The sequence below is a fragment of the Lynx rufus genome, unplaced genomic scaffold (genome assembly GCF_022079265.1).
Source record: "Lynx rufus isolate CCGP_SWC_20201006 ecotype Redwood Valley unplaced genomic scaffold, mLynRuf1.p SCAF_5, whole genome shotgun sequence".
NCBI classification, from domain to species: domain Eukaryota; kingdom Metazoa; phylum Chordata; class Mammalia; order Carnivora; family Felidae; genus Lynx; species Lynx rufus.
The window spans coordinates 10923357-10988298 of record NW_025814867.1 but is presented as its reverse complement, the minus strand read 5'-3'; the positions used below and the strand labels follow the sequence as shown (position 1 = coordinate 10988298).

The 64942-nt window shown below is 47.0% G+C and overlaps 1 protein-coding gene across 1 annotated transcript; it reads left to right on the top strand.

Annotated features, from left to right (window-relative positions):
* The first annotated feature begins 4217 nt into the window (after nt 1–4217).
* GPD1L (glycerol-3-phosphate dehydrogenase 1 like) lies at nt 4218–62565 on the top strand. The gene is made up of 8 exons (XM_047099245.1): nt 4218–4392; nt 18001–18178; nt 26105–26245; nt 27776–27914; nt 41065–41177; nt 50995–51228; nt 51527–51633; nt 59654–62565. The coding sequence occupies exons 1-8, from the start codon at nt 4346–4348 to the stop codon at nt 59748–59750; spliced, it is 1056 nt and encodes a 351-aa protein (XP_046955201.1). The 5' UTR covers nt 4218–4345; the 3' UTR covers nt 59751–62565.
* The last annotated feature ends 2377 nt before the right edge of the window (nt 62566–64942 follow it).

The following is a 64942-nucleotide window of genomic DNA, read 5'->3' as shown; positions in this document are numbered from 1 at the left end:
AATCTTACTTTATTTGAGAAGCCTTTCCAGAAACCCAAAGTCTGGGACCGGCGTGGTGGTTTTTTTTTTTTTTTTTTTTTTTTTCCTCCCTGGGCTGCCATACTAAACCAGTAGCATTTACCACACCATAGGGTAATTATTTCTTAATTGGCCTCTATCTCCCTCTAAATTTAAGTTTCTAAGAGGGAAGGGACCCCACCTCTCTTGTCTAATATTTAATCCCTGGGATGCAGTACAGTGACTGGCACATAGTAGGTGCTCAGTGAACATGTATTGAATGAATGCATAGTTAGATGAGTATAGATAGGATATGGAATCCAAAAAGGCTGGCCCTGGGGCGCCTGGGTGGCTCAGTCAGTTGAGTGTCCAACTTCAACTCAGGTCACAATCTCGCGGTCTGTGAGTTCGAGCCCCGCGTCGGGCTCTGGGCTGATGGCTCAGAGCCTGGAGCCTGCTTCGGATTCTGTGTTTCCCTCTCTCTCTGACCCTCCCCTGTTCATGCTCTGTCTCTCTCTGTCTCAAAAATAAATAAACGTTAAAAAAAAAAATTAAAACAACAACAACAACAACAACAAAAAGGCTGGCCCTGACTCCCCACAGGAAGTTTAGAAAGTCTTTTTGGAGTCTGTGCCTCAATTTCCTCACTTGAGGTATGAAAATATACAGTTGATCCTTGAACAAGGCAAGGCGTTAGCGGTGCTGACGAACCCCCCCTCCCCGCCCCCGCCAGTTGAAAATCCCTGTATAACTTTTGACTCCCCCCAAACTCAACTATTAATGGCCTACTGTTGACCGGAAGGCTTACTGACAACATAAACAGTCAATTAACACGTATTTTGTATGTTATGTATATTATACACTATATTCTTACAACAAAATAAAAGAAAATGTTATTAAGAAAATTGTAAGGAACAGAAAATAGCATTTACAGTACTGCATGCACATTTATTGAAAAAAATCTGCCTACAAGTGGACCTGCTCAGTTCAAACCCATGACTTTATGTTTCAATAAACACAGCAGAGTACTATACATGTATTTTCTTTTCCTTATAATTTTAATACCTTCTTTTTTTAATCTGGCTTACTTTAATTGGAAGGATTCGTTATATGTCCCTTTCCCTAGAATTTGGGCTCTGTGATTTCTTGACCAAAAGATCAGAAGTGAGGCTCTGACAATTTGGGGGTTCAGGTCTTAAGAAACTGGCAACTTCCATTTCAGTTCTCTCTGGACGCTTGCTGGTGGAGCCCAGGCACTTTGCCACGGGGACGCTTCTTCCGGAGAGGTCCACACAAAGACTCAGGCCCACGGGACTGCAGCCCGCAGCGGAGGCTGAGCCCCAAGCCAGCAGCCAACACCATCCAGCCAGCCGTGGGAACAAGCCCTCCCGGAGATGGACCCTCCAGTCCTATTTGCCCGTCCGTCCCCACGGTGGAATGACCCTTCCCCTCCGAGCCTGGCCTACACCGCAGATTCGGGGGCTAAATAATTGAATGTGGTTGTTTTTTTAAGACCTAAGTCTGGGGGTGGTTTGTTACGCAGCAAGCGATAACCAGAACAGATCGTACTACCCGCAAATGGGAGGCTGCTGTCATGTAATGTGCAGCATTGGCTCTGGGACCCAGCAGCCAGTGGAAGTCAGAAGGGCCTAGAGGAGGGTGTTAGCGCCTGTGTAGGAGGTTGGTGGGAAGGGCTTAACACAACTGCGAAAAATGTGCTCCGGAGCCAGAGGAAGGGAGGGTCTAGTTACATTAAAAACAATACTGTGGTCACCGACTCCTGTAATGCAGAAAAGAAAAGTGTACTTCATGAAATCAGTGACCTGGCTGTAGAGTTTCCTGGGCTGAGTTTCCAAAGTGCTGCCTGGCTTCTTCTAGCTGCCGAGCCAGTTGTTACCACGATAACACGCGCACAGCAGCTGTCAGAGACACCTTCTCCACACACCACATCGTATATGTGCTCCAGGCTTCTCCAGTTCCTGGAAGAGTCAGCCCTGGCACGATGAGACTGGCTAACTCATCTTCCAGGCTTCTGGAACCTCTTGGGGCAGGTGATACACAGAAGGCCAATCAATGTCCGCATCGCCACCTCCGATGACCACAAGCAGGTCAGAAAACCAGCTACGTCAAAATTGGCTTTCGTTACTCTCCTAAACTGTATCTTCTCCCCGCCCCCATGATGTTTATTACCCATGTATTAAAAAGTGTTTATAGGGGCGCCTGGGTGGCTCAGTCGGTTAAGCGTCTGACTTCGGCTCAGGTCATGATCTCACGTTTCGTGAGTTCAAGCCCCGCGTCAGGCTCTGTGCTGATGGCTCAGAGCCTGGAGCCTGTTTCAGACTCTGTGTCTCCCTCTCTCCCTGACCCTCCCCCGTTCATGCTGTCTCTCTCTCTCTCAAAAATAAATAAACGTTAAAAAAAATTAAAAAAAAGTGTTTATAATATATGCAGAAGTTACAAAGAATAACCAACCCTCCCCTCCACCCTAACCGCAATCCTGCATTTCGTGCTCGTTTTCCTCGTCTTCCTTTACAGTTTTACGATGCATGTATGTATCCCTACTGATACGTGTAATTTTGCCTGTTTCTGTAATAATAGAAATGGAATCACATCGCTTACCTTCTCTTCTGACTTGCTTTATTCTCTCAACATTATGTTCACGGGTTTCACCTATTTAGTTTTTGTCTTAGTCTTTGTAACCGGTCTGTAGAAATAAATGAGGACTCACTATGTTCTGGCACAATGTGTGGTGCATATCGGGTCCTCAGTAAACACTGGGTGACAAGGCTTTGAAGGATGTACCCACAGAATAGCCGGCAGCTCATTACCATGCAGGTGTCATTGCGACATTAGAGAACAGGAGTTTCCAGATGAGGTATAAAACGTTCAGGCAAAGGCGAAAAATGGATCACTTGGTATGAATTTTTGCAATGCATGGATACTCCCCAAGTCCATAAATTCATTATTTGACAACCTCATCTCCTAACAGAAATGCAAGAAAAAACTAATAAAGCTTGAAAAGTCTATTTTTCATATCATCCCTGCCTAGATGTCTTTCCATTAGCTCAAATAATTGAGAGCAAACCGTCAGTGAAGGAATGGAGAAAATCTGTCTCACCCACTCCTTTAAGTATTCCCTTAAATAAACAGCGTAAGTAATAAACATAAATCTTTCATATGATGCAAAAATGAAAACAAAAATAATTGTTAATCCTCTGGGCATCAAACATAATGGGCCTAGTACTTTTCTAGGGATTAGAGCATTCGTTTCTTCAGCCAGTCTCACTGATCTTTAAGCTCTTTGGTTCTCATCTTTACTGCCTTTTGCAATCATCTTGAACTGGAAAGAATTCTGATGCTTGTGTCCCAACCCGGGAGATTCTGATGATTTGGGGTGGTGCCCGGGCACGGCGATTTTTCAAAGCTCCAGAGAGCCACTTGCGTAACCCACCGTCTAGCACGGTGCCTGGGGGAAAGTGACACTCAGAATGAATCAAGAATGTTCTATTTGTTAGGAAGGAGTAGCCTCAGACCCACAAGCTCTCCAGGAATCCTGGGGCAAAGATAACGAGGAGGCACGTCCTGCCAAGCAAGTGGGGGAGTGCGATGCCGCAGGTGCCCAGGTCTCTCTCTCTCTCGACTACCCAAAAAGTGTCCATCCTGAAGCTCAGGTACAGTCCAGCTACGTCCAGAAGGCCCCAGAAAACACAAATTCACTACGCAGTTCAAGGGGTGCCAGGCTGTTTCCTGTCTCCACAAACGAGGCAGAGCCTCAAGAGGCAGGTGTGGGTACTTTGCGCTCTGGTCCAGGACGGTCGACTCTAGAGTCACCCTGGGATCCTCTCGGTTCCAAGCTGCAGCCTAGCCGCTCTTCCCGCGTGGGGAGAAGAACGCGAGCCGGGGTGGGCACCACGCCGGGTCCGGAAGGGTTTGCTCTGCGGGGACGGGGCTGCAGCCCCTGGCGCTGCGAGACAGCAGCGGCGCAACCACCCACGTCTGCACGTGGCGCGGCGGCGGCCGCTGTCCGGCGGCACGCGGCTGCGGAGGGCGGCGGGGCGTGGACTACAAGTCCCGGCATGCCTCGGGCAGGGGCGGGTCGGCGCCGGTGCCGAGCCCGGAGGCCGGCCAGGCTCAGGCGTGCGCAGTGGTTCTCGGGAGTGGCTGGGCGGGCCCTCCCAGGCTGTCAGCTGTGGCCCGGGGCGCCCGGGCGGCGGTGGTCGCGGCCATTGGCGGAGAGGCGGGAGGGGCGGGGCCCTCGCGAGCCGCTGTGGGCAAAGCCGTGGGCGCGGAGGCAGGCGGGCGGCCGGCTGGGGAGGCACGGGCCGGGCTGCTGCGTTCCAGCCTGGCGATGGCAGCGGCTCCCCTGAAAGTGTGCATCGTGGGCTCGGGGAACTGGTGAGCGGCGGCGGGCCGGCGGCGCGGGCTCCGCCTCCAGGAAGCCCCTCTCCCGGGCGGGCTAGGGCCGCGCGTCCCCGCCGCAGCGTGGGCACCGGGCACCGCGCGCAGGGAGGCGGGGCGGGCGGCCTCGCGGCCGGGCTGGGCACCGCGCGCCCGGGGAGGCCGCGCCGAGGCACTGGCCCGGGAGGCCCTGGGCCCGCGTGCCCGCGGGGGGCAGCGCGGCGAGAGGGCACTGCGCGTCGGCGGGCACCTGTCTGCGCTCTCGTCACCGCGCGGCGGGCGCACGGAGGCCACCTGCTCGCCACGCCCGGGTGTCTTGCGCACCATTCTGAGAGCGTTCTCCATTCTCCTCGGCGGATCGCCGGGGTGGAGGAATTGGTGGAGACTCGAGCATTTTTACTGTAGTTTCGTTGTTGAGGAAACCAAGGCAGAGAGGGGGGGCTACAGGGCGCTTGCCACCCAGGTCGTGGGCGGGACCAGCGTTGCCCTTCCAAGTGCGGGTCTCGCCCACCGCTTCTGATGCGTCCTGTATCTTAGTAAGGTTGTGCAGGTAAGAAAATCCAAGTTCCAACAGGCCTGGCTCCCGGAGTAGTCCAGCGGCGTTGGGAATTCTCGGGAGGGATATTTGCGAAGCTTCACGTCTCCGTTAGGCTCTGTTTGACTTTTCACATTTATACCAGCACTTTGTGACAGGCGCTCTTCTAAGCACTTTGTAAATGTCAGCCCTTTTAGTTCCCTTTATCAAACTTTGCTTCTCTCGTATGTTGGGTGAGTGTAGAGGAAAGTGGGGCCAGGTGGGAGGGAGGAAGCGGAATGTAATACAGCCTCTGATATTTTCAGTTACTTTCCCATTGTTGTGCACTTTTTTTTTTCCCCGTACATCCGAGGGACTGGTATAGAATAAATAGTACAGAGTTGTGCCCTTTCAGTCCTTGAAGTAAACCTTATCTGGTTCTCCACTTTTCCATCGGCAAGGCCAGTGGCCTCTCTCGGTGCCACCACCCCCCCCCCCCCCCCGCCCGCCATCACCCATAGTAATGATTTATTTCATTATCTGTTTCCACCCCTCCCTATCCAGCTCTTGAGGAAAGCATCTACCCTGGTGCCCGGCATATGCTAAATAAAAATTAAACGAATGTTTGAAAACTAATTTTTAAAAATGTAATTATATTGATTATGTAATATATTCACATTCAAAAACCAGAAGTTACCAAACACCCCGCAAAAAAAACCCAGTGAAATATCTTACACTCAGACTTGTTTCCCAGGTTATCTCCTGGAGGAAAATCAGTATTATCAGTTGCTTCTGGCTTTTGTGAAGAGACCCCATCAGATGCAAGTGAATGCTTACATATAGCCCTTTCCTTCTCTGCCCTGCAAATACTAGGGTATTATGACTTTTTCTGTAAACTCCCTTTTTCGACCAACCACAGGGTTCTACGCAACATTTATTGGAGTTGGTACCTATCCACTGCAAAGCTTCATTTGGACTTGCAGGTTGGCTTTGCCAGTTTAGATCCCAAGGTCACTTGAATGAGATTACAGCGGCCCTGTTGGCCATGGGACTGGAAAAGCACTGTTCGCACATGTTCTTTTGACACTGGTTTCCTCTTCTGTAAGAGGACACAGAACCACGGATGACAGAGCCTTTTCCTAATTTGCAAGGTGCCGAAGTAGCACAGCTTTGCCATGCTGTGTTTGGGCCTGGAGCTGGAGGAGTGAAGCAAACCTCCTGCCCCCCTCCAGTGGGATTTGGCTACCTTCCCACGACTTCACGCTGATGTACTTGACTGTTTTCTTGGCCCACTTCAGCCCAAGGAAATGGAGTAGAACTTGGCTGGTGACCTTAGAGCACAGCAATTGAGAAATGTGCCATCCTGATGGTTTAGGCCAGCTGCCCAGCTCCATTAATTATGGGATCAGACAGGAACATTGTTGCTTCCCTGCCACTGCCCTGGGTGCAGAGCCACTCCAGTCCTAGAGAGAGGATCGCGACCTCCCCGGAGAGATTCAGAAATTCAGGAACTGAAAACAGCTTGCGGAGGCTCCATAGGGCCTGTGGGGCATTCAGCTCTCTCTGGTCAGTAGGCATGTGTTTGCCCCATGTAGGTCCTGTGGCCTTTCCACAATTGCACATAATCCCTGCCTGAAAGGAATTTACCTTCAGGGCTGAGATAAGTTGGAAGATAAATTCAAAAGAAACATAAAGTGGAATGAAATATCTGTCACGAGATTAGATGTTACATTTTAAATAGTGTTTCTTAAAATGTGGTCCAAAGACCACTTGCATCAGAATTATCACCGAGGCTACTACCTACCCTTGATGACTCATATTCCCTGCGGTGGGGACAGATTTTTTTTCCTTACAGGACTTTAGCCTTTTGCGAATTTTAAAATATTATCCAGAAGATGGACCTGCCCTTCCAGATTTTATCCTTACTTGCAGAATGTGAAGTGGCTTAAGCAGTGTTTAAACTTGGGACTTGGCAGTAGCTGAGAGAGCTTAAGTAAGTAAAGCTGTTGTCACATCTAAACCCATAGCTGTCATCCTCACATTCGAGTGCCTCCCCCACGTAAACGATCATTAATTGCAATACAGACAACGGAAGACTGAATCTAGCTGACTTGACCGGGAGCTTCAGCCAGGAATGACATGGGAGTCACATAAAGGGGTTGTATAACATGCCCCTGTCCTGTCCTTTGGCACCTCCTTTCCTGTAGACAGGTCAGAGACAGGAGGCCAGAGGCGGATGCAGGGCGGCGCTTCCTGACCTGCATGACTTTGCATGGCCCTGGTAACTCAGAAAAACAACAACAAAACAAAACAAAACAAACCCTAAAGCTTCCTAAGTTCCTCCAAAGATGAAACAAAGTTTCTTTACCAGAAGGTTGGGAAAATGACCCAGACACCGGGCAAGATTCAGTGCTAGAACTAAAACCTCAGGGCTGTATTTACACCCAAATCTCTGGGTGGTAGGGAGCCTATGTCCAAGTCCCAAACCTCCTTTGGAGGCAGTGTGGTACAATGAGTGGTCTAAGGAGGGGCTTGGGATTCCCACTCCTTGGGTTTCAGTCCTGGTCCCCTACTTGGCAGCTGTAAGGCCTTGAGCAAACTGTGTCTTCAAGAATCCTTGGTTATGATATTGGTACCTGCTATCTAGGATTTTGGTCAGGATTAAATGGCATGACTCAGGAAGAGTGCAAAGAGACTGGCACTCAGTAGACGTCAGCTACCGTTATCACTGTGTTTATTGGATCAACCTTGACCGGTACCGTCATTAGGTCACCAGATGATCCAGTTGGACTCTGACCAAGAAGCAGAGGCAAAAGACAACGAACGTAACTGATACGCAGCAGGAGGAATTTGATGAGTTATCTCTTGCCCTTGTTTTCACCATCACCCCACAGCTTGACTGAAGGTCAGGGAGAGCTTTGGCCTACTTTGGACTGAAGACCGAAGCTGAATGTGTGTGACTCTGTCTTTTTTTGGTCTGCTGGAACCATCTGGAATGTAGCTCTGTGGCCCTTAGCCCCCTTCTGTCACTCTTTGGTCTGTGTTACTCAGTTTCTGTGCTGAGTTTTGCTACATGCCCACTCAGAGGCCATCTGAGTGGCTGTAAATTAGCTCCTCTGGGGTCAGAAATAAGCCCTTCCCTGTCCCCAGGTGGCACTGATGTACCTCTCTGCTTTGGAAGCTGGAGGAACAGTTTAGTGACAGGCTGGGTGGGAGTTGAACTGAGAAAAGATCCGGAGTTCCTCTGTGAACCAGAGTAAGAAGTTTGTACAGCTAAAAAAGAGAAAGCCCTGATACTTAACCTCCCATTTCCATCACCTCTTAACTGAACCCTGTTCAGTACAGAAGGTCCCCAACGTATGATGGTTTGACTTGCACTTTTTCAACTTTATGCTTTATAAGTATTCAGTAGAGGGGCGCCTGGGTGGCTCCGTCGGTTAGGTATCAGACTTCGGCTCAGGTCATGGTCTCACGGCTCGTGGGTTCTAGCCCCACGTCAGGCCCTGTGCTCACAGCTCGGAGCCTGGAGCCTGCTTCGACATCTGTGTCTCCATCTGTCTCTGCCCCTTCCCTGCTCATGCTCTGTCTCTCTCTCCCTCCCTCTCAGAAATAAACATTAAAAAAAATATTTATGAGTGTTCAGTAGATACCACCCTTTGAATTGTGGATTTGGCTCTTCTCCAGGGCTGGTGCCACGCAGTGGATCCCCTGGCATGGTGCCAGGCAGCGGCTACAGCCCCCGGCCGGCCACCGGTCACGAGGGTGAACAAGCAGTACGTGGACAGCCCTTCTGTATCCACATGGCCGTTCCGTTTGTCACGTTCAGTGCGGGGTTCAGCCATTTACTTGAGCTAGTCAACGCTTCTTTGTGAAACAGGCTTTGTGTTCGGTATTTTTGCCCAACCGTATGCTAATGGAAGTGCTGGGGGCTTGTTGAAGCTATGGTGTTCGAGAGGTTAGGGATACCAGGTATTTTAGGATATGTTAAACTTACAGTGGATCTATTGGGACATAACCCCATCATCAGCTGAAGAAGATCGGTATAAAAAATCATGGCTGCTTGTTAGGGCTGTGTTAGAAGCCCTCAGTTCTCTCTGACCTTTCACCTCTTCCAGCCTTATCCTATTCCGCTTCCTTCCCTCCCTGGGAGGTCATTTTCTGTATGTCAGGTGTGTGCATTTCTTCATTTAAGCCTCCTAACAAGTCTGTGCGGTACTATATTACCCCTATTTTAGGTGACAAAATGGAGGTCAAGAGAAGACCATTTGAGGTCAGTGGTTCATAAGGTGGAGTCGAAGCTTCGATGCTTAATGGCTGTGTTTCCATAAATTCTTGTCCTTTTCAGAGAGAAGCATTCGTGTACCTGAGGACAGACCTCACTGTCGTAGAAATATTGACTATCTCCTATCTGACCCTCCCAACAAAAGTTAATATAACAGTATTCCAATCAAGAGAAATCAAATTGGAGGTGCCTGGGTGTTTCAGTCGGTTGAGCGTCTGACTCTTGAATTCAGCTCGGGTCATGATCTCACGGTTGTGAGCTCAAGCTCCACACTGGGTGTGAGGCCTACTTAAAAAACAGGGGAAAAAAAGAAAAATCAAATTGAGGGGCACCTGGCTGGCTTAGCTGGTAGAACACGGAACTCTTGATCTCGGCGTTGTGGGTTTGAGCTCCACGCTGGGTGGAGAGATTACTTAAAAATAAAATCTTCAAAAAAGAAAGAAAGAAAGAATGAACAGATTGAAAGGACGCCTTGAAAATCATTGTTTCCCTCCAGAGCAGGCACTCCCCCTCTTGTACACATGGCAGATGATCATAGTTTACTATTTTTAAGGCAACTCATCTTCCTAAAATTAATCTAGCAAATTGTTAGAAAAACCTTACATCTGAGTGAAAAATCTGTCACTTCCAACTTTCACTCCTTAATCTCTGAGCATTGCCTTGGTGAACCCACTCTCTTTTCTTAAATTTCGGTTGCCATCATTGTCTTTTGGGGCTCAGTCCCTTCCACATTTGGGAGCTGGGAACTCAATCCATTTTTTTTTAATTTTTTTAAACATTTATTTATTTTTTGAGAGACATTCATGGTTCTTGGGATCAACAATCCGAACTAAGCTGGGAACTTCTTCTGCTGGTCTAGCCTGGTCTCACTCATAAGACTGCAGGCCAGTGATGGGTTGCCTGGGATTCTTGGTCCTAGGTGACGTCCTTTGCGTGTCTGGCAGGGAGCAGGCTCCTGCCAGCTGACAGGAGTGACTGGGCTGTGTGTCTCTCATTCGTCAGCAGGCTAGTTCGGACTTCTCTATTTGGTGGTTAGATTCTACCAGCAGCGAGAGGGAGTTCCTATAATTATGGTACCTCGTGTAAGTGGGACCATACAGTATTTGTCTTTCTTGTAGCTGGCTTACTTCACTTAGCATAATGTCCTCAAGGCTCATTCCTGGTGTAGCGTGTCAAAATGTGTTTCCCTTTTAAGGCTGAAAAATATTTCACTGTGTTTATGTAGGACATTTTGTTTATTCATTCATCCATTAGTGGACACTTGGGTTTCTTCCACCCTCAGCAGATAGTACAGAATCCTGTAAATACTGTGTTCTTTCCTCTACGTATGTACCAATGACAAAGTTTAATGTATAAATTAGGCACAGTAAGAGATTAACGATAATAACGAATAAAATAGAACAATTAAAACAAGAGACTGTAATAAAAGTTACGTGAATGTGGTTCATCACTCTCAAAATACCTAAGTGTCCTGTCGTCGCCTTTCTTGTGGTGACGAGAGATGGCCGGCTATCTGCCCACACCAGGGACCTGGCACCGGAGTGTGGGGGCGGGGGGTAAGTGAAACCACAGAATGGAAAGGGCAGATGAGGGGGACCACTGTAATGGGTCTGAATATGGGTGTGCAAACATCTGAGGGCCTGCTTTCAGTTCTCTTGGGTACACACCGTGAGGTGGAATTGTTGGATAATACAGTAATTCTATTTTTGGTTTTTTGGCCAACCACTGTGTTGCTTTCCATAACAATTGCCCTGTTTTACATTCCCGCCAGCAGTGCACAAGGGTTCCAATTTCCGCACGCGTTCACTAACATTCGTTATTTTCTGGGTTTGTTTGGGTTTTTTTTTCCCCTGTAGTAACCATCTTAATGGGTGCGAGGTGGTATGTATTTTGTTAATTGCCCGTCATGTGGAGTGTACAATTTTGCATTCTTTTTTTTTTCTTTTTTTTTTTTTTTTGGTTAAATGTAACATTCTACCTTAAGCTTTTTCTTCAGCCCTTTTGAATTTTGATAGATGGAAAGGCTTTTTTCATGTTTCCCCCCCCTTTTCTTTGTGAAGTTGTTCACATTGATCTTTTTCCCTCTGTGGTTTCTTCCTTTGATTTTAAGCTTAGAAAGCTTCCCTATCCAGAGATCAAATGAACATTCACCAAGTTGAATCAGTTTTTAAAATACTTCATTTTTCACATTTGCATCTAATACTCTGGCATTTGATTGTACTTTAAAAAGCCCTTGAACGCAAAGAATTACACAAAATGTTAACAGTAGTTCTCCCTGGGTGGTGAGATTATTCATAATTGTCTTTTCATCTTTCATGTATTGCTTTTATGAGTATAAAAGCAGATGTTATTTAAAACAAAATTGACCACCCTTTTCTGTTGGTTCCATAGTTAGGATCAGCTCTAGAAGAGACTGGGGCATGGAATGTGGAAAATCTGGCTGAACCCTTGTTAATTCTTCTCGCTGGGCCTCAGTTTCCTTAGTAACAAGAAGGAGGGACTGGAGGGTCCTTTCTGGCCAAGAAGGATTTTGCACTCTGTGAAGAATTCTGTCAAGTTTGCTCCTAACTTGATAGGTGGCCATTCCCTGGCTGATGGAGCACATCCCCAGCCTGCTGAAAATACTCAGCCCTTTAGAGAAGAAGGGGCCAGAAGGCAAGAGAGTGAATGCCAAGGGGTCAGGTGGGCATGCCAAGCTGGAGGTTAGGACCTCCAGCAGGTGGGTGTCTATCCAGCTGGGACCCAGGGAGGGAGAGCAGAGTGTTGAAGACATGGCCTGGAGCGTGACTCTTGGTCTACCTGGGTGGTCTCTGGGCTTCGGTTTCTTCATGTAAAAAATGGGGATAATAACAGATGGATATTGTAATATATGTAATGCATATACTACGTAATAATCATTATATATGATGATAATATCAACTTCCTCAAAGGGTTGCTGAGGAATGAAACATAATATGGGTAAGATGTTTAAAGTAGTGCTTTGGTGGTAATCTTATTGCAGTATATAAATGTATCAAATCAACAAGTTGTACATCTTAAACTTACACAATGTTATATGTCAATGCTATTTCAATAAAAACGGCAACAAAAACCAGTGCCTGACATCTGGTAGGCCTACCCCTTTCTGGGCTGGCCCCCACCCCTGCCCTCTGCACCTTCTCCTCCCTCCCCTGCAATGCCATCCTCTCCCTCCCTTTCTCCCCCACTGGCTCCTCCCCTGTCTCTCCCTTTCCTTCCTTGACCTCTCCCCTTCCCCCTCTCCCGCTCTTTCCTCCTCCCCCCTCCTCCTCCTGTGCCTACTAGTGTTGGTTCCAGGTAAAAGCCGAAGATAATCTCTGGGCCCCACCTGTTCCTGCACCTTTGCTCCAGGGCCTGGAAGGCTCCGCACCTCCCCAAGGTGAAGCCCTCTCCCCACCGTGCTTCCTCCCAGCTCTCCCTGACCTCTCTGATGTGTCACCGCGTCATCTGCTTAGCCACTTTGGTCACCATGGCACAGTTACTCTTCTTCGTGCGCGTGCCGCAGCGACGCCAGTTTCCATTCACCACTCTCCAAACTCCGTGAGGGTGCGGACTCGCCTAGCAGTGTCTACACTTGTTAGGTGTGCACCATGCATTTTCAACAAAGGATGGCTCTGCACCAAGGCAGATATAAAGTGGCGGAAGGCGCGGGCTTTGGAGACAGATCTGGATCAGAACTGCTGGCTCTAGATGGGCAGCATAACCTTTGGGTAACTTACCGTCTGATCCTCAGCTTATTCACCTGTAAAGTTAAAGGGGATAATGAGGACCTCTCTTGGGGCTGCAGTAAAGATTAAAGGGAGATCTTAAGTCCCAGTAGGTAGCTGGCACTGGAACATCCCTCCTCATGCGTGTCCCTTCTGAACTCATTTGCATAGCATTGTAGAAGTTGCAAATCAGTCTCCGTGATTTCTTTCTTTCTTTCTTTCTTTCTTTCTTTCTTTCTTTCTTTCTTTCTTTCTCTCTCTCTCTCTTTCTTTCTTTCTTTCTTTCCTTCTTTCTCTTTCTTTTCTTTCCTTTCTTTCCTTCTTTCTGTTTATTTATTTTTGAGAGTGGGGGAGGGACAGAGAGAGGAGACACAGAATCCGAAGCAGGCTCCAGGCTGTCAGCATAGAGCCCGACGTGGGGCTCAAATTCCGTGAACCACGAGATCATGAGTTGAGCTGAAGTCGGTGGCTTAACTGACTGAGCCACCCAGGCGCCCCTAGTCCGCACAGTTTCGAGGGAAATGTGATTTTATACATCTAGGTAAGGACTCAGGACTGGCCGCAAGCAGACCTGAGTCCCTCTTCCAGTTCTGCCAGTACCTGGTTGCATGATAGAAGGTCAGAGTGACTCCGACCCTCCCTGTCTTAATCTTCAAGGTCAAAAGTTTGGACAGGATTAAACTTCTGTCTTGCAGGCTCCACCCTTATGGCTTTGGCTCTGCTTCACCCCTGCGTTATTTGCTTATTACACTTTGTTTAAAAGTTGACTTTAAAGGAAAACCTTCTATCACTACTGTAAATATCACATGTAGGAGGTGGCAACAACCAGTAGAACGAAAACAGAACAGTGTTACAGATTTCTTGCCAAATACTACTTGCCCCCTGCCAAGGCTCAGAGTCTGAGGCACTTGGCGACTTTGTGAAGAAGGGAAACTAGCACATGCTAGAGAGGTGGGGACAAGCACAGCAGCACTTAAATGAGACATTCTACACTCTCTCAGAGGGCCATAGGAGTTGAAAGGGCACAAGTGAGTCAGTGTCCTTTGGTGGCGTGTGTGGGAGTAGCACTCAGCCAGCCGGGGGTACACCTGTTCCTCACCTGGGAAAACACTGGACGCAGTCATAGACCCGGAAAGGACCTGAAAGGTCGCTGTCCCACCTGTCGTTTTGGAGATGAATGAGCCGGGCCAGGTGTGGAAATGGCTGCCTGCGCCCTTGACCCCTGCAGTGGGAGATCCGTGCCTGGCTATGCTTGTGCAGTGGCACAACACTGAAACATGGGGAGCTCCACCAGTGTGGCCGGGGAAGCCCCGCTCCAGCCACAAGCAAGCCACGTACGAACTGCCTTCGTGGACTATAGCCAGTACTCTTAGTTTAAGCTCAGTTCTAGTATCTGTGAGTGTTTTTGGACCGGCTCTCTGCAGGCCAGCCCCCTTTTTGTTTGTTGTTTTTTGTTTTTTTGTGTGGTTTGTTGTGTGTTTTTTTTAGAACAGGGTACATCACTTGCAGTAGCCTCCAGTCCCTTCCAAAGACTCAGGTTCCTCCAGAGCACTTTGTTTGCTCTATTTGATCCTGTTCCTTCATGTTGGTGAGAAGTAGGGGGCGCCTGGGTGGCTCAGTCGGTTAAGCCTGTGACTCGACTTCTGCTCAGGTCATGATCTCACGATTCGTGGGTTCAAGCCCTGCGTCAGGCTCTGTGCTGACGGTGCAGAGCCTGCTTGGGCTTCTGTCTCTGCCCCTCCCCTGCTCATTCTCTCTCTCTCACTCTCTCTCTCTCTCTTCTGAAACAAATAAACATTAAAAAAAAAAAGTAATAATACCTATGGAATGAACACAGCTAGTATCCTTTCAGAGTCACAAAGGAGTTTGGGGTGTAGATTATACATACTTCCTTTTTTAAAAAAACAGCTTTTTTGAAGTGTAATTGATACATAAAGATCACTGGACATACTGTGTGCAGTTTGATGGGTTTGGAGATACGGACATACCTGTGAAACCACCACAAATCAAGGTGATAAGTATCTTGGATAAAAATGAAAACTACAAAATAGAAAATAAAAACAAATGATAAACATTTACTTCCTAAAATAAAAAGCTTCTGACTGCCCCCTTTCCACATTTTTGGTGGTGAGAACACTCAGTATGATGTCAGCTGAGGGTTCGTCATATATGGCTTTTGTTATGTCAAGGCGGATTATACTTTTGGTGGTTTTGTAAACAATACTGAAGAGAGGTGGACGGCAGGGGCACCTGGGTGGCTCAGTCGGTTAAGCTTCTGACTTAAGCGCAGGTCATGATCTCATGGTTCATGAGTTTGAGCCCCATGTCGGGTTCTGTGCTGACAGCTCAGCCTGGAGCCTGCTTCGGATTCTGTCTGTCTGTCTCTCTCTCTGCCCCTCCCCTGCTTGCACTCTGTCTCTCAAAAATGAATAAATGTATGGGGCGCCTGGGTGGCGCAGTCGGTTAAGCGTCCGACTTCATCCAGGTCACGATCTCGCGGTCCGTGAGTTCGAGCCCCGCGTCAGGCTCTGGGCTGATGGCTCGGAGCCTGGAGCCTGTTTCCGATTCTGTGTCTCCCTCTCTCTCTGCCCCTCCCCCGTTCATGCTCTGTCTCTCTCTGTCCCAAAAAAAAAAAAAAAAAAAAAAAAAAAAAGCGTTGGAAAAAAAAAATGAATAAATGTTAGAAAAAGAAAAGAAAGCTGGATAGCAAACAAAATATTTGGTTCAATGTGGAGATTTTACCAGATTATAAAAGAGCTTAAAACAATAAAATACCGTGTTTTAAGTACTGATCTTAAAAACAAAAGCAGATTATTGTGTAAGTTAATCAGAAAGAACAAGACGAGGCCTTACAGACACCAGAATGTTTCTGTTCTCCTTGCTACATTTGTCCTTGAATTAAACTCCATGCTTCTTCCCACGATCCCGATCACCTTCCCTTTCCTAAGATAAGTGGATAAACCAACCTAGTTGTTCTCAACTTTGGCTGTAAATTAGATTACCTGGGAGCTTTAGAAATCCGGAGTCCCGGGCCACACCCCAGACCAATGAAACCTGTACTTCCGGAGTCAGATCAGGCCTCAGTAGTTTTTTTTTTTTTTTTTTTCAACGTTTATTTTTGGGACAGAGAGAGACAGCATGAACAGGGGAGGGGCAGAGAGAGAGGGAGACACAGAATCGGAAACAGGCTCCAGGCTCTGAGCCATCAGCCCAGAGCCTGACGCGGGGCTCGAACTCCCGGACCGCGAGATCGTGACCTGGCTGAAGTCGGACGCTTAACCGACTGCGCCACCCAGGTGCCCCCTCAGTAGTTTTTAAAGCACCACAGGGACTGATTGGGCCGCCAGCCTGGAGAACTGCTGCTCTGCACCACAGGCCCCGGACTTTGGTGCTGCCCTCCCTCACAAAAGAAATCAAAGCCCTGTACCTTTACCTGTGAAATTCTTACTCGAAGCCAGCAGGACAGTTTGTTAGCTAAATACCTATTAATCCGATTCTCCTGACGCTTTGTAGAAGAGAGGCCAAGATGCTGCCCACGATCACTGTCACCCTAATGCTAATCTGGGAAACAGCTGCTCATGAACTCCCGTGGCGGTCACAGCTCAGGCTCACAGAGGCGTTCCTGGGCATTGAGTAACTCCCACAAGGTCACAGAGAGCAAGTGTGATTCTGGGCAAGTGAGCAAACTGACACGGGGCATTGGGCACTAGGAATCCAAATGCAGTAAATCCGACAGGAAAATAAGCCAGAACCACCGGATCCCTCCGTGTGATCTTACTGGGATACATTTGCTGCTGTCTTTACAAACTCCTCTTGGGGAAACCAAGCATCTGCAGCCAAAGGCAAACCTGTAGCATCTGCTGAAATGAGTTAGTTCCGGAAATTCAAATGACTGTTGCAACTGTTAAGCACTAAGCCCATCAGACCATGTCTGTACATCCTTTGGGGTTCGTGGGTGCTGAAAATGACATGACAAAAATAAGTAGGGAAACTCCAGTTACGTTACACGCGAGGTCATCCAGGGATCTTGTTCTGCCTCCTCCCTGGTCTCACCAATAACTTCATCCAATCACCCGTGCACTTATTCATCCCCGTTATCACATATTTACTGGGCGCCTACTGTGTATAACACATTGGGCTAGATGCCAGTGATTCAGTAGAGAAAAGGTGATGTGTTCTCTGCTCTCAAAAGCTTACCACCCACTCAGAGACGTGAACGAGGTAGAAGGACTTGCTTCCCGCACCAGGAAAGTGACTTTCTCCATTCACAGTCATCCCGGCCGAATCAGCCGCCCGTGGCCCACTGTGCACTCAGCGTCGTGAGATGGGCACAGAGATGCCTGGGCTGACCAGGAACAGAGCTGCTGCGGTGGCCACCAGCCCCAGACCCGTGTCCCTTGTCCAGACGACCCGTGTCAACTAGTTGGAGTGCCTTCTCTTCCCCTGTGGCAAAGCCTGTGGGATGCCAATTAGTTACCAGAATGTGCTTGGGGAACAGAGATGCAGGATAAACCGGGAGTTTGTTGGGCGAGAGGCCGGCTGGGTGGACGTCTGCTGGGGGGACCAAATACCCAGGCATCTGAGCCTCGCGCCCTTGCCCTGCTCCTTTTCTGGAAGTCACTCAGGTCCTTGTCTTTCCATTACGACTGTAACTTAGGCCTTTGCACTTCACCAGTACGGTAGCTACATTTTAATCTCATGATGGATGTGAAACAGAGCCTGGTTGCCTCGGAGGCTTGGGGTACACTCCAGGTTTTATGTCGTCTTCTAGGTGGGTTTCTCTTCTGCCTGTGATACTGTCTTCCAAGATAGGTTGATGCTTACTAGTTTCAAGGGGTGCTGTTTTTGACCTTGTACCAAATGCTGGGGGCTTTTCTGATCACGGGGGGTGGAGAGGGTGTTCCTTCCAGGTGAAAACAACTACGCTTCCAATGGCTTGTGGCTGATAGGACATCACCTGTTAAGTTATAAACCCAGTGCTTGAATCAGAGTCAGAACAGGATTCTTCTCAATTATAATTGAATGCTTTTTCTCTTCTGCCCAAGTGAGTTTAATTTCTTTCTTCTTCACTGTTTCTTTTGTAGGGGTTCAGCTGTTGCAAAAATAATTGGTAATAATGTCAAGAAACTTAAGAAGTTTGCCTCCACAGTCAAGATGTGGGTCTTTGAAGAAACCGTTAATGGGAGAAAACTGACAGACATTATAAATAATGACCATGAAAATGTGAAATATCTCCCGGGACACAAGCTGCCAGAAAATGTGGTAAGACTTTGGGATAGATAGTACTTTGGGTCAATTCTGAAAGATACGCTTGGCTGAGTTCGCACTCGGGGCTTGGGGGAGTGGGAAAACTATTTCCTCCCTTCCTCCTTTGTTCCTTTCTACCACCAGCTTCTTGGCTTGGTCAGTTTTGGTTTGCCTGACTCTGAAGATGGGCTTTCTATTCGTTTGCTAAGGCTGCCGTAAGAAAGTACAATAGGAAAGGTGGCTTAAACAACAGAAATTTATTTCCTCACAGTTCTGGAGGGTTCAAGTCCAAGATGAGGGTGTCGCCAGGCTGGTTTCTTTTGAGGCTGTCTTTGACTTGGAGATGGCCGCCTTCTTCCTGCACCTTCACATGGCCTTCCTTCTGTGTGTCTGTGTCCTAACCTCCCCTTCTTTTTTTTTTTTTTTTAAATTTTTTTAACATTTATTCATTTTTGAGACAGAGAGAGACAAGAGCATGAACAGGGGAAGGTCAGAGAGAGAGGGAGACACAGAATCCGAAACAGGCTCCAGGCTCTGAGCCGTCAGCACAGAGCCCGACGCGGGGCTCGAACTCACAGACCGCGAGATCATGACCTGAGCTGAAGTCAGACGTCCAACCGACTGAGCCACCCAGGCGCCCCCCTAACCTCCCCTTCTTATGAGGACACCAGTCATGTTGTATTAGGGCCCACTCTAGTGAACTCATCTTAATGTAATCACCTCTGCAATGACTCTTGTCTTTAAATATAGTCATATTCCGAGCTACTAAGGTTAGTAATTCAACATACGACTTTTGGGGGAAGGGGACACAGTTCAGCCCATCGCAGGCTACTCTCTTGGCATTCAAAGTGTCGGTCCCATCAAAGATGGAGCTAACAACCTTTGCCTTCTGCCACTTGTGATGCCCCTGTCCTGATATTCCCTTTCTAAGCACATAGACTTGAGTCTACTTGTGAGGACAGCTAATGCAATGGTCTGTAATTAAAATTAGGGTCAAGGCCTAAATTACAGAAGGAGATTGGAGAAAATAGAAAATTGTAAGACTGACAGTTTAAAATTCAGGCTTATTAGGCTGAGAGGGAAAAATACAGGTTAATTGCCTGGCCTCATTCCAGGGACTTGGAGGAAATGGGGGGAGGAAGAAATGAGCAAGAGGAACAAAAAGCGTGCACTGTGCTGCTAGCCTGAGATGCGTGGAATCCGTGAACTTCTGTTGCCAGATTTGCCCCTTGGTGGTTTTCTGCAGTAGTCTGAAAATCAGACCATTGTGACTGCCTGATTCTCCGGTTAACCTGAAAAACTCTACTTTGTTAATGAAATACTCATCCCTATGTATACTTATCAACATTTATGCGCATGTACAGCTCTTGCAAAGCACAGTGACAGTTGTCAGAGACAGGAAGGGGGAGAAGATGACCCACCAACCACCAACCGCAGCTTTCCTCAAGGAGCCCAGCAGGGGGACAGATTTGTAAACTGATACATGCCAGGAAGTTTGGAGATGCAAAGACCTTGCTCACTAAAGATTGTTGTTTGGCCTGTTTTTTTTTTTTTTTTTTTCCAAATGTTTATTTATTTTGAGAGAGAGTGAGTGCAGGAGCTCAAGCATGAGTTGGGGAGGGGCAGAGAAAGGGTGGGGGAGAGAGAGAGAGAGAGAGAGAGCGCGCACGCGCCAACCAGGCTCTGGGCTATTAGCGCAGAGCCCGAAGTGGGGCTCCATCTCACGAACCGTGAGATCATGACCTGAGCCGAAATCAAGACTCAGATGCTTAACCGACCGAGCCACCCAGGCGCCCTTGATGTTTGGCTTTTGGTTACAGGGTACACTGCTATTAAGCAATGTGTTAAGTTGTTTATATATCCTGTCTCATTTAATGCTCTCAGTAACCCTCTTAGGTTGATACTATCAGTTTTCCTATTAGAACGATGATGTTGATTTTATGGCGGAAGAGACTGAGGCTCAGAGAAGTTAATGAACCTGCCCAGGGTCACATGGCTGGAGGCTAGGGTTTGATTCCTGGTGGACGCATCCTGTTGAATCCATTGTCTTTTGGACAATGAGAACTTTCTGCTCCGTATCACTACGCTGGGGCCGGGCAGTGATTGGTGTTGTTGGCAGGGAGAGAAAGGATCCCTACGGTTCTGAGCTCAGAAGTTAAGTTGTCCAAATATCCGAGGGGAAGAACAAAGGGAGCCTCTGTTCCCACTGCCGTGAAAGGCCTCTGAGGTCATCTCTGACCCATGCTTGGAGGAGGAAATTCCCGAGTTTCATTTCTCATTCTTGTCAGATCGATGGTTCCTTCCCTTCTGTAAACTACATGCTTTATTAGTACGTTCCGTCCACTGTGCTTTGTGCCAGGCCCTTATGTACCTGTTCACTCCCGAGTGCATGAACCTGACTTTCTAGTTTTCTGTTTTTCCGCAGTTCCTGGTGCAGTGCTCAAGGAGTGCTGGGGAGGGGAACCTGCCAAGTAGGTCTGTGAAGCTGAAGCCCTTACCTGGGAGCATGGGAGCCAGGAGGGAGGAGGAGGGGAAAGAAGTAACCTAGAGGAGTCAACAGCCATTGCCACTCAGAGCCCGACCCCCACACTGACTGACTCCACCACCCACCCATGTGCCTGTGTGTGGACAGAGGGAGGAAAGGAAGTACCAGCTGCTCCCAGGACTCTGTTGATATCTGAAGCCCTGTAAGTTCGTGAAAGTGAATGTGTCCGTTCTCTGGTACGGACATTGGCATGGTTTCCAGCGCTTTGCTGTCGTGGCCCGCGTTCGTAGGGGTGGCGTCGCAGGGTCACTGGGAACACACAACTATAATTTCACCACATCACACCACTGGTTTCCAAAGTAGTTGTACCAGTCTGGACTCCCCCCAGCATGTTTGAGGATTCACATTTTAAAAGAATGTTTGTTTATTTATTTTGAGAGAGAGAGAGCGTGTGTGAGTGCAAGCGGGGGAGGGGCAGAGAGAGAGGGAGACACAGAATCCGAAGCAGCCTCCAGGCTCTGAGCTGTCAGCACAGAGCCCGACGCGGGGCTCCAACCCATAAATTGTGAGATGATGACCTGAGCTGAAGTCAGATGTTTAACCTCCTGAGCCACCCGGGTGCCCCTCATACATCTGCAGTTTTGACAAGTTCCCAGGTGGTGGTGATCTGTTGCTTCAGGAACCACCCTTTGGGCACCACCAGTCTACATAAGAAGTTCATATTTACTGGTGCAGTATTGGGGAATCCAGGCGGTTAACAGCTGTGTTTCTCTAGAAGCAACCTTACTTACCAGCAGTGGCATATTTATGTAACACTCTTCAGATAAGGTTGTCTGTATCTGAGGATCATTTTTCTGAATGTAGAGCCAAGGACGTAAATTTCACTTACGATCTTGGCCAAAATGCAGATTAGAAGAACAGGAGGGAACCATAATATTTTTGAACCTCTGCTATGTGCCAGCTACGACTTCGCTATGTGTGTTACTCACATGCTGTTGTGTTTAACCTAAATACTCGCTCTCTCAAGAACGTAGGTGGGTTCCCTGTGGGTGTCCAGTTAGCTGACCAGAGATCAAGCTAGGCCAGGGCCATATACTTACAGTGATAACTAATCCGGGGGGATACAAAAGAACCTTTAGGCTTCTCCACATACATTTTACCAGCTCGGTCTTAAATGATTATACATATATATATATATGAGATATGAGATATATATATGTGTGTGTGTGTGTGTGTGTGTGTGTGTGCGCATAAAAGCTTGGACCAAGAGCCCTGATCCCTGAAAGTCTGAACATTAAGTGGACCAACCATGATGCCTTGGTTCTGATTTGATTATTTTTCCTCCTTACCTAGGTAAGGCAAGCCCTTTTGTTCTGAGTTGTCTTTCTGAATGTATTTCAGGATCTTTAATGGTAGACACCCTCGGAAAGATTTTGACAGAAAGCCTGTGAACTAGGTCAGCATTTCTAAAAGTGTCTTGATTTTGTTGAGAGTAAAAGATAGGCAAAGTCTTAGCTAAAGGTTTTATTCTGCAAGAAGGTATTCCAGTTACCGGGCTAGTTGAGGAGAGCTCTTTTTTTTTTTTTTCAATATATGAAATTTATTGTCAAATTGGTTTCCATACAACACCCAGTGCTCATCCCAAATAGGAGAGCTCTTTTGATACTGTGCAAGAGGAATAGTGTTCTGTGAATGGACCATGTGAACCATACAAATATAACTCGTATTACACATTGCTTCTGTGGGCTAAACCCTCAGCACTCCACCGAGGAGAGTGAAGGAATGTCTGTACGTGCTAAGTGAGCCCCCAGTCCCATTGCTCTAGAGACCCATCGCATTCCCAGCCAACTACAAGTTGTTTGATTTATTCGAGAAGGAAATGTAAGAGACAGAAAGAAATCCAGACCAGCTGGCAGCTTCCTTGCATGTCTTTTAACAAGAGACACAGGGATGGGTGGAGTCCTTAAAAGGTAAGAATTTGGAGCATCTGGGTGGCTCAGTCGGTTGAGCATCCGACTCTTGATTTTGGGTCAGGTCGCGATCCCAGGATTGTGGGATCAAGCCCTGCATCGGGCTCTGCACTGAGTGTGGAGCCTGCTTAAGATTCTCTCTTTCTTGAGCCTAAATGTCCATCAACTGATGAACGGATAAAGAAATTGTGGTTTATATACACAATGGAGTACCACGTGGCAATGAGAAAGAATGAAATATGGCCCTTTGTAGCAACGTGGACGGAACTGGAGAGTGTGATGCTAAGTGAAATAAGCCATACAGAGAAAGACAGATACCATATGGTTTCACTCTTATGTGGATCCTGAGAAACTTAACAGGAACCCATGGGGGAGGGGAAGGAAAAAAAAAAAGAGAGGTTAGAGTGGGAGAGAGCCAAAGCATAAGAGACTCTTAAAAACTGAGAACAAACTGAGGGTTGATGGGGGGTGGGAGGGAGGGGAGGGTGGGTGATGGGTATTGAGGAGGGCACCTGTTGGGATGAGCACTGGGTGTTGTATGGAAACCAATTTGACAATAAACTTCATATATTGAAAAAATTAATTAATTAAAAAAAAAAAAGATTCTCTCTTTCTTGGGGCACCTGGGTGGCTCAGTCAGTTGAACGTCCGACGTCAGCTCAGGTCATGATCTCACAGCTTGTGAGTTTGAGCCCTGTGTGGGGCTGTGCTGACAGCTGGGAGCCTGGAGCCTGCTTTGGATTCTGTGTCTCCCTCTCTCTCTGCCCCTACCCTTCTCATGCTCCATCTGTCTCTCTCTCTCTCTCTAAGATAAATAAACGTTAAAAAAAAAAAAAAGATTCTCTCTCTCTCTTTCTCCCTCTGCCCTTCTCTCCTACTCTCTCTCTCTCTCTAAAATTAAAAAAGAAATAAGGTAAGAATTTGTGGGGAGCAGGTAGATTTTTCTTTTTTTTTTTTTAAAGCAGGTAGATTTTTTGATAAACAATCTCTTTCATATCATTTTGAAGTGCTGTCATTTATATTACTTAATTTGAAAGGTCTCTGTGAAGTATCTGGGTAGGAAAAGTGATTTTTATACCCCTTCGTATATGGGGTGATTAAGGTCAGTGAAGATACGTCACTTGTCCAAGGTCACACAGCTGATCATTTGCAGATATGGGACTCAAATGTACATCTTTTCCATATTTTCTCTTTGGTTCTGGTGTCTTTTCCATTTCACCATGTTGGAAAATGCCCTGAAAAGGCAGACACGGAGGTGTGTGCACGTGTATGCATGTGCATGTGTGTGTGCGTGTGTGTGTATGTTGAGGATGGATGGGGAAGAGGAGGATCAATAGGTCTAGAGAAGAAAAAAGATTTTAACTAAAATTCAGGCTGCCAGGCGCTGTATGAGGGCGTACAGATTGAAAACCCCCTCCTAAGAAAGGCCGGCAACCCTAGGTGGAGTGAAGGACCAGAGTTTTTACAAAGGCTGGGAGGGCACTGGGTGGGACCACAGGCAAATAAATGTAAGAGCATAAACTGCTTTGTCAGTCAAGGACAAAGCAGCTGGGAATTGGCATTCGGAGGCTAATGGGATTGATCAAGAAATTGCTCTTTTGGAGGAGGTAGAATCTCCAAATGCAAGGGACCTTGGTCTTTGGCCTGTGTAACTGCAGGGGCTGCTGGGAAATGTAGTCTCTAGTGACCAGCTTCCAGCTCTGTGATTATGGAGGAAGGCAAGAAGGAATTTTGGTGAGGAGCTGGCGGTCTCCATCACAACGCCCAGACTAGATTTCCCAGGAGGCTTAGCCATCCCGAATGACGCTCCTGTGGCCCATAGCACATCCTCAGAGAAGAATCTTCCTCCAGTCGCTTCGTTTGGGGAACCAGCAATGCTTAATGGGAGTATCAGTTACTGTCCGGTTCAGGTACATGTGACAGAAGACCTATCATAGCAGTGACCTAAGGAAAGTAAATACTTGCTTTTTCCCGTCTCGAGTAAGAGATGTTTATCGTATTAGTGATGTGTTAATGGTGTCAGGGACTCTTGTGACCCTCCTGTTCTGCCATCGCAGCATTTGGTTTCTTCCTCGTTGTCCAGCCATCTCTTCACGTTCCCCCCTGACAACAGGGATTTCCCAGAAGTCACAGCGCTTCCACTGACACCCCGTTGGTCAGAACCTAATCGCACGGGGCACCTAGCTGCAAGGGAAGCTGAGGAATGTAACCTTTCTGGGCATTTATGAGCCTGGCTCCAAACTCAGGCTTCTTGTGCTGAGGAAGAAGGGGAGATCAGACATCGGAGAGCAGGAAGCAGTCTTCTGCTAGGGATCACGTGGCCCCACGTCCCCGCCGGTCGCCTTTACTTCCGCTCGAGTGTGTGTGTGCGTGTGCGGGCGCGTGCATGTGTGTTTCTCTGCCTGTGTCCAATTCTAAAATCCATCTTCATAGTCATCTGAAGGGAAGCAATCGCCATAATAGCTGACGGGGATGGAGTGGGTACCAAGCGCCAAACACGATCCAAACCACTTACTATTCACCACAGCACTCTCAAAGTGCCTCACCTAGGAGACTTTGGTGCGGGACTGTTTATAGAGCTATGGTCAGGGTCGAGGAAACCAAAAGGTCTTGCTGGAGCGCTCAGAGTTTAGCAACAGCAGGCAGTCATAACCACCTCTGAAAGGGTGAGGGGGCAGAGCGGTCTCACCAAACCAGCCTGGCCAGAGCTTAGGGACGTGGAAGAGGGACTGCCTGCCAGGAGGTTTAACTAGAATGAAGCCAGGGCAGGAGTAGCCCCGGGAGGCTGATAAATACCCTGACCTGTCTCTCCTCCCAACCTTAGATCTCCTGACGGTGCCCCACTTTGGCTGAGGCCAAGTGGAAGGCAGAGAGCAAGGGCCTCCAGGGAAGACAGTCCACAGAAAGCAGCCTCCTGGGGTGGGGGTGGGGTGCCTGGGTGGCTCAGTCGGTCGAGCCTCTGATTCTCGATTTCGGCTCAGGTCGTGATCCGAGGGCTGTGGGATTGAGCCCCGGGTTGAGCTCCGCACCGAGCGTGGAGCCTGCTCCCTCTCTTTCTTTCTCTCTCTCTCTCTCTCTCTCTCTCTCTCTCTCCCTATTCCCCTCCCCCGTTCATGCCCTCTCTCTTTGAAATTTAAAAAAAAAAAAAAAGCAGCCCCCTGGGGAACAGAGCAGGGCAAAGAAAGGCAGAAAATGGACGGGGGAAGCAGCCCATACAGCATTATTATGACTCCCTTTTATAGGTAAGGAAATTGAGGCATGGAGAAGGTAAGTCACTTGCCCACCTGCTGAGCAACAGAGGGAGCACCCCCCTAGCTTCAGATGGGTGTCCTGAAGGAGAAGGCAGAGCGCAGGCCCGGGTGCCTTTCCCGTGTGTCTGCGCGGCTCTCTGCGCACAGTAGGCATCTGATAAACGGTCAGTGGATGAAATCATCGGGCGAGGCCTATTTTGGTGTGGGAGTAACTGTTTCCTCCTCACCGCTGCAGATTGCTGTCCCAAACCTCAGCGAGGCCGTGCAGGATGCAGACCTGCTGGTGTTTGTCATTCCCCACCAGTTCATTCACAGAATCTGTGATGAGATCACCGGGAGAGTGCCCAAGAAAGCCCTGGGAATCACCCTCATCAAGGTAACGTGTCTCTGACCCCAGGCAGGGAAACGGGGCTGGGAAGCGGGGCCGGAAGTCGGTTACAGGGGAATTTCACATCCTCTCACGTCCATCTGTTGGAAATAGGATCTGAAAGGGAGGTTATGGCAGTTTTTTGTTTTCTTGTGTTTTTGTTTTAAAGATGCCTGAAGGGAATCAATAACACATCCCAGGAGGCTAGCTGAGCTCAGCGTTGGGGGTGGGGAGGGGCGCTCTCTATCACAGCGGGTTTTAGCGGTGGCAGTGATGAGAGGGTGGGCTCCTCCTGATGAACCTTCCTGTCCAGGACGTGGGTCTCTGCTGTGTTCTAGAAATCACTGGTGGTTTGTGTTGCTGGGAAATTAATCCTCATTTGTTTCCACTCCTGGATATATTCCCCAAAGAGGGAGTTTTTAACTAGAAGTCCACAAACCACCCCCAGAGGTCCACAGACAGAATTCATGTGGGGAGAAAAATTACGTTTTTATTCATTTTAACCTGTGACTAAAATGGGCATTTCTTTTGGTTTTGAATGCCAGCCACAAAGCCAGGTTTTCGGTCACAGTGGCATTAGGCAGTGCCTGTGGCCCTGCTCTCAGTAGAGGTCACGGGTATTTTCCTACCACTGTACAATGGCTTGAGCTATCTCCAGGTGTCATTTATGCTGATCACTACCTTGAAATTACAGTAATTGTTAAACCTGCCGCATCATCTTTCTAATTGCGTTAATAAAATAGCATGTATATTACTTTGTCACAAATTTGGTTTTGTTTTTTTAGCACTTTGATAACTAAATTTCAACGTAATTGGCTTCCTGGGTAATCTCCTGCATTTTGCTTTATGCATATCAGATTCTGAGAATGAATCCATAAAACGATGCGGGGGCCACATGGTAAAAAGGTTAGGAACCTCTAGAGAGACTGTGTTTTAGAGGGGTTCGTGGATGAATGTTCATGAAAGCAAACTTGGAATAACTCACACGTCCGTCATCAATAGAATGGATAAATGAATAGCGGTAATACTACATGGTGGTAAATGGGAACAAACCAGAGCATTCATGTAACCACATGGATGAATCTCTAAACTAATAATGTAGCACCAAAGAGCACATCACAGACCAAAGGTACAATTGCACTTACAGCCTTTCAAAAGCGGGCATAATGGCCTCACATATTTAGGGATAGCTTTATGTGGCAGAATGGTCAAGAACAGAAGGGAGCAGAGTACACAGCCTTCAGGATAGTAGGGGTGAGGACTAGTAGTGAGAAGGAGGATGAACTTGGGAATGGACACACAAGACTTCAGTGGTGTAGGTCATGTTCTGGGTGGTTACGTGTGTTTATTTTCTTTGCGTTTTATTGTTACTCTTTTCACACTGTATACATGGTGTGTATGTTACTCTTGTAAGCGCTGTTTTTTTTTTCACATCGCATACGCCATTGGTTGCCTGAATCTGTTACTTACAAAAGTGACTGTGTCTTGCCTCTTTCATTCGGTCGTTTGTTTTCCCCTAACTTGTTGGCATCCTTACAGGGCATAGACGAAGGTCCTGAGGGGCTGAAGCTCATCTCCGACATCATCCGGGAGAAGATGGGCATTGACGTCAGTGTGCTCATGGGAGCCAATATTGCCAGCGAGGTGGCTGCAGAGAAGTTCTGTGAGACCACCATCGGTGAGGTTGGCTGCAGGGCGGGGAGGGGCTGGGAGCCCAGACATTCGGTGTTTTAAAACATACATTTTCGATTTTTGTTATTTTTTGTAGCGGACTCTTCCTTGCCCCCATAACATTCCTGGAGTGAATATTCAGTGGGGTGGGGGTTTTATACAGGGAGGCCATTCTGGGGTACAAAAATGTTTCGCCAGCCTCCAGAATGAAGGAAAGCCAGGAGACCGTTCTGACCTGCCATGATCCAAAAATGCAAAGTTGCTTACACTGACAAACCGGTGATTACATCCATGGTGGGGCTGTCCTGGCATTAGAAAACCCAGATTTTTTAAATTCACAAATGCCAGTATCTGGATCCTCATTGGATTCCAGTGCTCAGTTCGACAACCCATATACCAAAAATTGGAATGATAAAAATTGGTGGGGAGAATCCCTGTTTTCAGGTGAATAGTCCAAAGCTCAGTGAATAAGTTACCTGCCCCGTGGTCACATAACCAGTAGAGAACCCAGGCATGAATTTGGCCATCCTATTTCCTAAAATAGAAAGCTCTTTCTACTCTTTCTACAACATTGGGGTTGTGAAGATTTTCACTTCTTTTAAAAAGGGCTTTGGAATTCTCAGGTGCCCACGTACCACATTAAAGGACTCGTAGAAAAGTAACAGTGCCGGATTTGCAGATGCCTTGCGCAAGTTTAAGCTTATCTACCACTCCAGAACTTAACTCAACCCTTGTCAGACATACCAGCAATGTGAATGATTTCTCCGTGCGGCTTTGTAAAAGGAAGCTCTGAGAGAGATGAGGCATGGGAAAAGATAGCTCCAGATTCTTTTTTTTTAATATGAAATTTATTGTCAAATTGGTTTCCACACGACACCCAGTGCTCATCCCAACAGGTGCCCTCCTCAATGCCCATCACCCACCCTCCCCTCCCTCCCACCCCCCATCAACCCTCAACTTATTCTCAGTTTTTAAGAGTCTCTTATGGTTTGGCTCTCTCCCTCTCTAACTTTTTTTTTTTTTTTTCCTTTTCCTTCCCCTCCCCCATGGTCTTCTGTTAAGTTTCTCAGGATCCACATAAGAGTGAAACCATATGGTATCTGTCTTTCTCTGTATGACTTATTTCACTTAGCATAACACTCTCCAGTTCCATCCACCTTGCTACAAAAGGCCAGATGTCATTCTTTCTCATCGCCACATAGTATTCCATTGTGTATATAAACCACAGTTTCTTTATCTACTCATCAGTTGATGGACATTTAGGCTCTTTCCATCATTTGGCTATTTTTGAAAGTGCTGCTGTAAACACTGGGGTACAAGTGCCCCTATGCATCAGCACTCCTGTATCCCTTGGGTAAATTCCTAGCAGTGCTATTGCTGGGTCATAGGGTAGATCTATTTTTAATTTTTGGAGGAACCTCCACACTGTTTTCCAGAGTGGCTGTACCAATTTGCATTCCCACCAACAGTGCAAGAGGGTTCCCGTTTCTCCACATCCTCTCCAGCATCTATAGTCTCCTGATTTGTTCATTTTGGCCACTCTGACTGGCTTGAGGTGGTATCTGAGTGTGGTTTTGATTTGTATTTCCCTGATGAGGAGCGATGTTGAGCATCTTTTCATGTGTCAGTTGGCCATCTGGATGTCTTCTTTAGAGAAGGGTCTATTCATGTCTTCTGCCCATTTCTTCACCGGATTGTTTTTCAGGTGTGGAGTTTGGTGAGTTCTTTGTAGATTTTGGATACTAGCCCTTTGTCTGATATGTCGTTTGCAAATATCTTTTCCCATTCCGTCAGTTGCCTTTTAGTTTTGTTGATTTGTTTCCTTTGCAGTGCAGAAGCTTTTTCTCTTCATGAGGTCCCAATAGTTCATTTTTGCTTTTAATTCCCTTGCCTTTGGAACCAGATTTTTATAGATGTCTGCAACTTAGGACATTGTTACTTCTTTTTCTTTTTCTTTTTAAGTGCATAGACATTGTGGAAAATAGGGATAATCAGACAAAGAACTCACAAGAAAAGGATATGAAATATAATAACATATACCTAAAACAGGGAGGAGAGGAGAGAAGAATGGGTTCAAACTTAAATGACCATAAACTTAATATAGACTGCCGTATGCAGATGTTTTTTACAAACCTAATGGTAACCATATATCAAAACCACGAATAAATATGCAAAGAATAAAGAGAAAGAAATCCAAATATATTACTAAACAAAATTAGCAAAACATGAAAGGGAGAAAAACAAGAAAGGATCAGAGAAAATCTTCAGGAACAACCACAAAACAAGTAATAAAATGGCAATAAATACATATCTATCAATAATTACTTTGAATGTAAATGGACTAAATGCTCCAGTCAAAAGACATAGGGTGTCAGAATGGATAAAAAAACAAGACCCATATATGTTGCCTACATCGATATGCAGACCTAGAGACACATGCAGACCAAAAGTACGGGGATGGAGAACCATCTATCATGCAAATGGATGTCAAAAGAAAGCTGAAATAGCAATACTTACACTGGACGAAATAGACTTTAGAACAAACACCCGTAGGAGCACCTGGGTGCCTCAGTTGGTTGAACTTCAGACTTCGGCTCAGGTCATGGTCTTGCAGTTTGTGAGTTTGAGCCCCGCATCAGACTCTGTGCTGACAGCTCAGAGCCTGGAGCCTGCTTCGGATTCTGTGTCTCCCTCTCTCTCTCTGCCCTGCCCCTCCTTGCATGTGTGCATATGTGCTCTCTCTCTCTCTCTCTCTCTCAAAAATAAATAAACATTTAAAAAAACACTTAAACCAAACACTGTAAGGGGTACCTGGGTGGCTCAGTTAGTTGAGCATCTGACTTCAGCTCAGGTCATGATCTCACTACTAGTGAGTTCGAACCCTGCATCAGACTCACTGCTGTCAGTGCAGAGTCAGCTTTGGATCCTGTGTCCCCCTGTCTCTCTGCCCCTCTCCCACTTGCATTGTCTCTCTCAAAAAATAAACATTAAAAAAAAAATCACTGTAGGGGCGCCTGGGTGGCTCAGTTGGTTAAGCATCCGACTTTGGCTCAGGTCATGATCTCGCCATTCAGAGTTTGAGCCCCGCGTCAGGCTCTCTGCTGACAGCTCAGAGCCTGGAGCCTGCTTCAAATTTTGTGTCTCCCTCTCTCTCTGCCCCTCCACCACTCATGCTTTGTCTCTCTCTGTCTCTCAAAACTAAATAAACATTAAAAAACAAAAAAAACCCCACACACACTGTAATAGGACACAAAGAAGGACACTATGTGTCATAAAGGGGACAGTCTAACAAGAAGATATAACAATTGTAAATATTTTTGTACCCAACATGGGAGTATCCATATATATAAAACAGCTAATAACGAACATGAAGCAACTAATTGATAATGATACAGTAATACTAGGGGGCTCTATCAGTCCACTTACATCAATGGACAGATCATCTAAACAGAAAATCAGCAAGGAAACAAGGCTTTAATGACACACTGAAACAGATTGATTTAACAGATGTATTCAGAACATTCCATCCTAAAAGAGCAAAATACACATTCTTTTCAAGTGCACATAGGACATTCTCCAGAATAGATCACATATTAGCCCACAAAACGGGCCTCAGCAAATACAAGAAGGTTGATATCATACCATGTACCTTTTCTGCCCACAATACTATGAAACTAGAAGTCAACCAGAAGAAAAAAATCTGGAAAGACCACAGATACATGGAGGTTAAATAACATACTACTAAACAAGGAATGGGTTAACCAGGATATCAGGAAATGAAAAAGTATGTGAAAATAAATGAAAATGAAAACACAAAGGTCCAAAACCTCTGCAATGCAGCAAAAGCAGTTCTAAGAAGGAAGTTTATAGCAATACAGGTCTACCTCAGGAAGCAAGAAAAATCTCAGACAACCTAAACTTAGACCTAAAGGAGCTAGAAGAACAATAAACAAAACCTAAAACCAGCAGAAGGAAGGAGATAATAAAGATTAGAGCAGAAATAAATTATATAGAAACTAAAAAAAAATCAGTAGAACAGATCAATGAAACCAGGAGCTGGTTCTTTGAAAAAATCAATAAAATTTATAAACCTCTAGCCAGATTTATCAAGACAAAAAGAGAAAGAACACAAACAAAATCACAAATGAGAAGGGAGAAATAATAGTCAACACCACAGAAATATAAGCAATTAGAAGAGAATAGTATGAAAAACTATATGCCGACAAATTGGACAAACTGGAAGAAATGGGTCAATTCCTAGATGCTTATAAACTATCAAAACTGAAACAGAAATAAGTAGAAAACTTGAGCAGACCAACAACCAGACAAGAAATTGAATCAGTAATCAAAAAACTCCCGTGGGGCACCTTGGGTGGCTTAGTCAGTTAAGCCTCCGACTCTTGATTTCTGCCCAGATTATGATCTCACAATCACAAGATAAGGCCCTGCGTCAGGCTCCACACTGACAGCATGGACCCTACTTGGGATTCCTTCCCTCTCTCTCTGCCTCTACCCCCGTGCGTGCCCTCTCTCTCTCTCTAAATTAGTAAATAAACATTTAAAAACAAAACCCACCTCCCAACAAACAAAAGTCCAGAGCCAGTTGGCTTCAGGCGAATTCTACCAAATATTTAAAGAAGAGTTGATATCTGTTCTTCTTAAACTATTCAAAAAAAAAAAAAAGAAACGGAAGGAAAACTTCCAGATTTATTCTATGAGGCAAGCAGTACCATGATACCAAAACCAGATAAAGACACCACTAAAAAAGAATTACGGGGCGCCTGGGTGGCTCAGTCGGTTAAGCGTCCAACTTCAGCTCAGGTCACGAGCTCGCGGTCCGTGAGTTCGAGCCCCGCGTCGGGCTCTGGGCTGATGGCTCAGAGCCTGGAGCCTGCTTCCGATTCTGTGTCTCCCTCTCTCTCTGCCCCTCCCCCGTTCATGCTCTGTCTCTCTCTGTCTCAAAAATAAATAAACGTTAAAAAAAAAATTAAAAAAAAAAAAAAAAAGAATTACAGGGGTCCCTGGGTGGCTCAGTCGGTTAAGCATCTGACTTCAGCTCAGGTCATGATCTTGCAGTTCATGAGTTCGAGCCCTATGTCAGGCTCTGTGCCGACCACTCGGAGTCTGGAGCCTGCTTTTGATTCTGTGTGTGTGTGTGTGTGTCTCTCTCTCTGTTCCTCCCCTGCTTGCACTCACTCTTTCAAAAATAAATAACGATTTTAAAAAATTGAAAAAAGAGAGAACTGCAGACCAGTATCCCTGATGAACATAGATGTAAAAATTCTTAAGAAAATACTAGCAAACCAAATTCAACAATACATTAAACAGATTGTTCACCACGATCATGTGGGATTTATTCCTGGGTTGCAAGGGTGGGTCAATATTTGCAAATCAGCCAATGTGATACTTCACATAAGTAAGAGAAAGGATAAGACCACATGGTCATTTCAACAGGTACAGAAAAGCACTTGACAAAGTACAACATCCATTCATGATAGAAACCTCAAGAAAGTAAATTTAGAGGGAACATACCTCAACATAATAAAGGCCATATCTGAAAACTCGCAGCTAACATCATCCTTAATAGGGAAAAACAGAGCTTCTCCCCTAAGGTCAGGAAGAAGACGAGGATAAGGATGTCTACTCTCACAACTTTTATTCAACATAGTACTGCCAGTCCTGGCCACAGCAGTCAGACAACAAAAAGAAAAGGAATCCAGATAGATCTGTAAGGAAGAAGTAAAACTTGGACTATTTGCAGATGACATGATACTCCACCAAAAACCTCCACCATGAGCTCACATGAACTCACTAAAGCCACAAGGTACAAAATCAATGTACAGAAATCTGTTGCATTTCTGTACACCAATAATAAAGTAGTAGAAAGAGAAATTAAGAGAGCAATCCCATTGAATCCCATTGCATCAAAAATAAGATACCTAGGAGTAAACCTAACCAAAGAGGTAAAAGATCTGTACTCTGGAAACTATAAACCATTGATGAAAGAGACTGAAGATGACACGAATAGAAAGACATTCCATGCTCATGAATTAGAAGAACAGTATTGTTAAAATGTCTATCCTACCCAGAGCAATCTACACATTTCATGAAATCCCTGTCAAAATACCAACAACATTTTTCACAGAACTAGAACAAAGTACCCTAAAATTTGTATAGTGCCACAAAAGACCCTGAATAACCAAAGCAGCCTTGGAAAAGGAAAGCAAAGTTGGAGGCATCAGATTTCCAGACTTCAAGTTTTATTACAAAGCAGTAGTAACCAAAACTCTATGGTACTAGCACAAAAATAGACACATGGATCAATGGAACAGAATAGAAATCCCAGAGATAAGTTCACAGTTGTATGGTCAATCTTTGACAAAGGAGGAAAGAATATACAAGGGGAAAACGACAGTCTCTTTAACAACTGGTGCTGGGAAAACTGGACAGTTATCTGCAAAAGAATGAAACTAGACCACTTTCTTACACCAGGTGCAAAAATAAATTCAAAATGGATTACAGCCCTAAATGTGAGACCTAAAACCATAGAATTCCTAGAAGAGAGCACAGGCAGTAATTTCTTTGACATCAGCCATAGCAACTTCTTTCTAAATATGTTGTCTGAGGCAAGGGAACAAAAGGGAAAATAAACTACTGGGACTACATCGAAATTAAAAGCTTCTGCACAATGAAGGAAATAATCAACAAAACTAAAAGGCACCCGACTGAATGGGAGAAGATACTTGCAAATGACATATCTGGCAAAGGGTTAGTATCCAAAATATGTAAAGAACTTCTACATCTCAACCCCTCCAACACAAATAATCCAATTAAAAAATGGGCAGAAGACCTGAACAGACATTTCTCCAAAGAAGACATCCAGATGGCCAACAGACATGAAAAGACACTCAACGTGACTAATCATCAGGGAAATGCAAATCAAAACTACAGTGAGCCACACCTCATACCTCAGCCACATTTAGAATGGCTAAAATCAACAACACAAGAAACAACAGGTGTTGGTGAGGATGTGGAGAAGGGAACCCTCTTGCACCATTGGTGGGAATGCAAACTGGTGCAGCCACTGTGGAAAGCAGTATGAAGTTTCCTCAAAAAGTCAAAAATAGAACTACCCTATGACCCAGCAATCTCAACTACTAAGTATTTACCCAAAAAAATACAAGAACATATGTTTATTGCAGTATTATTTACAGTAGGCAAGATATGGAAGCAGCCCAAGTGTCCATTGGTTGATGAGTGGGCAAAGATGTGAGATATCTATATATCTATATCTATAATGGAATGCAGTATTACTCAGCCACGAAAAAGAATGAAATCTTGCCATTTGCAACAATATATAGAGAGTATAATGCTAAGCAAAATATGTCAGAGAAAGATAAATGCCATATGATTTCACTCATATGTGGAATTTAAGAGAAAACAAGCAAAGGGAAAAATGAGAAAGAGAGACAGATCACAAAACAGACTCTTAATTATAGAGAACTGATGATGGTTACCAGAGGGGTGGGGGGATGGATTATATATGTGATGGGGATTAAGGAGTGCATTTGTGATGAGCACTGGGTGATGTATGGAAGTGCTGAATCACTATATCGTACACCTGAAACTAATATAACACGGCGTGTTAACTATCTGGAATTAAAATAAAACTTTAAGAGAGTTAAAAACAATAAGAACATTCAGCAAATCTTAAGGAGTTATAGCGACTTACCCAAGATTATACAGTCATCAGTTGAGCCAAGATTTGGATCGGGACTGTCTGACTCCAAGCTCGTTCTCTTTAGATACATGTAACAGTGTCCTTTATAGTGGGTTCCTAACTCGCCAGTAACTCAGGATCATTCCTGGGAAGGAAGATACAAGGGTTCATCTAATCTCTGGGCCCACCTCTGGAGCTCCTCTGCACGGAAGGGAGCTAGTTCTCTTCACAGACAGATCCATAGGAACTCCAGCAGTTACAGGCTAGCAGCACAGGAAGGAGCTTCTGGAGTCCTTCAGTCCATTCCCTGCTTGGTAGATGAAGAGTGAGTTACTTGCACAAGATCACCTGGGCAGGAGGGAATAGTCTCGAATCTGCTGTCCACCTTACACTGCCCTACTGGAAGATACTGTGAACTTTGCTGGTTGATCTAATTTATTTAGCAAATAGTTTAACAGATTGGAGCCAATTATATAAAATCGTGAGATTGATCGCTTTTAATCAAATACAGTCTGACACAGTATGAGGTAGCCAAGGATAGGTCTGCCGTGCAAACATCCTGCAGCCTTAATCACCAAATGGCCAACCCCTCACATTTATCACAAGAAGCATTAAACTTATGTAACCTATTTTCTGTGCCAACACTGAATGGTAAGAAATTAGGGAATAAGGTAATCTGTCTTGTCACAGGAATTGTTCATATGAAAAAGGAAAAACATGAAATTTCCACATGCATTTGCCAGACTGAAAACGTAGCAATAACATCTATTAAAAAAACAAAAAAAGATTGTGATTTTCCTCCTTCTTCCCAAAGGGAATCCCTGTTAGCAGTTTCTAAGTATCCTTCCAGGAAAAAAAAAAAAAAATTAGTCAATATGTAGGTTTTATTCTTTCAGTATTAATTCTTTTATCCATCTGTGATTTTGGTGTAGCCTGTGAAATTATGTCATTCCTTTTATTTAAAAACAGTTGTTTGTTCCAACTCAGTCCTGTTTGCCAATAATAAATCGGCGATCAGTTTTGGCAATCAGTTTGATGTGGAAATGTTGGGGTTCAGGAGCAAACAGTCAAGTAAGAATTCTTGAGACATCTTTGGTGCAAATAGGTGGTTTTCTTAAAGTAAATAAACATTTAAAACATTTTTAAAAATGGAAAAGATCATTTAGTACTGCTGTCTAATAAAATGTTAGTCATGAGACCCTTTAGACGTGTAGCACTGGGCCATATGCTTGAAGGATGATTAGTAACATATATCTTGGGGGGATAGAGATAAAGGAAGTTTCCAAAGGAATTTTCTTTTTGTGTTTATTTATTTTGAGAGAGAGCGAGAGCTTGAGTAGGGGAGCAGCAGAGAGAGGGAGACAGAGAATCCCAAGCAGGCTCTGCACTGCCCACACGGAGCCCGATGTGGGGCTGGAACCCACAAACCGCGAGATCATGACGTGAGCCAAAACCAAGAGTCAGACACTCAACCAGTTGAGCCACCCAGGGGCCTCCCAAAGGAATTTTTATATGTTAAAGTAGACTTACAGGATCCTGGAAGTCAGGATACTGTTAAGCTAAGATCGCCTTTTGCCCTTAGTGAAGTATCAACATCAAGGCAGCTGAGTCCCTAGAGGAAGGTCACTCTGCCCCTCTCAAGGACTTGTCAATGGGCTGCAAGTTGTAAGGAAAGTTCATTTTTTCTTTTGCCTTTGTCCCCCACATTAAGTTGGTTGCAAATGGTTAGTCGCCATCATTCTTCTGTAAGGCTGAGATGTCCTCCCCAGTCCTTGATTGAAACCTGTGTCTACCTATAGATTTTAGCTAGAATTTTTACATACCTCTAAGCCCTAGTCATTGTAACAAAGCTTCTAGTTGGGTACATTAGGCTCTTTTTGGTTTGTAAAAACAGACAAATGCATACAAGGTTATGTATCTTTCCCTCTGGCTTCTATTTATCCATTGTGCCCTCTGCCTTCTCTCTGGATTGGATAATGGTTGGCAAGAGTGACTTAAATTAAATTAAGTAAAACACTGAAAGGAACAGAGAACATAAAGGTGATAATGCCTAAATTATCTTATATAACCTGAATTAACCACGAGGAAATAACCAGACAAGCCCAAAGTAAAGGATGTGTTACAAAACAGTTCGCTTGCATTCTTCAAAAATGCCAGTGTCATGAAAGAATGAAAGGCTAAGGAGTGGTCCTGGATTAACGGTGACTCAAGAGATGTGACTACCAAATGCAGTGGGATCCTGGGTTGGGGGAGGGGAAAGATGTCATGGCTGCCAACCTTGCAGTAATTGGCGAGATTGGAATAGAGGAGTTGCATGTTAGATAATTGTATCAACATTAACTTCCTGCATTGGATGGTTGCCACGGTGGTTAATCCAGATCTCCTTTCTTGATAATATTAGCAACCAACTCATTCTTAGTTATGGTAGATTCAGGAGTTTTAGCCCCCTTGAATCTTCTGTGGAGGAAGATGGAAAAAACAGCCTTGTTTTCAGGATCTTGTAAAAATACTAACCAGCACGCTGAACTGTGGTGCCCCCTTGCGGTGAGAGTTCCCTTCATTCTTGGGACTGGCTTCACAAAACTAGAGACTTACCGTCACCTCACGAATATTTTTCGAAACCTATTATGTATCCAGCATCTGCTAAGTGTCAAGGATTCATAAGCTCCTTCTGGAGCTTCCAAATACACAAACAAGTATGGAATCACAAACCGCAAGAGGGTTTTGAAGGAGACTTTATAAACAGGCTGATTATCTCTAAAACTTGGCATGAAAGAGAAGCGAGATACCCCTGTCTTTTGGTTCATACTGAGTTTGGGGCAGCCCTTCTCCATGGCTGTTGGGATTACCCGTTCTGGTCTGGGTCCCTGCTTGCCTTACCACTACTTAGGACTGGTAACAACACAGTTAGTGCTTTCCTGTCTGGGACTTAAAATAATAATTTTCTTGAAGTTACATCTGAGAAAAGGTGGGATTGCAGTAAACCAAGCCCACTTCTCTAAGGGACACTGTATGTAATTTGCAGCCACAGAGGAACCGACAGACCCCACCTGTATCAGTGGCACGTGGAGAGCACCTTCCTCCCTGCCTGTCTTGTCTGTCACATTGCTCACAACAGCACCTCGCTTCCAGCCGCAGACAGCTGGATTATAGTGACTTGAGCGAAGGGCTCGTCTGTGATGCTTAACGATCGTCCTTCATGCTGGAGGCTCTGAGCTGTGGCCCACGGTGAGGGACACAGGAGAAAGACTGTGATGATGTCATGATGTGGAGGCGGGGGGTGGGGGCGAGTTTACCCAACCCAGGTGATGAAACAGGATTGCACAGAATCACCCCCGTGGTCTGCTAGACTGTTTGAAAAAGGAAGACGGCCGTTTGCTCAAACTGACACAGTTCTAATATTTGGAGAACTCAGCTAAGTCATAGATAATAGCAATGCTTGTGGAATAGAAAATGTGTTTCTGAGTATTGGGTGTAGACATTTTAAACATTTCATCGTGGGAAATTCATTTAAACAAAACAAACAGAAGGAGGCAGAACGTGGTCATGAACCCCATGTAGGCGCCCCTCACCTTCCACTCCCCCCTGGATTCTTTTCACATATTAATTATGGATGTACTCGTAATTGCTGACAATCACTTCTTTTCTGCATTGGAAAAATACAGCTCTGTGATTTTTTGTTTGTTTGTTTTTTTTCTGGTCTATCTTCCCCCCACCCCCACCCCCCCCCACCCTTCGCCACACTCAGGAAGCATAGCATAGAGACTCAGAGCCCCTGGGGTAGAATTGGGCTCTGTCTCCTCTGAGCTGTGTGATCCTGGGCAAGTTGGTAAACCTCTCTGAGCCCCCTGTCTGTAAGCGGGGAGAATCAGCCATAAGCATGTGTCAGCTATCCCCATCGTCATTATATAGGACCTCTGTGTGCTCTAATAGGCTGCTTTCACACCCGCTTCTTATTTAACCCCACAGCAGTCCTGAGAGTGCCCTACGGTTCACTCATGAGGGAGTTGAGCCTGCAGGAGGTTAAATCAGGAGTTTGCAAACTTGTCTGCAGGAGTCACCCAGGGCGCTTCACAAGTTACTGATGCCTGCTGCCCTGGAGACTGATTTAATTGGCCTGGGATGCGGCCTGGGCTTCGGTGCAGTTAAAGGTCCCCAGGTGATGGTAATGTGCAGAGACCCGCGTGGGAACGAGCTTGTGGACCTAGAGGCGGGCGGAGCCCAAATCGGAGAGTGCTCAGTGAGCTTTCCGCCATCTGTGTGTGACTTGAGAGCCAGGACTTGGCTGGGAAGTTTTATGATCTGATTTCCAGAGCCTTCCCAGAGCTGAGCCCCACGCCGCACCCTCGCCCATCAGAGCAGATTTCACACCAGGCTTTATGTGTAAAGTTTTGTTTGAGTCTTAGTCCTGAGTTCCTAAACAAAACATGAGAAAGCGTCCCTCCCGTTCCAGGCACGGACGTGGCGGTAGCGAAAGCAAGTACTCTTCTTAATGCATTTGCATCTTCCACTATTTAGTCCATGAACACAGTTGTTGGCGTCTGTATGGGTTCTCTCTCGCCATCCTGATGCTAAGTAAGATCGCAGAATCTCGGTGGCCCAGAGCACAGCTGACACCCGTGGGTCCCCTTGGGGTCGGCTGCTCTCAGCTGGGTGTTTCTTCGCTCCGTGTGTCCGTCATCTTCCTGCTCGGCCCAAGGGGCTAGCCGGGGAATGTTCTCACAGTGAAGGCAGCGGTACAAGGAGACCAGCCCCACTTCTGCACAAGCCGACCGCAAGACCTCCTGCGTCATGTCGGCTAGTGTCCTGTTGACCACGGCAAATCACATGACCGAGCCCGAAGTTAAGAGGTGCGGAAATATGTCCCACTTGCTTTCAGTCCAGGCACTCCGTGTGGTCAAGCCTAACCTTAGTGGAAAGGAATGCACTCTTCCTCGCGGAAAGGACAGGGTGGGTGGTTTGAACACAAATCTGTTACAGATGTAAACATAGACGTTGGTCCATAGGTGTTTGTGGTAGCAGAAAGTCGCTAGGTGTTAGACATTGAAAGATGCTTAGATAAAATAGAATACACTTCCCCAGGAAAAGAGAAAGCTGCTATTTAAGATGATGTAGAAACTATGTCAGTGAAAGTTATTCATGCCATAAAATGGAGAGAGCAGATTATGAAACCACATATATATTATGTTGCCAATTCGGAGAAGAACTATGTCTATTCATATTTCAGGAACTTAAAGATGTGTGCCAAATTGTTAATGATCATCTGCGGTAGAATTATGGAACATTTTTATTTTCAAGTTCTATTCCTCTGAATTTGCTACATTTTCTGTGATACAGATACATATCGTAGTAAGAAAAACATTTTAAACCGGGTTAGATGGGGAAGCTAAGATTCCGCATTCCTCTCAATTGCCTTTTTTTGGTAACCTTTCCATAGGCAGCAAGATAATGGAGAATGGCCTTCTCTTCAAAGAACTTCTGCAGACTCCGAATTTTCGAATTACTGTGGTTGATGATGCAGACACCGTCGAACTTTGTGGTGCTCTGAAGGTAAAGTCAGCCTTGTTATTTCTGCTCGAGGAGCTAATTGCGGCCGGCCACTGTTAGCGGTGTTGAATCTGAGCCTGAAGAGTGGGCTCTGTGTTCATGCCTGCGCTTCAGCGAAGAATAGTGAATTGAGAGCCTTGTGTTTCACTTCCGGCTTTGCCCCAGCCTTTCCTGGGTGGTGGGAAGTTCCTCTCCCACTGGGGTTTGCTTTTACTTGGAAATCTGGGGAAAGTGTGGTGTTTTATTCTTTGGGAAACTGGCAGCATTAATATTTAAAAAGCGTGGAAAGTCTCTTGATTGTAGAATTTTACCAGAGACCAAAGCATTCCATTAATTCATGTATTTCTCTCCTATGTTGTCTTGAGCCGGAAAGGGACTTCTTGCCTCTGAATTATGCTACTCGGTTGCTTTGATAGTTTGGTTGGTTGTTCTTTTTAATGGAAAAATAGTCTGCTGCTGACAAAGGTTTTTCCAAGAATGGTTTAAAAAGATTTTTTTTTTTAAATGTTTATTTATTTTTAAGAGAGAAAGAGACACAGAGCATGAGCGGGGGAAGGAGGAGAGAGAGAGGGAGACACAGAATCCCAAGCAGGCTCCAGGCTCTGAGCTGTCAGCACAGAGCCCGACGCGGGGCTCGAACCCACGAACCCACGAACCGTGAGATCATGCCCTGAGCCAGAGTTGGATGCGTAACCGACTGAGCCACCCAGGCGCCCCAAGCATGGTTTTGTCTTTGTCCGGAAAGGGAAATGGTCCAATTACATAAGCAGCTTCCACTGGCCAGTGGCCTGGGAGGGTAAAGGGAAGGGTTTCCACAGGGGCTCCTGACTTGTTCCGCTCTGCCTATAAAAGTCTCGGTCGTGGGTCCCTCTCCCGCCTGACTCTGGGAAACAGCCCGTGAGGAGCTGGCTGGCCTTTCTGATCCTTCTCCCCCTGGAATCAGCTGCTAGAGCTGCCTTGTCAAAAAAAAAAAAAAAAAAAAAAAAGACCTCAATGTGAATGAATACCCACCCCCCCCCAGTCCGTTTTGAGCCATTTCTTTTGTAACAAAAGCCGCTTTTCAGGAATTTGAGCACCTCGGGAAGGAAGTCACGCAGTCTGGCATTCATCCACCTCCCTTCGGCAGGTAAAAATGGCAAAGGCTGAAAGAACGCTGAAGAGACGAGGAACCAAAGACTGCCTTCCCGCCCTCTCTCTAGATCGAACGTACCTCCTTTTTGTCTCATCAGAATTTAACACCACTTCCTAGAATTAATATCGTGTGTGTGTGTGTGGTCACAGGTCCTTACACCGTGAGGATTTTAGGAACGAAAGCCAGCTAAAGCCTGGGGCTCCCAGGCAGCACACGCCCCTACTTCTGGATGTCCGCGTGGGGCGTCCCTCCCGCGACTGGCGGGCCCTGGTACACAGTGAAGACACTGGCTTTGGCTGCTTGGCTTATTTTTGTTGGTTGAGATTTTTATGTGTTTTTAATAGTCCTTCATTAAACTAATGACCAGTTGACAACAGGGGCCTCGTGAACGCCTAATTGCTCAGCCCCAGCCTGTGTTGCTCCAAAATTGTTTTTAAGCGACTGGATGTTTCTGGTGGTGGATGGAGAAGCTGTGAGATCCTGCCCGGGACAAAGGGTGTTTGGGGGGGGGGGAGGGCAGGAGAAGAAAGATTCTAGATTGAGGGCTCTGGAAAAGCTTCGGCTAATGGGACCTCATGCTGGTCTTGTGTCTGGGCTTAGACTGGCTTTTCATTTTTGTTGGCAGGAAGCCCGTAAGCGGATCTGTGCCTGCTACCAGGACAGAGAGTGGTTCGTGGGGGGCAGAGACAGATGGGGTTGAGGACCATTCATCATGCTTCCTCTGGCTATCCTTTGAAACAGGATCAGTCACCATCATTCCCGTCGGCTTGCATCAGAGCTGGGATTTTTGAAAACCGAGAAACAGGCACTTTGGCAGTAACTGAGGCTAACCATTTGGTCACACGGATAAGGAGATGGCGATCCAGAGAGAGTAAATCACTCAAACGTAGCGAATATTGGCACAGTCGGAGTGTGGAAGCGGGTTCCAAGAATCTGAGTCTGGTGTTCTTTGGTTACGATGTACAGCCTGACTTTTCTGGTTTGTGTCCAGTTGAATAGAGTGAATCCCTCCCTTGCCAGAGACTACCAAAGCAAGGACAGATGGACATACGTTTCTTTTATTGCGTAATTGATGATGTGGAAATGTTGGGGTTCAGAGCAAACGGTCAAGAGAGAATTCTTGAGACATCTTCGGTGCAAAAAGGTGGTTTCACTAAAGCACAGGAACAGAACCCCTGGACAGAAAGAGCTGCACTGGGGCTGTGAGGGGTGACTGACCGTCTACTTTCAAGTTGGGAGGGGGTTAGGGATAGGGAAAGTCTCTGAGGAATTTTGGAAGCAAGGTTTCCAGGACCTTGATGGGGGCTAGCTGTTGTTAGGAAAATGTCATTTACTCCTGCCTACTAAAACTTTAGTCGTGAGACCCTTTAGATGTGTATCAGGGGCCATATGCTTGGAGGATGATTGCTAACATAGATTTGGGAGGTAGAGATAAAGGAAGTTTCCAAAGGCATTTTTATATGTTAAAGGAGACGTAGGATCCTGGAGGTCGGGATGTTGTTAAGCTAAGATTAAGATTTGCCTTGGGGCGCCTGGGTGGCGCAGTCGGTTGAGCGTCCGACTTCAGCCAGGTCACGATCTCGCGGTCCGTGAGTTCGAGCCCCGCGTCGGGCTCTGGGCTGATGGCTCAGAGCCTGGAGCCTGTTTCCGATTCTGTGTCTCCCTCTCTCTCTGCCCCTCCCCCGTTCATGCTCTGCCTCTCTCTGTCCCAAAAATAAATAAAACGTTGAAAAAAAAAATTAAAAAAAAAAGATTTGCCTTTTGCCCTTAGCAAAGTATCAACATCCAGGCAGCTGAGTTCCTCGAGGAAGGTCACTCTTCCTGTCTCAAAGGCCTGTCAGTGGCCTGTAGGTTGTCAGGAAATTTAATTTTTTCCCTTGCCTTTTTTTCCCCCACATCCATTAATAGTCTGTTGTTTTTTCCTGATTATAAAAGTAGTGCACGTTCACTGTTTCACACAACAGATGGATGTAAAGAAAGTAAAAATCACCGATAGCCCCTGCATCCTGAGATATGCACTGTTGATGCTTTGTATACCCTGCCAGTCTTTTTAGTGAGCATTCGTAGGCGTAGGGCTGCTTTTAAAAACAAAAACTGGGTCTTACTGTTCAAAAAGTATCACATGTTTGCCTCTTTCACATTAAATTAACAATCTTTAGTAATCTCTATACTAGCAATCAAAGAAATGTACACTGTCCTTTTTTTGTGCTCAAAAACATGACGTTTGAGCTACAAAAATAAAAATTGAAAACAACCCACTACAAGGATAAAACCAAAAAGAAAATGTAACGGTTTTCTGCAAAATCATATTAGAGCAGTGCATTTTACTGCCTTCAGAATGTCCTTTACCTCTGACTTATATTAATCTCCAGTAAGGGGATATTCTGTCTTAAATATCAGCTTTATTTAAGCATAATTCATGTACATTAACCTGCATCCATTTAAGTTCCTAAGACAGTGGGTTTTAACAGGTGTGTGCATAACCCTGAAAATCACGATAGGGAACATTTCCATCATCCCCAAGGGATTCTCTGTGTCCCTTTTCAGTCCCCACCCCAGCCAGGCTGTTCTGCTTTTGTTCACTACTCTTTACGTTTTCTAGAACTTTTATAATGGAGTTGTACAGTTATCTACTCTTCTGTGTGTGGTGTCAGAGATGCTTTATCAGGATTGGGTTTCATTAGCAGAGAACCAAAATAATAGCGGCTGAATGCCATAGAAGTAAATTTCTTTCTTATGTAAACATCCTCAATCCGAAGGAAAGCTCCTTTCCACACAACCCTCAGGGAGCCAGGCTCCTAACAGCTCACAAGGATTGGCCCTTGTCTTCGTGTTTTGTTTTGTTTAAAAAATCTTTTTAATGTTTATTCATTTTTGAAAGACAGAGACAGAGCACAAGCAGGGGTGGGATGGAGAGGAAGGGGGAGACAGAGTCTGAAGCAGGCTCCAGGATCCGAGCTGTCAGCACCAGAGCCCAACACGGGGCTCAAACCCACGAATCACAAGATCATGACCTGAGCCGAAGTCGGACGCTCAACCCACTGAGCCAGCCAGGCGCCCCAGCTCGTCTTCATGTTTTAGAATGGTAACCAGAGGGGTGCCTGGGTGGTTCTGTCAGTTAAGCGTCCAACTCTTGGTTTCGGCCCAGGTCATCATCTAGTGGTTTGTGGGATCCAGCGCCATGTCAGGCTCTGTGCTCTCTGTGCTGACAGCGTGGAGCCTGCTTGGGGTTCTCTCCCTCTCTCTCTCTCTCTCTCTGCCCCTCCTCGGCTTGCGTTCTCTCTCTGTCTCTCAAAATAAATAAACATTAAAAAACAACAACAAACAAGGTGACCAGAGCTCTAGCCATCACATCTGCAGGAGGCAGATGGTTTCGTGTGAACGAGCAGTACCTCATCGTGTGACTACACCTAGCTGCAAGGGACGTCGGGTCCCCTGGTTAGCCACGTATTTGCATCGAAGTCAGGGACGCTGTGACTCTGGAGGAGGAGAGTAGGCGGGGAGATAAACCCCTAACCTGTGCCACAGCCACATGACACAGCCCTACTGCTGGGCGTGCAGGTTTCTTCCAGGGCTTTGGCTGTGATAAGCCATGCTGTGCTGCACCACCTCGTGCCTAGTGCCGGGGCCACTGCTGGGTCCCGCTAGCCACGTGTGGCCACTTGCATTTACATTCGAATTCGTTAAAACTTAAAAAAAAAAAAAAAATTAACGGTTCAGTTTCAAAGACTCCAGCCCCACACGAGTCTTTGGTGAGTCCCAGTGGCTCGTGGCTACCCGGTGGGGTGAGCAGATGTAAGGCATTTACATCACTGCAGAAATTTCTAAGGCCGCGTCTCATCGGGGTGCCCAGCCTGGTGGGCTACGTGCGTGCGGGGTTGACACCTCAGCCAGGCCGCCCTACGCAGAGCCTAACCTGCCAGCCTTGCTGGGGGTAGGCCCACACTGTGCAGTCAGAGTTCTCCCCTAGGCCCAAAGCTCCGGTACCTGGCCTCAGGCAGAATCGGGTGGAGTGTTGGGGGTACAGGAAGCAGTGACCGCTGCCTGCTGCCTGCGTTTCACCGGAGCCCTGCGTCCTAGGTGGGGAGCGTGTTTGCATAGCCTGCGGGCGGCCTTGGCCGGCTTCTCCACTTTTATGTTCTTTCTGTGGGAGGCTAGGAGTGGAAGGAATCGAGTCCCATCCAACCCGCCCTGGCTCAGAATTGCAAAGATGGCACTTCAGGGCGAATGATTGCCTCTGAGCGTTGCCACAACCCAGGAAATGGGGAAGGGCTTACGCGCACGCCTGTCTTCTGAAAATCATGGTATTTTTAGCTCCAGAATAGTTTAAGGCAGATTTAAATGCACAGTGGATAATGATAACTTTCACAGCTGAGTGATCTCAGAGGACATCTGTTCGGATGCTATTCAAACACGATCTGACTGGCTCAGTGTGTTTATTTTTCTTTTGACAGTGATAAGTGGTGGAGGGGAGAGAGTGAGGGTTTCAAGATCCATCATAAGGCGATTAAACTGGATCGGCGCCCAGGGTCCCCTTAGAAGGGAGGAGTTTACCCTGCCGTGGTCTCCTGCTCCTCCTCCCCCACCTTCTAAAGTGGGGAGGTCAGCCATCTGGGGGAAACTGGGGTGATCCTGACCTGTGTGCCCTGCGGGGAAGGGGGTCACAGAAGGGCCAAGAGGTCGGCTGCAGTCCCAGGCCTTGGACACCCTCATTTGCTTTTTCTCTGGGAGCAGTGACACGAAAGGTCAGAAGCATTGCTCTGGAGCTCAGGGCTCATCCAGTACAGCTCCTGCTTGGATGCTTCCAGTGACCGAGGGCTCACTCCTTTACCTCCACGTCTTTTAGATTTAGTGACGTCAGCTCTTCCTGTTAGAAAGTTCTTATCTTGAATCTGAGGTGGCCCCTCTGTGCCTTTCATTCACTGACCCCCAGCGGCCCAGTGTGATCTACCCCCTGGAGAGAACTCTGGGGCCAGGCTGCCTGGTCGGGCAGGTACCCACTGTGTGACCTTGGGGGAACTACTTCCCCTGTGTGTGGGTTTCCTCACCTCCTCTTTGCATGATAATGGGACCCGCCTTGTAGGAATGTTGTGACGATTAAACCAGTTAATACTACAGGAAGCACTTAGAGGGTCGATAAGATTAAGTGTTGTTTTTGTTATTTCCTTCCATAAATCTTTTCTTCTCCTAAGCCTACCCTGTTTACTTCCTAAGCCTTCCTGAAGGCCAGAGAGGCACTCCCCTTTGACACCTGCCTGGCTGCGGAGGGTTCAGGAAGGTCTCTGACCCTAGGTGGGGTGGGAGTGGCCGGGCCACGTTAGCCACACCCTGGAAGCAGTAAGGCCCAGCGAAGAGAGTTGGCCTGAGGGGCCGGACGAAGGGCCTGTCTTCCTGGGAAGACTGAACCTCCCTGAGCCCGCCAGGGGGCTGGGTACACACGTGTGAGGGCTCTCCGGAGAGTGCCGGTGAGACTGTGTGCACGGGGGCCTCACCGGGGGGCACTTTGTAAATAATCCCTCTCTCCTCTGTGTCTAGGAGCCCCCTGGTGGAAGGAAGCTGTTTTATCTCCTTCGATATATAGCCTCGTATTGTGGTTGGTCTGTCAAGTAACCCCCAGAATGGGTCCCATCATGGCAAAGGGGGCACAGGAGACAGTCGAGGGAGCGTCAGAGAGCCATTTTAACAGTCTAACCATCTGGGTCCTTGACATGTTGCCATGGTAACTTCAATAAAACCATTTGGCAGGCTCACCCGGCAGTTGGCCTCACGGCCTGGTGGTCAGTCCTCCTACAGGTCCCCAGGTGTCTCTTTGTTGCCTCAGCACTGTCCCACTTATCTGCAGCCCCAGGGCAGGCCACAGCTGTACCAGCTTTCCTGGAGGGATGTCACCACCTTAGAAAGGCCTTGAAAGATCTTCTCTAAGCTTTAATACTGAGGCCAAGAAGGCTCAGAGAGGTGGAGTAATTTTCCCAAGGTCACACAGCAGAGTCAGAACCAGAGACCATCTGGATATCGTGCGTGTGCTTTTGGTGCCTCCCCATGGCTTGCTTAGTCCGGCTTCTCTGCCAGGAGGGGTGTCTGGGTCTGTCTGGACCCAGCCCTGCGTGTTCTTACCATCCCCGGCTCGTCTTTGCACAGCGCCCCACGTAAAGGGTCAGGGTGTTGTTTTGCCCCTCCGCACCTCAGGGCTCCTCTCACACTGCCTGTCCCCTCCTCTCTTCCGGATGCTGCCAGACCCTAGAGTGTGCCACGCCAGGAACCGCCCACTTCCTGCGTCAGTGAGCGCACACAGTGGGTGCTTGGGGAGACATGGCCGCCGTCGGGGCCTCACGAAGCCTGCAGTTCACATTGCCTGTGTGGCCGGAAGGGGTTGGGAGGCTTTTGCAGGGTCCGGACAGAAGTCGGTAGCTTTTGGAAACCTAAGCGCTCTGCAGAAGACCCGAATCCTCGTCAGCTCTACCTGCAGCTAGCTGTAGGAAGCAGGGTCTAAATGGAGTCGGACCTCTGTAGGGCGAGACTGACCCCCCTGGAGGCTGCTTGGTTGCTCTGTCCGAACAGCTCATAACCCCCTGGGAGACTATCGAGAACACAGAAAGTGCGAATTCATCTAAAACCTGCACGTGTTCATGTCGGGTCTCTGATCTTTTTATAACATTTTTTTTATTGTTTATTTTTGAGAGAGAGAGAGAGAGAGAGAGAGCGAGCAGGGGAGGGGCAGAGAGAGGGAGACACAGAATCTGAAGCAGGTTCCAGGCTCCGAGCTGTCAGCACAGAGTCTGACATGGGGCTCGAATTCATGGGCTGTGAGATCATGACCCAAGCTGAAGTCAGTCGCTTAACGGACTGAGCCACCCAAGCGCCCTGTGTCAACTTTTTTAAAAAAATGTTTATTTATTTTTGAGAGAGAGACGGGGACCGAGGATCCGAAGCAGGCTCTGTGCTGCCAGCACAGACCCCAATGAGGGGCTCGATCTGATGAACCGCGAGATCATGACCTGAGCCAAAGTCGGACGCTTAACTGACTGAGCCAGCCAGCGCCCCTATCGTCAACTCTTTGAGGACAAGCTTTGGGCCGCGTTCTGTCTTTGCAGCCCCTCCCTGGGGGCGCTCTCAGCCCCCACGTCCTCTGCCACCAGGGCCCGCCCCCACACGGCATGCTTAATACACATGGGTTGAAAGGAAAATCAGATTTTCGGTACCTCTTGCAGAACATCACTTTCTGCCCAGGTTATAATTATCGTCACACGTTTTGTTGTCCCATTAGGCCAGAGGTAGGCAAACTTTTTCTGTAAGGGCCACACAGGAAATGTTGTGGGCTTTGTGGCCCCTATGGTCTGTGTCGCAACTACTCAAATCTGTTGTTAACAGCACCAGGGCAACCACAGATGGTACACAAATAAGCACGGTGCCTGGCTTCCAGTACGACATTATTTACCCAAACATGCAGATGGCCCTTCGTTTGCTGACCCATCAACAGATTATCCGCTTCTGGAGAGGCAGGTCTGTGTCTCATCTGCCTTGTGTGTGGCGAGTTCATGCAAGAGCGGGGGCCCCACGAGTGCTTGCATAGGGATAATTGCATGAGGCAAAAGGCTGAAACTTGACCGGCACATACGTAGACCTACGGACCCAGCAACTCCGCTGCTGGGTACACACCCAACCGAAATGCCCGCTTGTGGTCACCAAGGGATATGGGCCAGCGTGGCCACAGCAGCACCATTTGCCGTGGCCCCAAACTGGGAACTACCCCAGTGCCAAGGGTGGCTCAGTCGGTTAAGCATCTGACTTCGGCTCAGGTCATGATCTCGCCGTCCGTGAGTTCGAGCCCCGCGTTGGGCTGTGTGCTGACGGCTCGGAGCCTGGAGCCTGCTTCGGATTCTGTGTCTCCCTCTCTCCCTGCCCCTCCCCTACTCATGCTCTGTCTCTCTCTGTCTCTCAAAAATGAATAAACATTTAAAAAAATTTAAAACAAACTGCACTGTATTCACACGGTGGAGTGCAGAACAGCAATGAAAATCAGTGTGCTGTAGGTAAAAATACAGCTAAATCTCACAAACATGATGTCCAACTGAGACAAAGACACAAACGGTTACATACTGTGCGCCTCTTTTCACATAAAATCTCAAGACAGGTAAAGCAAATCTATGCTGGTAGAAGCCAGGAGACTGGCTACCTTTTGGGGGTGCCGACTGGAAGAGGGTGTGAGGGTGGCATTCTGGGGCACTGGTTCCGTTCTGTTTCTGGATCAGGGTTCCGGTTACAGGGCGGTGTTTGGTTTGGGAGCATATCATCGAGCCGTGTGCTTGTGACCTGCATACCTTCCCGTATGACCGTTCAAGCTGAATAAAGCATTTGGAAACAAAAAAGACAGAAAGTCAGTTTGTGCAAACAATGTTTAGCCAGAGACTAGGAGCAACCGTTCTAGCTCTCTGGCCGATGTTCCTCAGCTGCTGTCTCCTACTAACCCCAGACCCGGGCTCTTGGTCCTACGAACGGGAGCACAGAAGGCTGGTCCCTCCTTTCGTCTTTGACAGTCAGGGCACAGGAGCCGACGCTGGGGACGCTGGGGCGGAGCGTTCCGACCGCGGGCCGGGGGTCCCTGCCTCCGCCTCTGCCCCCACCTTCCCAGCCCTCTTGTCTGCGGCGGGTGTGTGACGGGCATGCCTGGGCTTCCCCGATTCCTTCCAGAACATCGTAGCCGTGGGCGCCGGGTTCTGCGATGGCCTCCACAGCGGAGACAACACCAAAGCTGCCGTCATCCGCCTGGGGCTCATGGAGATGATCGCTTTCGCCAAGATCTTCTGCAAGGGCCAGGTGTCCACGGCCACCTTCCTGGAGAGCTGCGGCGTGGCCGACCTGATCACCACCTGCTACGGAGGCCGGAACCGCAGGGTGGCCGAGGCATTTGCCAGAACCGGGAAGGTAGCCCCTGGCCTGCCCTCGCCCTGCCCTCGCCCACCCCTCCTCCCTCACTTGAGACTCTTGGGCCGGGGCGAGCCACAGTGCAGCGGGGATAGAGCCCAGCATTTGTCGTTTGCTGGGCGTGTCCTGCCCATGCCTGTCTCCTTTCCCTTAAGAGTACTGAGGCCTTAGCCCTGTAGCTTGTAGGTCTCTCTTTCCTTGGCTCGTAGGGGGGGATCGCAGCTCCCTTCCCCAGCTCACCTCTTGAAAGAAGGGATTCTCTAGTCTTTACCATAGCGTTTGCATCCTTGTTTTTAAGACCATTGAAGAGTTGGAGAAAGACATGCTGAATGGACAGAAGCTCCAGGGACCTCAGACTTCTGCTGAAGTGTACCGGATCCTGAAACAGAAGGGGCTGATCGACAAGTAAGTACCCCGCAATGTCCCTGCGACCAGAGGGGGGCCACCCCCTGCTTCCCTCCTGACCGCCAGCCCGGCCGGTGCGCACGGGCACAGCTGCTTGACAGGTGCGTGCAGAACCCCCCTGGATTAGTTCCGTCCTTAGCGTGACGCGAACTTCTTCCTGCCCTGGAAAGGAGCGCTGACACGGACCCGGGCCCCACCTCAGGGAGCAGAACTCAATTCCGTGAAGCTCGTTACAAAACATGAAGTTTGAGGTTCTGCTTTTTCCTGCAGGATGTTTGCCAAGAGCCCCGTGTCCTAGGTTTTAAATTAAAAAGAAAATGTTATAAACAGATGTAGTCTTGAGGGGCGCCTGGCGGGGGTGCTCAGTCCATTGAGCATCCGGCTTTTGATGTTGGCTCAGGTCATGATCTTACGGGTCTGTGAGTCTGAGCCCCGCGTTGGGCTCTGTGCTCACAGTGTAGAGCCTGCTTGGGATTCTTGTCTCTCTCTGCTCTTCCTCCCTCTCTCTCTCAGAATGAATAAATAAGATTAAAAAAAAAAAAAAAAGATACAGTGTTGTTAATAAAATGTCAAACAATTGAGAAGAGAAGAAAGTGGAGGTTACTCCGGAATTCTACCCCTAGAAGGGCCCTGTGTTAAGGTCTAGTGAGCAGCTTTGCAGTCGCTGGGTCCTCTGTGACCCTTCCGAGCTGCGAAACTATTCAAGGTGGGCTTGGGCCGGCTCCGTTTGCCGCTCGATCGAGGGAGTAAACCCTATAGCACCACAAAAGCTGCCACCCTCTCCGTGGCCGCCCTGTGGCCTACCTGCCACACAGCCCTTTATCTTGCTGGTTGGCTGAACCTTCATCCCTAACCAGGATGCCAGCTGATATTAGACACCATCTAATAAATGCGCACATGGACGTATGTATGCGCATATTCTGTGTATCCTGAACTCTTCGGGACGGAGGGGGGAGGCCTGGTCGCCCGGAAGAGGAGGGGGCCGGGAGGAGGGGGCCGGTGGAGAAGCTACCAGCTGTGGCCAATCTGGAGCACACGCTTCTCACTGAGCCGGTGGTGGTTACGGACGTGCGTGCTGGTGTGTTTCCTTCATCCTCTCCATCCAGTCCGGATATCTGCTGTTCCCGACCACACACCGTTCCCTCCCCTACGCCCAGCTGTCCTCTCTGCACCAGTACAAACTGAGCAGCCTTCGCGCTCCCCATGAACAAGTGGAAATGAAGGAGGGCAGGGCATTGGTCTTCCTTCTTTAATTTGCATTTTAGTTCTCTGAAATGGCTTTTCAGAGCGGCCCGGCAGAGATGGAAGTCACAAACAGGCCTCCGGAGGTGGAGAATTACCTTTAAATCGCGACTAAAAGGAAGATCCCTCCTCCGATGTGCCCCGGTTTTCCTTACGTACTTAACTGCACACAGTAGTGTGTTTGTGGCGGGTCCACTTTGATGACCGTTAAGTATTTATCAGGAATTTTTTTAAGTCTTAGGAAAATACTTGGCTGTTGGCAGATGATGATTATCTCCCAGTCACGGTTTTAAAGTGGCATCTGTGTGCTACCATGGGGTGTATTCGATAGGATCCTATCATTGGACGAGTTGGCCGGGGTTACGTCGTCATCGTGGAACTCGGGGAGGCCGCGGAATGGAACTGGCATTCTGGGATCAGTACCTGCCTGTTTGAAAAAGCAGGTGTAATCAAGCAGGCGACACTCACCTCTGAGCGGATGCCCCTCCTCTGTCCTGTCCCATTTTCGTTCTTCTGATTAGAAACTGAACAGGCCTGAGCCTGGGCTTAATGAGGTCGCTGCCGGGTTCTAGGGCACAGCACGCTCCCCCCAGGCCGCAGTGCAGATCCTGTGGGGCCCTCCGTTCCCCTACACCGCCTCCCAGAGCCGCTCAGGCCGAGCCTCCCTTCCGCTCTCTGCCCTCGACATCACCTCTTACCTTGATTTTTTCCCTTTTTCATCCCAGCCATCACTACCCGGGTCTTCCTCCCTTTCCTTCTCCTCTCCCTTCTCTTCTCCGTGGCTACAGAAACAGCAGTGAGCCGGAGGGCAGCATTGAAGGCCCCTTGTGGCTTACGAGCCAGGTGGTCCTGGGTAGGTCGTATTTTTATCTGTCCTGTGCCCCAGTTTTCATTATCCACCGAATGGAACTGGTGGACCTGTGATTGCCACGGTGCCTTCTCCCTGGAGTGTTCACATTCACAAGCTTCCTGCACATCCAGAGCGAGTCCTTTAGGCTGGCATCTGGGGCAGCCTCTCAGTCGTGTGCCAGCTGTACTTTCTAACCGTCCTGTTAACCCCTACGACCCCTTCTTCACTTGAAGCAGACCTCCCTTTGCCCCAGACACCTCCTTCTCGGACTTCTGTGTGCGTCTGTCCTCCTGCTGTCTGGTCTGCCTGGACGGCCCTCCTCGACGTCCACGTCAGCCCTGACCATCCTCGGGGTGGCCCGGGTCTGTCCTCGGAGAAGCCTTCATCCATATCCTCCAGACACAAATAACTTTCCCCGCTTTGAACATATTGTTTACACAGGCGGCCAGCAAACTTGTTGTGGAAAGAACCACATAATAAATATTTAGTCTTTGCAGCTTACATATAGCTCTCTGTCATATATCCTTTTTTTTTTCCTTTTACGGCCTTTGAAACATGTAAGAATCGTACTTAGCTTGCGGGCAGTACAAAACAGGCCACAGAGCAGACCGGCTTCTCAGGCTGTGGCTTGCGGGCCCCAGGTGTAGACCGTACCTCTGCTCATGTGCTGTGGGCTTATTACATAAATGTACAGTTTCACTTTCTTTCTTCAGATTTGGAGGGGGGGCAGGGAGCACATGCTCTTGCTAAAAAAAAGAAATTTGATGCTTTTTAAAAAAAATGTATTTAGAGAGGGAGAGAGAGAATGTGCACACACAAGTCAGGGAGGGCCGGAGAGAGAGGGAGAGACAGAATCCCAAGCAGGCTCCCCGCTCTCAGCACGGAAGCCGATGCAGGGCCTGACCCCGTGAGGTCATGACCTGAGTGGAAACCAAGAGTCGGACACTTACTGAGTCACCCAGGCTCCCCAAGCATCTGACTCTTTTTTTTTTCTCGTTTTATTATTTTTTTTATTTCATTGGATTTAATTCTTTTTTTTTTTTTTTTAATATAATTCACAAATTGGCCAACATACAGTATGTAAAGTGTGCTCTTGGTTTTTGGGGTAGATTCCCGTAGTTCATCGCTTACATGCAGCACCCGGCGCTCATCCCAACAAGTGCCCTCCTCAATGCCCTTCACCCACTTTCCCCTCTCCCCCACCCCCTGTCCACCCTGAGTTTGTTCTCTGTATTTAAGAGTCTCCTATGACTTGCCTCCCTCCCTCTCTGTTGGTAACTATTTTTTTCCCTTCCCCCATGGTCTTCTGTTCACTTTCTCAAGATCCACATATGAGTGAAAACATATGGTATCTGTCCTTCTCTGACTGGCTTATTTCACTGTGCATAATACAGCATCTGACTCTTAATTTCAGCTCAGGTCATGATCCCAGGGTTGTGGGATTGAACTCTGCACTGAGCCTGGAGCCAGCTTAGAATTCTCTCCCTCTCCCTCTGCACCTCCCCTGCAGGCTCGCGCTCTCTCTCTCTCTCTTTCAAATAAAACTTAAAGAAAGCCAAATTCTGGAACAAGGCACACAGTGAAAAGTGGCTCTTGATCCCCACCTTAGCCGCAGGCACTCTCTGAGTTTTTAGTATCTGCTTCCGTTTCTGTAATGGGTGCTGTGCTCCTCGTTCGGTTCTGTCCCTTGCTTTTCTTCACGTTAGGATATGATTTGAAGATCGTGCCCCATCCACACCTATACATCTCATTTAATGGCTGCAGAACATCCCACTGTGTGGGAAAACCACGGTTTATTTAACCAGTCTCCCCTGGATACAGAGTAAAGTTGTCTGGGTTTTTCTTCTGCTGTCAGCTTGGCTTTATTAAATTTCCTGTGCGTGCATCTTTGTGAGCATGTGTGAGTGTAACATGTTTGTATTCGTTTGTGAGGGCTGCCGTTACAAAATCCCACAGACCGCGAGGCTTACGCCGCAGAAATTTGTTTTGTCACAGTTCTGGAGGTTTAAGATCAAGGTGTCTGCAGGTGCCTTCCTCGGAGGCCTCTCTTCTTGGCTTGTAAATGGCCATCTTCCCCCTGTGTCTTCACATGGTCTTCCCTCTGTCCATGTGTGAGTCCTAATCTCCTTTTTTCGTAAGGACACCAGCCATACTGGTTTAGGGCCCACACTTATGAACCCCTTAATTACCTTCTCATGGGCCCTCTCTCCAAATATAGGTACTGGGGATTGGGGCTTCGTTGGATGAACTTGGGGACTGTAAGCACAATTCAGGCCAGAACAGTGTTGTAAGCTCCTTGATGGCTGGGGCCTTATTTATTTTTTATTTTTTTTAATGTTTTATTTATTTTTGAGAGAGAGAGAATACAAGTGGGGCAGGGGCAGAGAGAGAAAGGAACAGAGGATCTGATGCAGGCTCCATGCTGACAGCAGAGAGCCCGATGAGGGGCTCAACATTGCGAACCGTGAGATCATGACCTGAGCCGAAGTTAGACACTTAACCGACCAGCCACCTAGGCATCTTTTTTTTTTTTTTCTTAATTTTAAGTTTTATTTATTTAAGTGATCTCTACACCCAGTGTGGGGTTTGAACTCAATGACCCTGAGATCGGGAGCCAGCCAGGCGCCCCGGGGCCTGATTTATAACACCTTACAGCCTGCACCTGGCTGAAGCCTGACGCTTTGTAAGCCCTCAGTATCCATTAGTGGGATGGCTGATTGATCGGCTTATGTCGATATTTTTCTGTGAAATATTGTCTTTTGCCCTCCTTTCACCTCTAACCTCATTTAGAGAGTTCCCCAAATGGATCTAATTGGCCTTGTAGCGTTTTATGTTACATATAGAAAATAGCATTTAGACGGTCAGTATGGCCGAGGGGTTGAATGTTGGCTCCAGAGTCAGAAACTGTGCCTCAGTTTCCTTGTCTATGAAATGGGGATAATGTTATTATCCACCTCACAGGGTGGTTGTGAGAATTAAAGAAGTTACTTGTCCATAGAAATTCTTTCCCCCATACTCCATATATCTTGTTAGCATCCCATCTACATAATCCATTTTGGAAGGTGCTGGTTGTGAAACTCAGGGGTACTTTTGGCTGCAAGAGCAATGCCCAGTTAAAAACGCCTCGAACATGGGGCACCTGGGTGGCACAGGCGATTAGGTGTCTTTGGTTCAGGTCATGATCTCATGGTCCATGAGTTTGAGCCTCACATCGGGCTCTGTGCTGAGAACTCAGAGCCTGGAGCCTTCTTGGGATTCTGGTCTCCCTCTCTCCCTGCCCCTCCCCTGCTCACACACACACACACACACACACACACACACACACACTTTCTCTCTCTCTCTCTCAAGCATAAAAAAAAATTTTTTTTTTCAACGTTTATTTATTTTTGGGACAGAGAGAGACAGAGCATGAACGGGGGAGGGGCAGAGAGAGAGGGAGACACAGAATCGGAAACAGGCTCCAGGCTCCGAGCCATCAGCCCAGAGCCCGACGCGGGGCTCGAACTCACGGACCGCGAGATCGTGACCTGGCTGAAGTCGGACGCTTAACCGACTGCGCCACCCAGGCGCCCCTATAAAAAATTTTTTTTAAATGCTCAAACAATAGGTCTATTTTTCTCATAGAACAAGGATTTTGGAGGTGGACGTTATTGGTGTTGGCACAGTGCTTTAAGATTAGAATCTCAGTAAACAGATGAACACAGGGGAAAGGAGGGAAAAAATAAGATAAAAACAGGGAGACAAACCATAAGAGACTCTTAAATACAGAGAACACACTGAGGGTGGATGGGGGTGGGAGGATGGGCTAGATGGGTGATGGGCATCAGGAGGGCACTTGTTGGGATGAGCAGTGGGTGTTATAGGTAGGGGATGAGTCACCGGGTTCTACTCCTGAAACCATCATTACACTATATGTTAACTAACTTGGATTTAGATGAAAAAAGATTCGAATCTCAGTGATTCCATTGGCTTTCCCTCAACAGCTCAAGATGGCGGCAGCAGTTCCATACCTCACACACTCACACAGCTGCACTCAGAGACCCAGGGCAGATGCAGTCCTGGGGAGCAGAGTTTCCCTCCAGTGCCTCTCGAGGAGAGGAGTGCCTTCCCCAGAAGCCCTTCGCGGACGTGTTGTGTCTTGCTCGCTAGAACTTGCTTCATTGACTAATTCTAGGAGAAGGAAAGGCTGGGAAAGTGAGCACTAGGCTATTGGCAACGTTGGTAAAGAGAGAAGGGGGTTGGGAATGGCTTTGGGTGGCCACTCGTCACCTGCCCCCGTGCTTTGGGGACGCACAGTTTCTCATCATAGGGACGGGAAGACTAAGCCATGGAAAGAAAAAAGGGGCAAAAGTCTGCAGGCTCTAACTCCCGTTCGCAGTAGTCCATTCAGTAAACACTCGCTGAGCACCTGAGTAGCCCCTCCCCACCAACCATGCACTGAGGATGCAGAGGTGAACAAAAGAGACTGGGGCTCTGTCCTCTGGGAGCTTGCTAGGACGCGATGGCCATCTTGTGACTGTGTGTAGAAGCTGTCACTTACTGCATACCCACCATGCACACTGTACACATTAAATAGAAGTCACATAAGACAACAGGTCTGGCCCCATATTACATTGCAAACAGGGCGAGAGGGGTTGTGAAACTTGCCTAGAGCTCATAGGCTATGGAGTCAGATTTGACTCCAAAAAAAATAACAAAACATTCTGTGCCAGTGATAGACGTATGACCTATCAGAGCTGTTTGCTCTTCTTAAATTAAGTTGTCATTAAAGGATTCCAGCTAGATCATTTTCAGAATGGCCTTTAAGACTCTATTGATTCTGTCAAACTCACTTTGGGCTGTGAGCGTGTGTGTGTGTGTGTGTGTGTGTGTGTGTGTGTGAGAGATTGAAATTAACTGTTTCAAGCCTGATTGAAATTAACTGTTACTTCCTTAGTGATATCTGCCATTAAAAAAAATCCTTGCTGAGGGGCTCCTGGCTGGCTCAGTTGGAAGAGCATGTGACTCTTGATCTCGGGGTTGATCTCTTCAAGCCCCATGTTGGGTGTAAAGATTACTTAAATAAATAAACTTAAAAAAAAAAATACTGGTATGCCTGGGTGGCTCAGTCAGTTAAGCATCCGACTCTTGATTTCGGCTCAGGTCATGATCTCCTGGTTTGTGGGATTGAGTCCTGCGTTGGGCTGTGCTCTGACAGTGTGGAGCCTGCTTGGGATTCCTCTCTCTCTCGCTCTCTCTCTTTCAAAAATAAAAAAATAAACCTTAAAAAAATAAAATAAATTAAAAAATACTTGCTGAGCCCGCTGTACCCTGGGGATAATGCTGTCTTTTCTCACAGTGGTTTATTAGCACAAACCTTTATACCCTCGGCCATTTCAAACCTTCCTTTATATTTGTGTTCACAGCGCGGCTTCCAACTTGAGATCAGTGCTTTGCTAATTGTGGGTGCCCACATTGATTTTTGCAGGAGTGTTCCAGGCCTGAACTATTTCTGGTAACGTGTGCGCTGCCTCATCTCTGTCCTTGGGTGATCCCCTTTGGAGAAGGGAGAGCAGTACCTCCTTGCAAGTTAAAATTTATTCTCCCGCCTTTTAACACAGTGACAGAAACTTGGACTCGCTCCAGACTTGACCAAGAGCCTGAGCTGCATGTAAATGACCACAGATGGCCCTTGCGAGGATGACCATGACTCCTCTGTAGACCGTGCATTCCAAACAAGTCGGCAGAGGGTGGTCTGGGTCGTACCGACGAGAGCCGCAGTGCAGAGGCTCTCTGCCGACCAAGTAACGGATGTGGAAGGCGTTCACTGTGTTGTCCAGAGAAGCACGCCTGCCTGCGATCCGTTAGGCAGGAGAGGAAGACGACTTTGTTCAGGGGGGTAAACCAGATGGCCTAATTTGTCTTTTCACATTCTTTTTTCCCAACCAGGTTCCCGTTGTTTACAGCCGTGTATCAGATCTGCTACGAAGGCAAACCCGTGCAAGAGATGTTGTCTTGTCTCCAGAGCCATCCAGAGCACGTATAAAGTGGCTCGTGCGGTGTGCTGGGGACCGTGCTGCCTTTCTTGATCAGTCTTTTTCGTTCAAATGGAAACTGGGACTTGGCAATACGACGTTCGCTTGACCCTAATCGCATCATGAGTGTGTGTATGAATTTTTACCGGTTGGTGTTTGAATTGCCAGAAGCAGTTCGCCGGCTAAGATGTGTTGGGCAACACCTAGACACGTGTGAACGTGCGTGTCTGTGTTCATTTCTCATGCCGTGGATGTTTCTATGAACCAAAATTAAAGGTCCTTTTTAAAAATTACTTTTGAAAATTTCCCACCGTGGTAGCTTTGCAGATGGGAACTAGCTCAGCTAAATTTTTTTACATTGTATCCATATGCATTTGAGTGAAGGGATTTTTTTTTTTTTCCTCATCATCTTGATGTTAAGACCGAACCAGCATTAACATGGTAGAATGGAGGAGTGAGCGTGTTCAAAGATCAACATACTGTAACTCAAACTCTAGCTCAAAGCCAGCATAGTTAACTACTTCGATTGTGGGTTGATTTTCTTTTGACGATTAGATACTTCTAATGAGGTGATCCACGTAATGTATCTCCCCCTTGCTGCAGTTCTCTGCATTTTTAGCCCCTTTTCTCTTCACTGGCTGCCAGAATGTGCTTCCTTTCATAGGCTTAGCAGTGGCGGAAGGCAGAAAATGCATCGGGGATTTTCCTGCTGTGACTGACACGTTCTTCTGATTAATGACCCTTGTTTGATGCTTTTTGTTAGGCAGAGCTTTCTGCAAACATTTCCTCTAAGCCTCACAGATCCACTGAGAGGGGGCTTCTGTTATTCGTCTTTTGAGTTGCAGTCCTGTGCCCTGGTCACCTGGCGAGTGGGGGCCGAGCTGGGAGTCAAGTCCAGCGTCCCCCCCACCCCAGCAAGGTGCCCAGACCTCAGGCATCACCGGGCTGGAAGACCTGCAGCTAATTGGTTGTGGCAGATGCCATGTGCAGCCTTTGCTGAGATTCTAGCAGGGCTTTCTGCCGCTGACATTTGCGTGGGGCATTGTCTAGATGCATGCCACTCAAAGCGCGGTCCTCATTCCATCAGCTTCACTTGGAGCCTCTTAGAAATGCAGGTTCCCAGGCCCCACCCCAGGCACTGAAGCGGGGTAAGGTATCTATGCTTCAGTCTGCCTTCCATGTGTTTCTGATGCTCACTACAATTTGAGAACCACTACTTGAGAAATCCTACCCAGATCGGCACTTCTCAAACCATGCTCCACGGGAAAGGAGCGTCCTGGGATCGCGGGTTGTTCAGGTGTTCCCTGGCAAGGTCAAGCGTGTTTGGGGAAAGCTGCCCGTGCACATCCCTCTTGAAGGTGGACAATGCATGTCAGTGTGTCAGCGGAACTTCTCTAACCCGGCAGGTCTCGAACACATTCTAGACTATGGAGGTGTTTTTGGCAAAGAAACTTGCCGAGTTTTCAAGGGAACGCTGTTCGAGGCTGGGGTGACCTGAGGACAGCTCCAGTATACCCTTCACTCCCTGCAAAAGTTAGGATGAATAGCCACCTACCTGTGGTGGTGTTAGCCCCGAGCTTTTACAGTTCAGGCCTGCCGTGACTCTTGGATGAAGCTTTATTTAAGGTGACACTGTCAGTACAACAGGTAGATGTCAACCTCGCTGAAACGCACATTATGTCAAATAAGTGCTTTTAATTCTAGAATTAGAATGGGAATCACTGTATCTTCTCAAATGAGACTGATTTCAGGATAGCATTATAGTTACCTTACATAGCACTTGGTAAGTGTTAAGGGAACATATGAATGTCACTTACATATTCATGGATTTTCAGTCACTTTGTAGGATTTTGACTTTTTTTTTTTTTTTCTTTCAGTTTGGGGCTTTCTCCCTTCTATACCTGAAATGACCGTAGGATAGATTTTTGTGGGAATTTTAAAAACTCAATCCAAAACATTTTGGGGGGCATTTTAAATCCCTGTACACAGAAGTATATGAAAGCACACAAAATCTACAAATTTTATTGATTTTAGTGCCACTGTTAAGTCAATCAATTATTGCTTGTCTCATGATTACTCTTTTTTAAAATTTGTACATAGGTAACAAAGAGTTACTTTTTAAGATACGTAAAGGGCTGTAAGCTAATCGTGGTGTCTATTAAGTAGGATAATTAGATGTGAGGAGTTAGGATGTTGTCTTACGTATATTCTCATCTGCATTCGGCTTCCTAATCTGGGTTTTGTACTTGATGGTTTTTTTCTTTACAAATGTTCTCTCACTGATCTGAAGTCTGCTGACTGTACCTCTTGAACATACTTACAATATTCTGCACATTATGGAAAAAGACAAATTTTATAAGTTTGTGCTCTGCTAACTGTAGATATTTATTACTCTACGAGTTATCTATTTTTGTAACCACCTGTGGTCCATCATTTATTTTAATTCTCATTTCTTACTAATTATGGTAATAGGGAGGGAGACATCTAGAAGAAAAGCTTAATTTGTTCAGCCAATCTGTGAATGTAAAAACTACACTGTTGCCTTGCTATAATCCAGCCTACTATCATGTGGAACAAATATCTGTCTTGAAATCCATCCTAGCAGGTGGAGTTCAGCTAAACTGGTTTATCATTCAGCTCGTAACTAAAACCTGGCCCCATGGCATCGGCCCGCGGAGGGATGAGGCGCCCGTGTACAAAGGGATCTTTCGTTTTTCCACCACTTCTAATCCAAGAGCCTTTTACTTACGTGCGTACTGTATCTGTTTACAGACTGTAGGTGGATATAATTTAAAAGCTTGATTTAATAAACATTTAATGACCTAACCTGTGCTGCTGGCCCTTTTTTAAAAAATTGGCTTAGTTAAGAGTTTTATTTATTTAGGTCAGCTCTTTTTTTTTTTTCCCTGAATTGTGTTGCATTAACACTAATAAAAGGGTAATTTCTAAAATGAAGTTCTCATCTCTAATCCCACTCCTCAAACACATCTATTTCCATTTGCCTTTGTTCCTTCCCATTGCTTGGTGATATTTTTATATAATCATCATTGTAGGGTGGAGGCCTTCTAGTTCTAGCCGTGCAGTGGACTAATAAATTTGAAATCCCCACCACCACCACCTCAAATACCTACAAAAGCTAGGAATATATAACCAGCGTCCCTTTTATACGCAGGGCTGATCTCACTAGAATGTAAGGGAAATCCCCAGGAGGCTGAAATAATTAGGGACGGACAGCTAGAGCAGTAAGGTGGCTCTCTGGCTTCCAGGGGAAGGTGTGGGGGTGCTCTCCGATATCTAAGGGTTAGGGTTGTAAAGCTTAATGCTAGAACTACAGCCTTCCATGGGCTACGCTGTCAGGGGAAGAAACTGGCTAAGAAAACCCATGCGTAGGCACAAACAAGGAAGGTGTTGCACGTGGAGGAAAAGGTCTCTGCTGAAAACTTGTAACCGTGAGCCCAACACCACAGACGGGTTTGGGGTTTGAATTCTGATACCCAGGAAACCACAAGCAAAAAGAAAAACAATTGGAACATGGGCCCAGTAATGCCAGTAGGTAAGTGGCAGAACTGAATACAAAACCAGCACAAACACCCACTCTGGGTCCCAGCCACATAGGCTTCGCATAAATCAGTCTCACTGCATATGCACTTTAAAAATTATAAAACAAGGGGCGCCTGGATGGCTCAGTTCGTTGAGCATCTGAGTTCAACTCAGGTCATGATCTCACAGTTCATGGGTTCGAGCCCCACATCGGGCTCTGTGCTGTCAGCCTGCTATGAGTTCGGTGTCTCCGTCTCTCTCTGCCCCTGCCCCACTTGTTCTTCCTCTCTCTCTCTCTCTCAAAAATAAACAGTAAAAAAATAATAATAACAAGTGTTGGCCCGGGTGTAGAGAAAAGGGAACCCTCACGCACTGTTGGTGGGAAGGTAAATTGGTGCAGCCACGGTGTAGGGCTTTTGAAGAACCATGGAGGTTCCTCAAAAAATTAAAAATAAGAGTCACCGCATGTTCCAATAATTCCACTACTGGGTATTCACCCTCCAAAAATGAAAACACTAATTTGAAAAGATACACGCACTCCTATGTTTATTGCAGCCTTGTGTACAAGAGCCAAGACATGGAAGCAACCTAGAGGTCCATTGATAGATGCATGGATAAAGAAATGTGGTGTATGTATATGGATGGACCCACAGGGTATTATGCTAAGAAAAGACAAGTACCATGTAATTTCTGTTATATATGGAGACTAAAAAACAAAACCAGACTTCTAAATACAGAGAACAAACTGTTGGTTGCCAGAGGGAGGGGTGGCGGGTGGGCAAAATAGGTGATGAGGATTGAGATGTACAGACTTCCAGTTATAAAATAAATAAACCCCAAAGATTAAAAGTACAGCATAGGGAATATAGTCAATAATACTGTAATAACATTGGTGACAGATGGTGACTGCACTTAAAGAGTTACAAAATATCTCATTATGAGTGAAATTCAATAGATTTTCTTAAACAGAAGAATTAGATGCTCAAGGTTTCAGATAATTGAGCAATATGGTAGACGGTCTGAACGGTAATTTTGAAAGTAAAAACATAAAAAGAGAAATGAAATATTAAGGACAAATTACTACAGAAAAAAATAACTCCACTAAGCAGACTTGAAAACAAACCTATTATAATGTGTAGAGATGAGGGGCGCCTGGGCGGCTCAGTCGGTTAAGCGTCCGACTTCAGCTCAGGTCATGATCTCACGTTCCGTGAGTTCGAGCCCCGCATCGGGCTCTGGGCTGATGGCTCAGAGCCTGGAGCCTGCTTCCGGTTCTGTGTCTCCCTCTCTCTCTGCCCCTCCCCCGTTGATGCTCTGTCTCTCTCTGTCTCAAAAAAAAGAATGTGTAGAGATGAATGTAATTTAAATGACATCACTGGACAGATTAAAGAGTAGATTTGGCAGGAACTAGAGATGGAATTAGCAAACTGTAAAAACAAACCTAAAGATGTGAACGGAAAGCAGCAAAGCAAATATTCAGGAACTTAGGAGATAAGTAGAGGATAAGAAGACCCAGCACACATGTGATAGTTCACAAGAGAACGGCACAGTTTTTGAAAAAATAAAGGCTGAAATTTGTCCAGAATTAATTGTATGCCATCAAGTGTGTGTGATTTTCCGTAATGCATTGCCATTATAATTTTACCACATAATCTTTGTAAAT

Excerpts from the sequence above, each read along its gene's own strand:
- GPD1L (XM_047099245.1), top strand. The coding sequence starts at position 4,346 with ATGGCAGCGGCTCCCCTGAAAGTGTGCATCGTGGGCTCGGGGAACTG. Across the intron at positions 18,179-26,104 it reads ACAAGCTGCCAGAAAATGTG|ATTGCTGTCCCAAACCTCAG; the intron begins GTAAGACTTTGG and ends TCACCGCTGCAG. Across the intron at positions 41,178-50,994 it reads AACTTTGTGGTGCTCTGAAG|AACATCGTAGCCGTGGGCGC; the intron begins GTAAAGTCAGCC and ends GATTCCTTCCAG.